This window comes from Pristiophorus japonicus, chromosome 15 (assembly GCF_044704955.1).
Source record: "Pristiophorus japonicus isolate sPriJap1 chromosome 15, sPriJap1.hap1, whole genome shotgun sequence".
Classification (NCBI taxonomy): domain Eukaryota; kingdom Metazoa; phylum Chordata; class Chondrichthyes; family Pristiophoridae; genus Pristiophorus; species Pristiophorus japonicus.
This window is the reverse complement of record NC_091991.1, coordinates 107266520-107338608: the sequence shown is the minus strand read 5'-3', so window position 1 is coordinate 107338608 and position 72089 is coordinate 107266520. Positions and strand designations below refer to the sequence as shown.

Sequence of the window (72089 nt, the reverse complement as noted above, 5' to 3'; positions counted from 1 at the left end):
CTATGTCGAACGGCTAGACCAGTACTTTGTAGCCAACGAGCTGGACGGAGAAGTGCTGCAAAAAGGAGAGCGGTCCTCCTCACATTCTGTGGGGCACCGACCTACAGCCTCATGAAGAATCTTCTGGCTCCGGTGAAACCCACAGATAAGTCGTATGAGGAGCTGTGTACACTGGTTCGGGAGCATCTTAACCCAACGGAAAGCGTGCTGATGGCGAGGTATCGGTTCTACACGTGCCAGCGATCTGAAGGTCAGGAAGTGGCGAGCTACGTCGCCGAGCTAAGGCGACTTGCAGGACAATGTGAGTTTGATGGCTACCTGGAGCAAATGCTCAGAGACTGTTTGTACTGGGCATTGGCCACGAGACCATCCTACGAAAACTTTTGACTGTAGAGACACCGACCCTCAGTAAGGCCATTGCGATAACACAGGCGTTTATATCCACCAGTGATAACACCAAACAAATCTCTCAGCACACAAGTGCTAGCAATGTTCATAAATTAACTGGAACTGTGTTTGCAAGCAGAAATGTACAGGGCAGAACCCACGAGTCTGCAACTGCCAGCAGGCCTCAGGTGACCCAGATGACTCAGAGTCCACAACAAAGGATGAATGCAAGACAATTCACACCTTGTTGGTGTTGTGGAGGCTTCCATTCAGCCTATTCATGCAGCTTCAAAGGGTATGTTTGCAAGAGCTGTGGAACAATGGGGCACCTCCAATGAGCTTGCAAACAAGCTGCAAGCTCTGCAAAACCTGCTAACCACCACGTGGCAGAGGAAGATCGGTTGATGGTGGATCAAAGCAATTTCGAGCCTCAGAGAGAGGAGGCAGATGCTGAAGTACACGGGGTGCACACATTTTCGACGAAATGTCCACCTATAATGCTAAACGTAAAATTGAATGGCTTACCCGTAGCCATGGAACTGGACACTGGCGCTAGCCAATCCATCATGAGTAAAAAGATGTTTGAGAGACTGTGGTGCAACAAGGCACTCAGACCAGCCCTGAGCCCCATCCACACGAAACTGAGAATGTACACCAAAGAGCTTATCACTGTCCTGGGCAGCGCCATGATCAAAGTCACCTATGAGGGCACGGTGCATGAACTGCCACTCTGGATTGTCCCTAGCGATGGCCCCACACTGCTTGGAAGGAGCTGGCTGGGCAAAATCCGCTGGAACTGTGATGACATCTGAGTGCTATCACATGTCGATGAGGCCTCATGTACCCAGGTTCTTAACAAATTTCCTTCCCTTTTTGAGCCAGCATTGGAAACTTTTCTGGGGCAAAGGTACAGATCCACTTGGTCCCAGAGGCACGACCCATTCACCACAAGGCGAATGGGTCGTGCCTCTCATGATGAGGGAGAGAGTGGAAATCGAGCTGGACAGGCTGCAACGTGAGGGCATCATCTCCCCAGTGGAATTCAGCGAGTGGGCCAGCCCGATTGTTCCAGTACTCAAATGTGATGGCACGGTCAGGATTTGCGGCGATTACAAAGTAATTATTAATCGTTTCTCGCTACAGGACCAATATCCGCTACCGAAGGCAGACGACCTATTTGCGACGCTGGCAGGAGGCAAGACGTTCACCAAGCTCAACCTGACTTTGGCCTACATGACGTAGGAGCTGGAGGAGTCTTCGAAGGGCCTCACCTGCATCAACACGCACAAGGGACTGTTCATCTACAACAGATGCCCATTTGGAATTCTGTCGGCTGCAGCGATCTTCCAGAGAAACATGGAGAGCCTACTCAAGTCGGTACCACACACGGTGGTGTTTCAGGTCGACATATTGGTCATGGGTCGGGACACCGCCGAGCACCTACAAAACCTGGAGGAGGTCCTCCAGCGTCTGGATCGCGTAGGACTGCGGCTGAAGAGGTCGAAATGCATCTTCATGGCAACAGAAGTGGAGTTTTTGGGGGGAAAGATCGCGGCGGATAGCATTCGGCCCACAGACGCCAAGACGGAGGCTATCAGGAACGTGCCCAGGCCACAGAACATCACGGAGCTGTGGTCATTCCTGGGACTCCTCAACTATTTTGGTAACTTCCTACCGGGGTTGAGCACCCTTTTAGAGCCCCGACATGTGTTATTGCGCAAGGGTGAGAACTGGGTATGGGGAAAAAAAACAAGTAATTGCTTTTGAGAAAGCCAGAAACATTTTATGCTCCAACAAGTTGCTTGTATTGTATAACCCGTGTAAAAGACTTGTGCTAGCATGTGACGCGTTGTCGTACGGAGTCGGGTGTGTAATACAACAAGCTAACATTGCGGGGAAGTTGCAACCTGTACCCTATGCTTCCAGGAGCTTGTCGAAGGCCGAGAGGGCCTACAGCATGATCAAAAAAGAGGCATTAGCTTGTGTGTTCGGAGTAAAGAAAATGCATCAGTAGCTGTTTGGCCTCAAATTTGAGCTGAAAACCGATCACAAGCCCCTCATATCCCTGTTCACTGAAAACAAGGGGATAAATACTAATGCCTCAGCCCGCATACAAAGGTGGGCACTCGCGGTATCAGCATATAACTATACCATCCGCCACAGGCCAGGCACCGAGAACTGTGCGGATGCTCTCAGTCGGCTACCATTGCCCACCACGGGGGTGGAAATGGCACAGCCTGCAAACTTGTTGATGGTGGCGCAGCCCGCAGACTTGTTGATGGTCATGGAAGTGTTTGAAAATGATAAATCACCTGTCACGGCCCGCCAGATTAGGACTTGGTCTAGCCAAGATCCTCTGCTGTCCCAAGTAAAAAACTGTGTGCTGCATGGGAGCTGGGCCAGCATCCCTGTTGAAATGCAAGCCGTTCCAGCGGCGAAAGGACGAGCTGTCCATTCAGGCAGACTGCCTGTTGTGGGGTAACCGCGTAGTGCTACCCAAAAAGGGCAGGGAGACGTTCATCTCGGATCTCCACAGCACACACCCGGGTATAGTAATGATGAAAGCGAGAGCCAGATCCCACGTGTGGTGGCCCGGTATCGACTCTGACTTAGAGTCCTGTGTACGGCAATGCAGCATGTGTGCTCAGTTGAGCAACGTGCCCAGAGAGACACCACGAAGTTTATGGTCCTGGCCCTCCAGACCATGGTCGAGGATCCATGTCGACTATGCGGGCCCGTTCCTCGGTAAAATGTTCCTGGTGGTGGTGGATGCTTTTTCAAAATGGGTTGAATGTGAAATAATTTCGGGAAGCACCGCCACCATTGAAAGCCTGAGGGCCATGTTTGCCACCCAAGGCCTGCCTGACATGCTGGTCAGTGACAACGGGCCATGTTTCACCAGTGCCGAATTTAAAGAAGTCATGACCCGCAATGGGATCAAACATGTCACCTCGCCCCCATTTAAACCAGCCTCCAATGGGCAGGCAGAGCGGGCAGTATAAACAATCAAACAGAGCCTTAAACGAGTCACAGAAAGCTCACTCCAAACCCGCCTGTCCCGAGTACTGCTCAGCTACCGCACAAGACCCCACTCGCTCACAGGGGTGCCCCCGGCTGAGCTATTCATGAAAGGGATACTTAAAACCAGACTCTCGCTGGTTCACCCCAACCTGCATGATCAGGTAGAGAGCAGGCGGCAGCAACAAAATGTAAATGATGGTCGCACCACTGTGTCACGGGAAATTGATCTGAATGACCCTGTGTATGTGCTAAACTATGGACATGGTCCCAAGTGGATCGCGGGCACGGTGATAGCTAAAGAAGGGAATAGGGTGTTTGTAGTCAAACTAGACAATGGACAAATTTGCAGAAAGCACCTGGACTAAACGAGGCTGCGGTTCACAGACTGCCCTGAACAACCCACAGCAGACACCACCTTTTCCAAGCCCACAACACACACCCAAACGATCAACGACACCACCCCAGACCAGGAAATCGAACCCATCACACCCAACAGCCCAGCAAGGCCAGGCTCACCTAGCAGCCCTGCAGGGCCAACAACACGCCAGCCCAGCGAGGGCACAGGTCCCGCTGCACTGCAGCACTTTGCAATGTTTCTCCATTTAAATAATAACTTGCTCCTTGATTTTTTTCTGCCAAAGTTCATGAGCTCACACTTTCCAACATTATACTCCACCTGCCAAATGTTTGCCCACTCACTTAGCCTGTCTATGTCCTACTGCTGTTTTTTTGTGTCCTCCTCACACATTGCCTTTCCTCCCATCTTTGTATCGTCAGCAAACTTGGCTACGTTACACTCGGTCCCTTCTACCAAATTGTTAATATAGATTTTAAATAGTTGGGGTCCCAGCACTGATCCCTGCGGCACCCCACTAGTCACTGTTTGCCAACCCGAGAATGAACCATTTATCCCGACTCTCCGTCCTCTATTAGTTAGCCAATCCTCTATCCATGCTAATATATTACCCCCCAACCGATGAAGAGGGGTGGGAGGAGGCTCGTGTGGAACATAAACACCGGCACGGACCTGTTGAGCCGAATGGCCTGTTCCTTTGTTGTACATTCTGTGTAATTCCACATGTAATATATGAAGGGAATGAGTAATTACTATTTATACTCAAACACACCAGAAAGCACGAGGCACAGAGGCACTCAGCGCAGGGTATGTTTGCATTAAATTATGAAATGGTGATCAGTTTTTCAACATTAAAGCAATGGGGACATAAAGCAGATGCAGTGATAAGTAATGGTTCAATGAGTCTACAGTGAAAGCAATCAGTAATACTGCACGATATTTTTTACATTGTTAAAAAAGTAGTTGACCTCACTGCTAATTTATTTTGATATGATGCACTAACCGTTGGAAGCATAGCTCTGTTAGTACATTCCCTGGTTCGGCAGCCTGTGAGTGAAGTAATACAATAGTTGTAGTGACATTCAAGGCTGCCTTCACATCCCAAGTTATCTGCTGGTTACAGGATTCCATAGACTAGTAATCCCTGAACCAGGGACACTGGATACCGAGTGGTGCAGCCAGCAGAACGATCAAACCAATCCCCTTAGCTAAGGCAGACTGCTTGACATCCTTACACCTTCTGATACCTGGGGGCACTCACTCAGCCCAGTTAGTTGAAGATGCCCTAGTGAGAGGTGGCCCCCATTGCCGAGACATCCCTTCAAGCATCGTTAGCTTTCCCCTCCAATGGCTAAGCTAGTTCTTAGGGAAATCCCACAATTGAGGCAATATCCCCAGTGCTTTCCTTCGTCTCGGGACTTGGAGCTCCAATATCGCAAACTTCCATCCCCTCATCTGCCTGTGAATCATAGAGTGGCTCAGACCAGAGCAGGTGTTTCAATAATGATTCACTGTGGTTTCGGAAGAAGATGAATCACCCGCTCTATGAATGTGGGAGTTACGGATCTGAATGTACAGTGTCTCGTCATAAGAGAATGGTTCTGTTACGATGACTACAGAAGACTTTGAATGTTCACTTTGCTTTTGACAGTTTCGGGAAGGCAGATATAAATGAGGAGTGTCTATAATCCAGCTGCAATGTAGACTGATAAATACATCCACGCAATGTTAGCCAAGTGTAACCGAAACATATTGAAAGAATGATTTGCATTTACGTAGCACCTTTCACGACCTCGGGATGTACACCCAATGAAATATGTTGCAAGTGTAGTCACTGTTGTAATGTAGGAAACGCGGCAGCCAATTTGCGCACAGCAAGCTCCCACAAGATCTTCAGGAGGCTTTTCAAAGCAACAAAGATGGTGGCAAGGTGGCAGTGTTGAGGGAGGGAGGCCAAGAGTTATAGTGGATAAAGAATTAGATGCTGGTCGGACAGCACAGGGATTTAAAGATAAGGAAAATACCTTCACATTTATTTCCTGGTTCACAGGGAACCAGTAGTGCTTTGCAAGGACGGGAGGGATAGCAACATGGACCACGTCTAGCCCGTAGACGTCTGGGCGAGTTGCAGTTTGTGGAGATGAAAGCAGGCAAGTTGCCAAGGACAGATTTGGAAAGTTGAGTCAGGAAATGATCAAAATGTGGATTAGGGATTTGGCAGCAGAAGGAAGGAGGTGGGACAGAAATGGGCAATATTTTGGACTGGGGTATTTCCTGTCTCAGTTCATTGACATGGCCGGGCCTGTTAGCAGCAAGAGAGAGGAAAGGAGCGTAGAAGAAGGTGCAGACCATTCAGCCCCTCGAGCCTGTTGTGCCATTTCATTGGATCATGGCTGATCTGTACCTCAATTCCATTTCTTGTACATACGTAGCAATTCTTACCCAACAGGAAACTATCACTCTCAGCCGCGAACATTTCAATTGGCTCAGAATCCACCGACTTTTGAGGAAGAAGTTACCGATTTCAATGACCCCGTTGTGTGAAAAGTGCTTCCTGATTTCACTGCTAAATGGCCTATCTCTAATGTTAAGGTTATGCCCCCGTGTCCCGGATTCCTCCAACACAGGAAATAGTTGCTCTGTATCTACCCCATCAATCCCTCTATTCATTTTCAACACTTTGATTAGCACACTGTCCTGGGGCTGAGATGATTGGCCTCCAACAACCATGACCATTTTCCTTTGTGCTAATATAAGCAACTAAGGTTAAGCAACGCCTCGATTTCAAAATTCTCATCCTTATTTACAAATCCCTCCATGGCCTCGCCCCTCCCTATCTCTGTAATCTCCTCCAGCCCCACAAACCCCCGACATATCTGCGCTCCTCTAATTCTGCCCTGCTGAGCATCCCTGATTATAATCGCTCCACCATTGGTGGCCGTGCCTTCTGTTGCCTGGGCCCTAAGCTCTGGAACTCCCTCTCTAAACCTCTCCGCCTCTCTACCTTTCTTTCCTTCTTCAAGACGCTCCTTAAAACCTACCTTTTTGACCAAGCTTTTGGTCACCTGCGCTAATTTCTACTTCAGCCACTCGGTGTCAAATTTTTATCGCATGAAACTCCTGTGAAGCGCCTTGGGACATTTCACTACGTTAAAGGCGCTATATAAATACAAGTTGTTGTTGTAGCACGGCACCAGCATGTTTTCCCTCTGATTTACGATCCTAGATGCCACGTTCTCAGGATACGGGGTAGAAAATTTAGGACCGACATGAGGAGAAATGTTTTCACTCAGAGGGTGGTGAACCTGTGAAATTCTCTACCACAGAAGGCTGTGGAGGCCAAGTCACTGAATATATTTAAGAGGGAGATAGATAGACTTCTAGAAACAAAAGGCATCAAGGGGTATGGGGAAAAAGTGGGAATATGGTGTTGAGCTAGAGGATCAGCCATGATCATATTGAATGGTGGTGCAGACGCAAAGGGCCGAATAGCCTGCTACTGCTCCTATTTTCTATGTTGCTATGTTCAGTCAGATGCTGCCTTGATGTCGGGAACGCCTGGTGTTGCTCTTGGCACGCTCTTCTACACTCTTCATTGAACCACGGTTGGCCATCCGGTTTGAGGGTCTCATGTCGGAAGGACATTAAATTTACACCCACTTGTTTGTGGCGTGTTGTTCATTTCTGGCTGTTAAACTGTTAGCTTTGTGTGATTCAGTGGGACGTGGTTCTTCGTGGGCAATAACTCACCACCAGAGAATGTAGGTCAGGAGTAAATATGTACAATTTGCACCTCTTTGCCAAAAAGGAGTCTTAACAAGCACAGCAACAAATCCAGACAACTATTAATCCTCTTTTCACTATCATTTTCAATATTCTGTTACCCCCAATAAATGTACTTACTGATTATCCATTCCCGGCACTGTTCTCCTTCATCGATCCTCTCAAGCAACTGCATTTTTCTCTAATTCATGATCCAAGTTGCATTTGGCAGTATGAATTCAATCACATTGCTAGAATGAATTCAATTTCCTTTCACACTCCTTAAATACTCATCAGGATTGAGCCCCACACAAAGGCCGCTGTAAACCAGCTCTGTTTATCAAGCTATTGCCAGACGAACAACAAAATAATTACATTTACCGTTGGTATGGGGTTGCCAACTCTGTTTGGTCGTATTCCTGGAGGTTTCATCATATGACCTCCCACCTTCGACCGCCCCGCCCCCACCCTGACACTCACGCCCCGCCCCCCGCACACACGCCGTCCCGCCCCCCCCGCACACATACCCCCCGCACTCAGCACACACGCCCCGCCCCCACACTCATGCCATTGGTCGCCTGACATGTCCATTCTCGCGGAGCCCCACCTTCCCACGCCACTTGAACTCTTCCTTACCCACTTGGATGGTTCTGGTCAGTCAAACCTTTATCACCATCTCCAATATTGTTATAATTAATAAATTGAAGTGTTCAAAGAAAATGAGAATAATGTTGCAATGGCCCTGTGTTTGTTCTCCTGGGTTTTCTTGCAGCAGTGTCCTGGAGATGAATCTTCATTCCTGGACACTCCATGCCAGTGCTGGAGGGTTGCTAACCCCTACTTGGTTATAAACATAAGCAGCAGTGCACAGTGGAACTCAATAGGCTGCAACAAAGGGGATGAATGTGGAGCCAAGAAAACAATGAAGTAAGTTTCTCTTAGCTGGTTTTCAGATGGAATGATCCAGGCCTGCTGCACAGGCTTCACGTTGATCTGCTTGTAGCAATGGCCTGAGATGTTCAGCTCAGTATCACAGTATTTGCTCAAGGATTGGAGGTCTGAACCATGGCTCATCTGTTGCCTTAGGCCATTTGACCAGTCCTTCGCCAGGCATCTGGTAGCCTCATAGGGCATGGAAGTAGGGGTGGTGGAATTACAACTCACATCATGCTTTGCTCCTGGATGATTGTATGTACCAATAGAAGAGTGACTCTCATGGGACAATGAGGGATAGAACAATGAGAATGGATTTAAAACAGCTGGAATTAGAATGTGTCCAGTAACAGTCATGGAAACTGTACACCAAGGGATTATTGGCTATCGAAAATAATTCACAACTGCTCATCATCATCATAGGCTGTCCCTCGAAATCGAGGAAGACTTGCTTCCACTCTAAAAGTGAGTTCTCAAATGACTGAACAGTCCAATACGAGAGCCACAATCCCTGTCACAGGTGGAACAGTTGACGAGGTTTTGAGGGTGTCCTTGAAATGTTTCCTCTACCCACCTGGGGCTCGCTTGCCATGTAGGAGTTCTGAGTAGAGCACTTGCTTTGGGAGTCTCGTGTCGGGCATACGGACAATGTGGCCCGCCCAACGGAACTGGTCGAGTGTGGTCAGTGCTTCTATGCTGGGGATGTTGGCCTGATCGAGAACACTGACATTGGTGCGCCTGTCCTCCCAGGGGATTTGCAGGATCTTGCAGGGTCACAACTGCTATTGGATTCACAGCTCATGTGTGAGCTATAACAGAGTCATCCACCAGTCCTTGATATGTATCTTATTAATGCAATTTCCACTAGTATTTTAAGAAGTTTTTTTTTAAGAACATATTCAGGTCTAGTAACCCCATCTGCAGCAATGTATTCAGTTCTAGGCACCACATCTCAGAAAGGATATAGCGTAGATTCACTAGAAGGATAACAAGGGTTAAATTATGAAGACTGTAATGTATTTGCTTCATGGGTTCTTTGCTTAAGAATTCATAGCAGCACATTGCTATTAAGAACTAGTTGGTTTATTAGCAAAAGGTTTAACAATCACACTACACATTACCGGTTCATCCACCAGGCTCACAACCAGCTGCCTCATCGTGGATCCCCTGAACCCAACGAGCTGGGGTTTTATTGAGTCTTGTGAACATCATGTGACTGGCTAAGTTACTCACAGTGCAACAGCTCCACAAACCTGAGCATAATCACAGACACATACATTGCAAGGACAGGTTGCATAATCTTGACTTGTATTCCTTTGAGTTTCGAAGGTTGAGGGGATGACCTAATTGAGGTGTTTAAAATAACAAGAGGATTTGATAGGGTGAATACAGAAAGACCATTTCTGATGGTGGGGGAATCCAGAAGAAGACAGCATAACCTTAAAATTACAGCTAGGCCGTTCAGAAGTGAAATCAGGAATCACTTTTCCGCACAAAGGGCAGTGGGAATCTGGTACTCTCTCCCCAAAATGCAGTGGATACTGTGTCAATTGAAATGTTCAAGGCTAACATTGATAGATCATTGTTGGGTAAGGGTATCAAGGGATACGGATCAAAGGTGAGCAAATGGAGCCGAGATACAGATCAGCCATCAGCTAATTGAATGGCAGAGCAGGCTCGAGGGGATGAACAGCCAACTGCTGTTCCTGCGTTCTTCCTGTTTCGGTGAGAATTGATGCCCTAATGCATGAGTTTTGCATTAATGTCTTTGATGAATTTGGCACACACACAGTTGGCATGAGTTGAGAGAGTGCTGGTATTGTATGAAAAGGGAATGAGTGAAATGCAACGTTTAGCAGAGATTATGATCATTTCTGTCTCAGTGAGAATAATGCAGACTCATGAGTAACAAGCGTCAGTTATTGATCTCTGAAGCTGGGGTCATTCAATTCAGTTCATTTCTGGGGACCAGGCTGCCAAAGAAACTTTCATCCAGCTGCACGACTAAAAATCTGTTTCAAAACCCATTTCTCGTTAAGAAAGTTCAAACTGGAGCAACCTCAATTAAGTTTGGTTTAAAAGTCTGCGTCTAAATGAGGCCAACTGACCCTAATTTGTGCTGTCAACAATCTGCATATCAAGGACTCAGCCACCACCGCAATCTGCAGCGCCACAATTTAGGATTATTATTCGAGCTGAATCTCATTTATTCTAAATGGTGCATGTCTGGTATACAGAAAAAAAAACTATTCCAAATGCACAGCTTGTTGGGATGCTGAGAAACCTCATTATGTACACAAACAAGTCAGGAAAAGACTTTCAATCACACCTCGGTTCACTGCTAAAATCTGATCGGCGAAATGGCATCTTCACTTTTTGACAAGAGTAATTCACAGCTTCATTAAATATGAAATTGGTGCTTAATTTATTACTCGCCAATCTGAAAAGTTTGCTTTTTAGAAAACAGCATGTACTCATATTTTAATGTATCTATAATACGTTAAACATATGATGTGGTGCACATTTACTCTACATAGGAGGTGCTAGACAGAGAAAGACCAGGGTCCATCTGGGTCACCTTCTATCAATCACATGATACAATGATAATGGAGCATTGACCAATCCCAGCGACCAATCTCCATCAATGGGTCTACAACAGACCCAGACATGAGGTGAGTAAAGCCCCAGTGGGGGAGAGCTTTGGAAACCACAGATCCACAGTCCCCTGTTCCCCCCGAGCTCGCTACACTCCCCACACGGCACGTCTCAAATTACTCGTATACTGTATCTCCCAAAATATCATTCCCTGAAATAAATGGATCTAACTTGTTGTAGGTTTCACAAGTTGTGCCACAATTTCTGTGTCAGGTTACACCGTCACACCCCTTTATGGGGCCGATTTTCAGCAAGGCCTCTGCCCGCTCAAGTGCCGCCCAAAGTGTTGCCGATGGCCGCCGAGGTATCGGACGGTACTTTGGGCGGGATATTTACAGCCGAGGTCCCTCGAAGATCAGCGAGCGGCAAATGGACGACGGACGCCACCAATCTGGGCGGCAGTGGGTGGGAGCTCTCATTCTCGGCGGCAGAGGCGCTTGCCGCCCAAGTGCCCCCCAGGATGGAGTCGGGCCCAGGGAGGGTCGAAAAGCTGAAAAATAAATCACCAAGAAACAATTTTAAAACGATCGGAAGACCTTCAGCATACCCCATCCAGGTAAGTCGCTGCTGAAAAAAAAAATGTAAATGTTCACTTACCTTTTTTTTCAGGACCTTCAGACTCACTGTCGGGGACAGACCTGCCTCCAGCCAGCGGCTCTGCCCCCGTTCTGCCGCCGACGCCCGCCGAGTCCCGCCGACTCCCGTCCCCAGGAATCTGGGAGCTCGGCGGGCGGGAGCTCAGTTACACCATTCGGCCGTCCGCTGATGTCAGCAGGCGGTGCCCAGCGGCTCTCCCGCCCCCCCCTGCTCCAGGACACCCCGAAAGTGGCACTGGGCGGATCTTCAGGAGGAATATCGGTGGCACTGGGCGGCAGTCAGCGGTGAGGTGCTGAAAATCAGCTCCATTATAATATTATCCACTGTTTTTCAACCTTTCTTTCACGTCTGCCTACCCTTGGTTCCCACGATATCTGGCCTTTTGAGCTGCATTGCTCCATCTCTACCTCCTAGGGCATGTTACTTCCCTTCCTTACGGGCTATTCTTGAATCAGTTCACCTCCCTGCAAGCTCACAAGCTGAGCCAGTGAACATTTCACATTTTTAAACAGGCTCTGGCCCTGAGCTGGTGAGAATTGAAATCAAGCTTTTTGTGCAGATTCCCAGACATGAATTGGAAACAGGTATAACATTTGTTGGCCATCAACCAGCCTGGAGTTTTTGTCGCTCCAGCCTCACTCCTACTCTCAAGGTTTGTACATTTTTTAGGGCCACTTGCCCGTGTTTAATGTCACTTCAGTAACATGCTTTTCAGTCCAGCTCCCGGTGTTTGTGTCTCTCAGCCCCGCTCCTGGTCTTTGAGTTCTTCATATCCCGATGTCATGGTTCTTCAGTCCTGCTCCAGATGTTTGTGTATTTAAGTACAGCTCTGCTGTTTTTATTGGACGCACTACCAGTGTTTTAGTCTCACTCCTGGTATGTGTGTTATTTTCAATATTCTGCTCCCAGTGTTGTGTTTGTCTTTTAAAGTTTTTGCACATTGAAAGACCCACTCACCCCCAAGCCCCCAAACCTCCCTTGCCCACTAACTGACTGCAGCTCTCTCCCTTACCTCCACCTTTATCATCACCATTCTTTTCTCCACGACTGCCCTGCCTCGTTCTGTACTGTAACCCGCAATCCCTTTACTCCCAACACTTAGAATGTGCCCCCACATTAATGCCTTCACCATTAGGACAGGTAATCCCGCTCTGATTATCCATCCTCCAATTTCCCATAAATAGCAGAATGACAAGCCCACAGAAAATATCACATGATCAGCCGTGGCTCAGTGGGCTGCTCTCTCGTCTCCGAGCCAGAAGGTTGCGAATTCAAGCCCCATGGGGCAGTGGAGTTATCCCTGGTGTCCTGGGCCAATATTTATCCCTCAACCAACATCACTAAAACAGATTATCCGGTCATTATCACATTGCTGTTTGTGGGAGCTTGCTGTGCACAAATTGGCTGCCGCGTTTCCCACATTAACAACAGTGACTGCACTTCCCAAAAAATAACTTCATTGGACGTCCTGAGGTCATGAGCGGCGCCATATAAATGCAAATTCGTTCTTTCTTTGCTCAGCTTCTATATCACTAATCTTTCACTGTGAACATTGGGGGAAAATTCATTGTTTGTGGTGCTCTCACTGAGAAATTGGGTTTAAAACTCCCTCTTGTAATCCCGTCTTTGACGCAATATGCTGTTGGTGGACTTTGCATTGACAGTTTTAGAGCAGGGATCTCCTGCATAGTTTCTGCATCCCACACACAACCAGCGTTACAGATCTATAGCACGGATCTATCAAATTACATAACGTTTCTTTCCGCAGTGAGTTGTTGTGACCTGGAAGGGCGGGTGCAAGCAGATTCAATAATAACTTTCAAAAGGTGATTGGATAAATACTGAAGGGGAAACATTAACAGGGCTGTGGGGACCGAGCTGGGGGGAGAATGGGACTGAATGGGCAGCTCTACCAGAGAGCTGGCACAGGCCCGACGGGCCTCCTCCTGTGCCGAATCAGTCTAGGATTCTTCAAAGGGATGCATTTCTTGTCTTCCTGTTTCCAGGACAAGGCAATCCTTGGCTGCTGGTCACAGTCTCAAACACATCTCTACAGCTCTGCAGCTAATTTGTGCTCCACATTTCTATACAGCTCTCCATATTAAAATTAATGAATGCTTGTTTTAAGCAGCGGCTGACGAGTGCGAAGTCTATATCTAGAATCATAGAATGATACAGCACAGGAGGCGGTCATTCGGCCCATCGAGCCTGTGCCGGCTCTTTGAGAGAGCGATCCAATTAGTTCCACTCCCCCCGCTCTTTCCCCACAGCCCGGCAAATTTCTCCTTTTTAAATACAACACCAATTCCCTATTAAATCGGCTTCCACCACCCTTTCAGGCAGCGTGTTCCAGATCATCATAACTTGCAGCAGAAATGTAGCCCAGGGAACTGCGGGGGGCTGAGTCATTGAATATATTCAAGGCGGAGATAGACAGATTATTTAACTACAAGTGAGTCCAGGGTTATGCGGAGCAGGCGGGGAAGTGGAGCTGAGTCCATGATCAGATCAGCCATGATCTTATTGAATGGCGGAGCAGGCTCGAGGGGCCGTATGGCCTACTCCTGCTCCTATTTCTTATGTTCTTATGAAATTGTCCACATCACCACCCTCGTTCTTTTGCGAATTATCTTAAATTAAGAACTCAGTTTTAGAGTGGAAGCAAGTCTTCCTCGATTTCGAGGATCTGCCGATGATGATCTTAAATCTAGTTACCTGCCTTCCTGCCAGTGGAAACAGGTTTTTTCCCTATTTACTGTGTCAAAACCCTTCACCTAACTCTCAATCTGAGAAACAGCTTGCGATTCCAAAATCCACATCAAATGAAATGGAGAGATTGCTTGCTTCACCTGTACAGCCCGATGACTATGTTGCCAACTATAATTTCAACCTACAATAGCAAAATATCGCGGACGCTGGAGTTCGAAACAAAAACAGAGGATGCTGGAAATCTCAGCATCCCTGGTGAGAGAAACAGAATTTAACGTTTCAGGCCTGACGAAGGGTCACAGACCTGTAACGTTAACTGTTTCTCTCACCTCGGACGCTGAGTAGGAAGCCCAGGGGATTGGGTGGTTTCACACTCTGCCCAACACTGACTTCAGCGGAACGTTACACCGTGCGCTGTCTACAACCCATGGCGGAGGAACACTGAGAGATCGTGGCGGAGGTGTGGCGAATGTTTTGTGGCGGAGGAGCAGCGAGAGATCGTGGAAGAAGTGCGACAAATGAGGGTGCGGGGCCCAGAAGAGGCGAGGGCCCAGGGGCAGCACGGGCCAACCCACACTGCGATATGTGTGCTCACTAGGTCCGTGCTGCAGAGCTGGTCTCCAGTCGTCTGGGGTAACCCTTGCCACTGGACCAAGACCTAGCTCTGTCAAGCCCGTGTGGTGGCTGGTGTGCAACGGCCACCCCACGTTAAAAAAATCCACGCACAGGCATCTTCCACCCCTGGAGTTCAGGACTGGAATATCGGGTCCTTCATCGAAACATCTGTGAACTCATCCCTTTTGGCTTGGAAGCAAGTCATCCTCGTTCGAGGGACTGCCGATGATGATGCTGATGACAACCTGGGATACAACAGCAGCAACATGCCCCGAGAACCTTTCCCATTCCACAGAGATCTCACAAAAGGTGCAAAACACAAATCTGATTTGTCTTCCCTTCCCTTGAGGCACAGCCTGCTTAAGTAGGCCAGGCAAAAACACGGCTGTTTCTTATAAATAATTTTAAAGGACAGATCCTTTCTGCTAATTACATTGGATCACATTTTGAGAACTTATTAATCATTTTAATGTTGCAGACAGCAAAAAAAAAGCAAATGGCAATTAGCAAATGGGATTGTGCGAAGAGGGGAGCTGGCACTCTTCGTATTCTAATCGATTGTGATTAGCAAAGTCAATAGATGTGTTGTCTAGGTAGCGGGATTTATGGTGTACTTTCACCAACCACGGATCTTGTTTAAGCATCGCTCTGCCATGCAGGAAACAAATCATCTGCCATTTCATTTTACGGCTCATTAAACAAGTGTATCACATAACCTATTGCTGCCTCTCAACACTGTAGGACTTTAGAAGTTCAAGCAAGTTGTACGCTGCTAATAGCCATGGAATTAGTCGGAATTAGATGGCAAGCACTCAAAGGTCATGGAATGTTTGTCTACACAGTAAATAAAAAGCTCAAACCAGGAACCCACTTTGTGAAGATAGAGTGCTGTGAGAGAGCAAGCGGCACATGGCATTACAATGATGGTCATCCATCTGGGAAACCTGGCATTCACATCCAACCGTGATCAAGGACAATGCAAGTCCAGCTTCTCCTCCTCCCACACTCTCTCTCCCTCCCACACTCTCTCCCTCTCGTTCTCACACTCTCTCCCTCTCGTTCTCTCACACTCTCCCTCTCACACTCTCCCTCCCACACTCTCTCTCCCTCCCACACTCTCTCTCCCTCCCACACTCTCTCCCTCTCGTTCTCACACTCTCTCCCTCTCGTTCTCTCACACTCTCCCTCCCACACTCTCTCTCCCTCCCACACTCTCTCTCCCTCCCACACTCTCTCCCTCTCGTTCTCACACTCTCTCCCTCTCGTTCTCACACTCTCTCCCTCTCGTTCTCACACTCTCTCCCTCTTGTTCTCTCACACTCACACTCACACTCTCTCTCCTTCATGCTATTTCCCGCTCACTCTCTCTCTCTCTCCCTCCCTCTCTCTCCCCCTCTCTTTCTCTCGATCCCTCTCCCTCATTCGTTATCCCTCTCCCTCACACTCTCTCTGACTCCCCTTTACTCTCTTCCCTTCACACTCCCTCTCACCCTCTCACTCTTCGTCACACAGTTGATAATTAGCTGGAGCAGCCCTGATAGACGTCAGGCCAAGGTGGCAGCAGGTTAGTCAGGTGAAGATCATCCTTCTCTGCCAAGCGGACAAGTTTTGATGCCATTTTGCACCCCCCCCCCCCCCCCCCCCCAACCACCATCTCTTGAGGCCGACTGTGGCCCCTCTGGCAACCCAGCCTCTTTATTCCTATTGTCAAACTCTCTCCATCGGCACCAGTAAGATATAAACCTGGACACAGTTCAGCCCTGGTTAATAAAAGTATCACAGCACAAAACAAAATGTGGTTGAACCTTGGCAGTAATTCACTAATCTTAATCTAATGTGTCAGAAGAGCAATCAATAGACCAGACTAATGGGACTGAAACACAACACAACACAAATCCACTAACATCAAATATACAGAATAAAGGATGGTCACAGGGGAAATTACAGACACATATGCAATCCCAAATTACATTTGGTGCAGCACGCGAGACAGTGCCCTTTGTGCTAGTCTCATTTCGGGATAAAACCCATCCAGCGAAAGCTGCGTGTGCAGGCGGGGAGATAACTGGATCGTGTGGCAAGGGAAAGCACAAGGCCAATCCCACAATGGTGCCCGGACTTCAGAGGTGCCAACATGAGTTCAAAAGCTGGAGTTTGACAAAGCAAAAACGTGCAGAAAGTTGGGGAACGCAACACATTGATCAAGTTACACACCTGTGGAGAGGGGAGCTGGGTTTTGTCGGGCTGGGTCATCAGTTGCACAGTTACTTTCTCAAAGGATTTCTGAAGATCCAGGTGGATGGTATGCGCTGGGATGAGCTCATCCACTAACTGCTCTGATGTGTAGCATGCCGACTGTCCCTCCCCCACCTGCTGCATGTAAGTGTTAGCGGGGAGGTGGTGCTGGAAAGATTCAATTCCCCTGCTCGATACCACCGGCTCCAGGGACTACCAAGACAATGGTGATGGGAGACCCTGGGATAGAGGCAGTCATATCCCTCTACCAACCTGCCCCCGCCACAGAGTACTGCCCCCCGCGCCCCCCAATTATCAACATCCACGACGAGACCTTGGACAATGTGGACCACTTCCCATACATTGGAAGCCTACAGTTAACAAGGGCAGACGTCGATGACAAAGTCCAACACTGCCTTCAGTGCACCAGTGCAGCCTTCGGTCCCCTAAGGAAAAGCATGTTCGAAGACCAGGATCTCAAACCTGGCATCAAGCTCATAGTCTAGAGCAGTAGTGATACCCACCGTCCTATATGCATCAGAGACATGGACTACGTACAGTAGGCACCTCAAAGCACTGGAGAAGTACCACCAACGTTGCCTCCTCAAAATCTTGCAAATTCATTGGCAGGATAGGTGTACCAACATCAGTGTTCTCTCTCAGGCCAACATCCCCAGCATCGAGGCATTGATCGCGCTCAATCAGCTCCGATGGATGGGCCACATTGTCCGCATGCCCAATACTAGACTCCCAAAACAAGCGCTCTACTCCGAGCTCCATCATGGCAGGCGAGCCTCAGGGGGGGCAGAGAAAACACTTCAAGGACATGAAAGCCTCCTTGAAAAAATGTAACATCCCCACCGACTCTTGGGAATCCCTGGCCCAAGACCGCTCAAAGTGGAGGAGAAGTATCCGGGAAGGCAGCGAACACCTCGAGTCTCTTCGCCGGGAGCACACGGAAGCCAAGCGCAAACAGCAGAAGGAGCGTACGGGTAACCAAGCCCCCCCACCCACCCCGTCCCTCCAACCACCGTCTGCCCCACCTGTGACCGAGACTCCAGGTCCCGCATTTGTCTCATCAGTCACCTTAGTACTCAGTTTAGTGTGGAAGCAAGTCATCCTCGACTCCAGGGGGCTGCCTAAGATGAGAGGCAGTCAGCACCCTACGGATGGAGGAAAGTGACCTTGAAGGGACCACCTCTCCCTCCATAGAGACAGCAACTACTGAACTTTTTAGGCCTTTGGACCTCTGTCATTGGCTGAGGCTTGAAAACAAATTCCACTCTTGCTTTTCAAGGCTCTTGGCCCTTTCCCCTCCCCACGTCTAAGTTAAATATTGTCCCTGTATTCCAAGTGAACTTCAACCCAAGGAAATGCTTTGGGCTTTACGGTGGAGTCAAAGGGCTCAGAGGGAGTCCTGCTGTCACCAATCCCCGAGCCACGAGAATCCATTCCAAAGTGCTTTCACGGTTAGCGCTCCTGTAGCCAGTTATAACATCTTAAACATTCAGGGGGGTGGGAGAACGGGGAGAGAGGGGACAGATAGATTGAGGCACAGGAAGCATTAGCTGAAGGATTGCCTAAAGATGCTGTGAGTTGAAGGCACAGTGGCTGTTCACAAAGAAAACTAAAGGAACAGGTGCATCTCAGTCCAAAATGATGGGAATTGAGCCGAATGTAAATTTTACCCAATCCAGGCGAATCACATGATCAGTTCACTGAAGAATATTGTGCATGAATCTGGATTATAGGATCAAGATTTCTATCAGCACGCAGATAAAAATAGCCAGCCTGTACTGAACCGCAATAATCGGCAGCAGCTCAATATAAACAGAAGAAGACAAAAGGAATTCATATAATGATTGATTTTCACAGAACCTCTTGAGAAATTGCCATCAGTGAAACACTGATAGATTAAGGGCGCTTTCACACTGAGCTTAATGTCCATGTGAAGTGTGTTCAGCTTTGCACCAGAGCCAAAGTTGGAGTGTGAATTGGGTATGAACGCCAGAGTAAATAAGATGGGTTGTATTCATATAACACCTTTCCTGACCTCAAGACATCCTAAAGCATGTTACAGCCAATAAAGTACTTTTGAAGGTTTGTAATGTAGGAAACGCAGCAGCCCAATTTGCACACACAAACAGCAATGTGATAATGACCAGATCTTGGGCTGGTTGTCGAGCACCTCAGGTAACGGCCCGGAGAGGCGTTAATGTGAGCGTAATAGCTTACTGACCGGGGATGAGGAAGCGCTTCGCTGGGAGGTCACAGTCAGTGCAACGTTTGCACACAGCACGGTGCGTGAGCCTCCGAGATTACAGCGGCAGATAGACATAACATTATAGCTTGCTAACAACTGAAGTTGAAACCTTTAATGGGTGCATTACTATGCCGCCAGCATCACATTCTACATGCTCTAGTAAGGCGGCGTCAAGAGAGATGGGCTGTTGGCCATGTCGGCAGCCGAAGGAGGAGAGCCCCTAGACGTCAGGCCAGGACTCCTCATTCCCCACGGCTTCTCCGATGGCAACGCTTAGACCTGGACGTGTCCGAGGAGCAGTGTGTCAGAAGGCTGCGCTTCCGAAAGGAGGTAGTGACAGAGATATGCCATCTCCTGCAGGAAGACCTGCAGCCTCACATCGACACCAGGACTGTGCTGGCCTTCGCAGTGAAGGTCAAGGTGGCACTCACCTTCTATGCCTCCAGCTCCTTCCAGGCTGCATCAGGGAACATATGCAGCGTCTCTCAATTCGCAGCACATCGTTGCATCCGCAACATCACACAGGCTCTCTACACCCGCTGAATGGACTTCATTACCTTCCCGATGACCAGGGAGAAACAGGATGAGCACGCATGTGGGTTTGCCAGGATAGTTCCCGAGGGTGCAAGGAGAAATTGACTGTCGCACGTGGCCTTGTGAGCACCATTCCAGAATGCAAAGGTCTTCAGAAACAGAAAGGGATACCACTCCCTAAATGTGCAACTACACGCAGCGCATCCTCGCAGTCAATGCTCGCTATCCTGGAAGCGCACATGATGCGTATATTCTGCGGTAGAGCACTGTACCTCAACTGTTTCAGCCACCACGGGAAGGCCGAGGCTGGCTGCTCGGGACAAGGGATACGGCCTGGCCACCTGGCTAATGACCCCGCTCCACAACGCTACAATGAGAGCCTCAGGAGTAGGAGGAGGAGAAGGGGAAGATGAGGAGGAGGAGGAGCCTGGCGAGGCCCCAATTCTCCAGCCAGATGAGGAGGACCAGCAGCAGCCACGGAGGAGGCAGCGGCCAATGGTGTCGGCACAAGGGTCACGCAGCATAATGGAGCGCTTCACTTAAATGGAGGGAGCTGAGGGATGCAGCTAATAATGAGTGTGTATTGTGCCACAATATTGCCACATCTCCGACAGAAGTCCACTGTCAGACACTAGAGGCTGAAGGAAATAATCAAAATACTTTACATCCCTCAAACAACCCCAAAAACTCCACACCCGCAAATAGTAAAAACTGGAGCCAACGCCCTTCAAACACCAAAATACCATGAACAACATAGAAACATAGAAACATAGAAACATAGAAAATAGGTGCAGGAGTAGGCCATTCGGCCCTTCGAGCCTGCACCGCCATTCAATAAGATCATGGCTGATCATTCCCTCAGGACCCCTTTCCTGCTTTCTCTCCATACAACAAACGAGGATGACTTGATTCCACACCAAAAGGGATGAGTTGACAGATGTTTCAGCAACCAGACCGTAACCAGCCCCAGAGTGTCTCGGGATCTAACGTTGGCGTTTGCCCTTGTGTTTGGGGGTCCCATGCTTCCATGTGTATAAATGTCCCTGCCAGTTCTCGTTCTGCAACAATATCCATGCGCCATCTTAGCCATAGCCCCTTACAACAGTTTTATACATCTCGATGAGGTCTCCCCTCAGCCTCCCCTGTTCAAAGGAAAACAAACCCAGCCTATCCAATCTGTCCTCATAGCTAAGATTCTCCACTCCCAGCAACATCCTGGTAAATCTCCTCTGTACCCTCTCCAGTGCAATCATGTCCTTCCTGTAATGCAGTGACCAGAACTGCACGCAGTACTCCAGCTGGGCCTAACTAATGTTTTATACAGTTCAAGCATAACACTCCCCTGCTCTTATATTCTATGCCTCGGCTAATAAAGGTAAGTATTCCGCATGCCTTCTTAACCACCTTATCTACCCGGCCTGCTACCTTCGGGGATCTGTGGACCTGCACTCCAAGGTCCCTTTGTACCTCTACACTTCTCAGTGTCCTACCATTTAATGTGAATACCCTTTCCTTGTTAGCCCTCCCCAAATGCATTACCTCACACTTCTCCAGATTAAATTCCATTTGTCACTGTTCTGCCCACCTGACCAGTTCATTGATATCTTCCTGCAGTCCGCAGCTTTCTTCTTCATTATCAACCACACGGCCAATTTTAGTGTCATCGGCAAACTTCTTAATCATACCCCATATAGTCAAGTCGAGATCATTGATATATACCACAAAAAGCAAGGGACCCAGAACTGAGCCCTGTGGAACCTCACTGGAAACATCCTTCCAGTCACAAAAACACCCATCGGCCATTATCCTTTGCTTCCTGCCTTTGAGCCAATTTTGGATCCAACTTTGCCCTGGATCCCATGGGCTTTTACTTTTGTGACCAGTCTGCCATGTGGGACCTTATCAAAAGCTTTGCTAAAATGCATATATACTATATCGTACGCAATACAATCATCGACTCTCCTGGTTACCTCCTCGAAAAATTCAATCAAGTTAGTCAGACACGACCTTCGCTTAACAAATCCATTCTGACTGTCCTTGATGAATCAGTGTCTTTCTAAATGAAGATTTATCCTGTCCTTCCACCACCGAGGTTAGGCTAACTGACCTGTAATTACTCGGTCTATCCCTTTCTCCCTTTTTAAACAAAGGTACCACATTAGCAGTCCTCCACTCCTCCGGCACCACATCTGTAGCCAGAGAGGATTGGAAAATGATGGTCAGAGCCTCTGCTATTTCCTCTTTTGCTTTGCTTAACAGCCTGGAATATATTTCATCCAGGCCTGGGGACTTATCCACTTTCAAAGCTGCTAAACCCCTTAATATCTCCTCTCTCACTATGTTTATTTAAATCTAATATTTCACACTCCTCGCCAATAGAAATGTCTGCATCGCCCCTCTCTATTGTGCAAACAGACGCAAAGTATTCATTAAGAACCATACCCACATCTCCTGCCTCCACACAGAGATTACCTTTAAGGTCTCTAATAAACCCTTCCCTTTCTTTAGTTATCCTCTTGCTCTTAATATATTTATAAAACATCTTTAGGTTTTCCTTGATTTTACTTGCCAAGAATTTTTAATGCTCTCACTTTGCTTTCCTAATAACCTTTTTAATTTCACCCCTGCATTTTCTGTACATCTCTAGAGATTCTACACTATTTAGCCCTCGGTATCTGTCATAAGCTTCCCTTTTTTTCTTTATCCGACCCTGTATGTCCCTAGACATCCAGGGGGCTCTAGATTTTAGTCCCATCCTTTTTTTTTTAAGGGCACATATTTGGTCTGAACCCTCCGGATCTCCTCCTTGAATGCCTCCCACTGCTCTGACACTGATTTACCTTCAAGTAGCTGTTTCCAGTCCACTGTGGCTAAATCATTTCTCAGCTCAGCAAAATTGGCTTTTCCCTAATTTAGAACTTTTATTCCTGGTCTCTCCTTGTCCTTTTCCATAACTACCTTAAATCTGACTGAATTATGATCACTGGCACCTAAATGCTCTCCCACAGATACCCCTTGCACCTGCTCAGCTTCATTCCCTAAAACTAAATCCAGAACTGCCCCCTGCTGTGTTGGGCTTGTTACATACTGACTAAAAAAATTCTCTTGAATACATTTTAGGAATTCTGCACCCTCTATACCCTTCACAATAATTTTATCCCAGTTAATATTAGGTTAGTTAAAATCCCCTACTATTACTGCCCTATGGTTTTTGCACCTCTCAGAAATTTGCCTATATATTTGCTCCTCTATCTCCCTCCCACTGTTTGGGGGTCTATAATACACTCTCAGCAATGTGATCACCCTTTTTTTATTTTTCAATTCGACCCATATGGCCTCATTTGATGATCCCTCTAACATATCATCCCTTCTCACTGCTGTAATAGTTTCTTTAATCAATACCATGGCTCCACCTCCCTTTTTACCCCTCTCTCTCTCCCATCGGAAAATCCTGTAACCAGAAATGTTGAACTGCCATACCTGCCCCTCTTTTAGCCATGTCTCTGTAATAGCTATAAAATCAAACTATCAAGTATCTAGCTGTGCTCTCAGCTCATTTGCCTTATTCGCTATACACCTTGCATTGAAGTATATACCATTGAGTACAGCCAGACCTTGTTGACTACTTTCTAGCCCTTGTTTCCTCTGTCCTTCAAATTCACTTTCTACATTTTTGCTTTCCAATTCCAGCTTTACTTCCCCCCCCCCCTCCACTCCCATACTGAATCTACTCTCAGGTTCCCATCGCCCTGCCAAACTAGTTTAAACCCTCCCCAACAGTATTAGCAAACCCTACTGTGAGGATACTGGTCCCGGCTCTGTTGAGGTGCAACCCGTCCAGCTGGTACAGGTCCCACCTCCCCCAGAAATGGTCCCATTGCCTCAGGAATCTATAGCCCTCTCTCCTGCACCATCTCTCCAGCCATGCATTCATCTGCTCTATCCTCCTATTTCTCGACTCACTAGCACATGGCACCGGGAGTAATCCAGAGATTACAATCTTTGAGGTCTTGCTTTTTAATCTCTCTCCTAGCTCCCTAAACTCTGCCTGCAGGATCTCATCCCTCTTTCTACCTATATCATTGGTACCGATATGGACCATGACTTCTGGCTGTTCACCCACTCCCCCCAGAATGCCCTGCAGCCGCTCAATGATATCCTTGGCCCTGGCACCAGGGAGGCAACATACCATCCTGCAATCATGTCTGCGGCCGCAGAAATGCCTGTCTGCTCCCCTAACTATCGAATCTCCTACCACTATTGCTCTCCCACTCTTCATCCTCCCTCCCCACCCCCCGTACAGCTGAGACACCCGTAGTACTCTGGAAAACCAAAAAGATTTAGACACCCAAATAATAACAGGGAGCTTCACCCATTGGCTGCGGATAAAATGAGGCTTCCTGCCTGCAGCCTGTACCCAGCACATCAACCCGTTTGTGTTTAAGATCATGAACAGGTCTTGTAGTCTACAAGATGCACTGTAGCAACTCACCAAGGCTTCTTCAGCAGCACCTGCCAAACCCGCGACTTCTACCAACCAGGACAAGGGCAGCAGTCGCATGGGAACACCACAGTCTCCACGTTCCCCTCCAAGAAACACACCATCCGGAGTCAGAAATATATCGCTCGTCCCTTCATCATCGCTGGGTCAAAATCCTCCAACTATGGACTTAACAAGTCTGTGGGAGCACCTTCACCACACGGACTGCAGTGGTTCAGAAGATGATCCATTTCCATCTTCTCGAGAGGAATTAGGGATGGGCAATAAATGCCAGCCTTGTCAGCGACACTCACATCTGTGAATGAATAAATAAAACAGAGAAAAAGATGTGAAGTGGTTGACTGCAATAGACCTTCATTGTTAGATCAAGAACACAGCCCGCACCCCTATCATTACCAAGCTCGGTTAGCCCTTGGCACAGCACTGAAGCACCTCGATTTTGTGCACGTCTCTTCAGTGGGAGTTTAACTCGCGACCTTCTGACTCTGTGGTGAGAGTGCGACCCACTGAGCCATGCCTGCCACTATACTCACCATTTTATGAAGTTAAAGGCTAGCCCTAATACTAAATGACACAATTTGGGCAAATTTTTTTTTTTTAAATCAGAATTTCTGGCCTGCCAAAAGTTTGACTTATCTCAGGCAGAGTTGGGTTTGGAGTCTGCTTTTGGCAGGCTAACTCAAATGTTAATATTTAATAATATGAACAGTTTGGATCTTGAAAACAATCTCCCAAGCTGCTGTGTCATGCATCAATTGGCATAGGGACAAGCAGATTAGAAGGTTAAATGTGTGGCTCAGAGAGTGGTGCGCGAGGGAGGGGTTTTGCTTCATGTGGCACTGGCACCAGTACTGGGGAAAGAGGGAGCTGTTCCACTGGGACAGGCTTCACTGGAACCAGGCTGGGACCAATGTTCAAGCAAATAGAATAACTAGGGCAATAGACAGGGCTTTAAACGAATGAAGGGAGACTCGGAGAAGTTAAGAAAGAGTACATTTAAAAGCAGCAAGAGAAATGTCAAGGCTCTGGAGCAAAGCAGAGTTTTGGGTAAAGATAAGCAGAGTGGGTCAGGAAGACACCTGGGGCTGAAATTGCCCACTGCCCGAAACATGTTGCACCTACCGCTATTGAAATGTTCCGGCCGCCCCAATGCCTAGGGCGGTTAATCCAGAGAAATGCAGCACTTTGGGTTATTTTTTGCAACGGGGCGGAAGTGGCCTCATCGTGGGGGTGGAGGTGGGGGCGGGGCAGAGTGACCCTCATTCGCAGGGCGGGGTGGGGCGGAGTGACCCTCACTCGCGGGGAGGAGGTGGGGGCGGGCGGAGTGACCCTCACTCGCGGGGCGGAGGTGAGGCGGGGCGGGGTGGAGTGACCCTCACTCGCGGGGCAGAGGTGGGGGCGGGGCACCGTGACCCTCACTCGCGGGGTGGAGGTGGGGGTGGGGCAGAGTGACCCTCACTCGCGGGGCGGAGGTGGGGGCGGGGCAGAGTGACCCTCACTCGCGGGGTGGGGGCGGGGCGTAGTGATCCTCACTCGCAGGGCGGAGTTGGGGGCGGGGCGGAGTGACCCTCACTCGCGGGGCAGAGGTGGGAGCGGGGCAGAGTGACCCTCACTCATGGGGCGGAGGTGGGGGCGGGGCGGAGTGACCCTCACTCGCGGGGTGGGGGCGGGAAGGAGTGATCCTCACTCACGGGGCGGAGTTGGGGGCTGGGCGGAGTGACCCTCACTCACGGGACGGAGGTGGGGGCGGGGCGGAGTGATCCTCACTCGCTGGATGGAGGTGGGGGCGGGGCGGAGTGACCCTCACTCGCGGGGCGGAGGTGGGGGCGGGGCGGAGTGATCCTCACTCGCTGGACGGAGGTGGGGGCGGGGCGGAGTGACCCTCACTCACGGGACGGAGGTGGGGGCGGGGCGGAGTGATCCTCACTCGCGGGACGGAGGTGGGGGCGGGGCGGAGTGACCCTCACTCATGGGGCGGAGGTGGGGGGCGGGGCGGAGTGACCAATGCTGCAAGGCATCAGTGCCGTGCTGATGACATCATCGCGCTGGTGCATCACAAAGTTGCTCCCCGTCAGTTAAAGGGGAGGGGCCGCTGTGCGCTCTGCAACCACTTCAGTGGCAAACACTGGGCCACCCGGGAGGGTTTCGGCCGGGCCTGTGGCCTGGCATCCAAGAGGCAGGGTACCAGACTGCCTGTTGGCGGCCCGGCCGAACCCGGCGGGCATAAGTGTCGGCCCGACCTGACAGTTGGCAACAAAACACAACTTGTGTTGCCAGCAGCGCCACCTCCCCTTTAAGGGCGGCTGAGCCGCCCAGCCACAGAAAGGGCACCGACAGCAAAAGCTGTGAGTGACACCGACCGGCGGCGCCGCTCCCGCAGGGCAATTGCAAGAAGGGGTCACCGCCAGTCGGTCACGGGTCAGCGCGTGCACATCGCGGCGGGAAAATGGGCACCGCGGTCCTGAGCACTGCTCCAAAACTGAGGAAAAGCAATTTCTAAAATGGCGGCCCCTCCACGGAGACCTGTGGCCGCCGCTTTCAGGCGACCATGGGCCTTAAAAAAACAGATAGCAAGAGTTTCTACAGGTATATAGAATGGAAAAGGGTGACTAAAGTAAAGGTTGGCCCCTTAGAGGACGAGACCGTGAAATTAGTAATGGGGAACATGGAAACGGCAGAAACTCTGAACAAATATTTTGTATCGGTCTTTACGTTAGAGGACACTAACAATATTCAGACATTGGATAGTCCAGGGGCTATAGCGGGGGGAAGAACTTAACCCAATCACAATCACTAAGGAGGTGGTAGTCAGTAAGATAATGCGACTAAAGGCAGATAAATCCCCTGGACCTGATGGCAGGGATTGTGGATGCATTGGTTGTAATTTGGCTAAGATCATGCGTAACTGACCTGACAGGGGAGTAGCCACCATGACCTCCGGGTGGTTCTCCCTGGATCAGGAAGGTATATGCTTGCTTTTTTGGAAACAGGAGGTGGGTGGGGTGGCTTGACCCATCCACCTCCACGGAAGTGTGTGGGGGACCTGACCCATCTACCTCCATGGCACGAACCTGGTATTGCAGTACTTCCAGGAACGGTGCAGTGGCTCTAGGTCTTTTGGCTAAGAGCATTGGCGCAGAGTGATCCTTGGCGTGTGCAAGGTGACCTCTGGCGTTTGTGATTTGACAAAGAATTGGAACGATTGGCTACGAATTTCAAAAAAAAAAAAAAAATTTACCAAAATTCCCTGGATTCTGGGGAGGTCTCAGCAGATTGGAAAACTGCAAATGTAACGCCCCTATTGAAAAAAGGAGGCAGATAAAAAGCAGGAAACTATGGACCAGTTAGCCTAACATCTGTGGTTGGGAAAATGTTGTAGTCCATTATTAAAGAAGCAGTAGCAGGACATTTGGAAAAGCAAAATTTGGTCAGGCAGAGTCAGCATGGATTTATGAAGGGGAAGTCATGTTTGACAAATTTGCTGGAGTTCTTCGAGGATGTAACGAACAGGGTGGATAAAGGGGAACCAGTGGATGTGGTGTATTTGGATATACAGAAGACATTTGACAAGGTGCCACATAAAAGGTTACTGCACAAGATAAAAGTTTATGGAGTTGGGGGTAATATATTTGCATGGATAGAGGATTGGTTAACTAACAGAGTCGGGATAAATGGTTCATTCTCTGGTTGGCAACCAGTAACTCGTGTGGTGCCACAGGGATCAGTGCTGGGACCCCAACTATTTACAATCTATATTAACAACTTGGAAGAAGGGACTGAGTGTAACGTAGCCAAGTTTGCTGACGATACAAAGATGGGAGGAAAAGCAATGTGTGAGGGGGACACAAAAAATCTGCAAAAGGACATAGACAGGTTAAGTGGGTGTACAAAAATTTGGCAGATGGAGTATAATGCTGTAAAGTGTGAGGTCATGCACTTTGACAGAAAAAAATCAAAGAGTAAGTTATTATTTAAATGGAGAAAGATTGCAAAATGCTGCAGTACAGCGGGACCTGGGGGTACTTGTGTATGAAACACAAAAGGATAATTTGCAGGTACAATTGATCAGGAAGACCAATGGTATCTTGGCCTTTATTGCAAAGGAAATGGAGTATAAAAGCAGGGAAGTCTTGCTATAGCTATACAAGGTATTGGTGAAGCCACATCTGGAATACTGCATGCAGTTTTGGTTTCCATATTTATGAAAGGATATACTTGCTTTGGAGACAGTTCAGAGAAGGTTCACTAGGTTGATTCCAGGGATGAGGGGGTTGACTTATAAGGAAAGGTTGAGTAGGTTGAGCCTCTACTCATTGGAATTCAGAAGAATAAGAGACGATCTTATCGAAACGTATAAGATTATGAGGGGGCTTGAGAGAGTGGATGCAGAGAGGATGTTTCCACTGATGGGGTAGACTATATCTAGGGGACATGATCTTAGAATAAGGGGCCGCCCATTTAAAACAGAGATGAGGAGGAATTTCTTCTCTCAGAGGGTTGTAAATCTGTGGAATTTGCTGCATCAGAGACCTGTGGAAGCTGGGACATTGAATAAATTTAAGACAGAAATAGACAGTTTCTTGAATGATAAGGGGATAAGGGGTTATGGGGAGCAGGCGGGGAAGTGGAGCTGAGTCCATGATCAGATCAGCCATGATCGTATTAAATGGCGGAGCAGGCTTGAGGGGCCGTATGGCCCTGTCCTTCTCCTATTTCTTTTGTTCTTATGTTCTTATTGTGTACAGTTTTGGTCTCCTTACCTAAGGAAGGATATACTTGCCACTGAGGGAGTGCAACAAAGGTTCACCAGACTGATTCCTGGAAAAGGGGGATTGTCCTATGAGGAGAGATTAAGTAGACTAGACCTATATTCTCTAGAGTTTAGAAAAATGAGAGGTGATCTCATTGAAACATACAAAATCTTTACAGGATTTGACAGGGTAGATGCAGGGAGGATGTTTCTCCTGGCTGGGGAGTCTAGAACCAGGGGTCACAGTCTCAGCATAAGGGGTCAGCCATTTAGGACTGAGATGAGGAAAAACTTCTTCATTCAGAGGGTGGTGAATTTCTGGAATTCTCTACCCCAGAGGGCTGTGGAGGCTCAGTCTTTGAGTATATTCAAGACAGAGATCGATAGATTTTGGGATATTGAGGGAATCAAGGGATATGGGGACAGTGCAGGAAAGTGGAGTTGAGGTCGATGATCAGCCATGATCTCATTGAATGGCGGAGCAGGCTCGAGTGGCCTATTTCTGCTCCTTTTGTTCTTCGGTAACTAATCCAGGAAATGAACCACACATCCCTCCTCAGTCTGTGGGGCAGTCACCTGAGAAAAAAATCATCCACAATCATTTCCAAAGAGCTTTCATGCCATTCACAGCCTTCACTTACCAGAGCTCATGTTGAATATCTCTCCACACTAATGCACCCGTCCTTTGCTCGATGGGCGGGGTCACTCTTTCCTTCTGGGACTTCGCCAGTACCTAGAGATTGTTGAGGAGCTGTGTGTCCCCTCACATTTACAGTACAGGTGACTGCGTACAGTTTTGGTCTCTGTATTTAAGAATGATATACTTGTATTGGAGACTGTTCAGAGAAGGCTCACTGGGTTGATTCTGGAGATGAGGGGATTGACTTATGAAGATAGGTTGAGTGGGTTGGGCCTATACTCAATGAAGTTCAGAAGAATGAGAGATCTTATCGAAACTTATAAGATAATGAGGGCACTCGACAAGGTGGATGCAGAGAGGATATTTTCACTCATAGGGGAAACTAAAACTAGGGGACATAGTCTCAGAATAAGGAGCCACTCATTTAAAACTGAGATGAGGAGGAATTTCTTCACTCAGAGGGTTGTAAATCTGTGGAATTCTTGCCCCAGAGAGCTGTGGAGGCTGGGTCATTGAATGTATTTAAGGTAGAGATAGACAGATTTTTGAGCAATAAGGGAGTAAAGAGTTATGGAGAGCGGGCAGGGAAGTGGAACTAAGTCCATGATCAGATTAGCTATGATCTTATTGAATGGCGGAGCAGGCGCGAGGGGCCAGGTGGCCTACTCCTGCTCCTCTTTCTTATGTTCTTGTGTTAGATGCAATTCAGCACTAATGGACAGTGACATACTCTTCCCGAGGATGGCGGATAAACAGATTGATTGACGAGCGATCCTCAAAGGTCATGAATTTCTGCTGACCTGCTTTGCCCTAATACAATGCAAGTAGAGAGAGACCTTGCTGCCAATCATCACTTAGCATTGTTTAAAAAGCATGTTTTACCTTCCTATTTGATGGATAATGACAGTCATGGGCTGCCATTCAATGCATAGTTCAAGGGATAGAGCAGGATGCACGTAACAAAAGGCTAAGGCCTGCATCACCAACTGCATGAAATATTATTTCTCCATCTCCCTCATCCCAAAGGGCCTGGACTAGATTAATTCTCCTCGCCCCAGAAGGAATAATTCCAGTCCCGTACAGTCACCTGTGTGTTGCAAGCTGGCAACTGAACGGATTGATGCAGCGGGCCAATCACAATGCACCCCCTCCGTTCATGGTGACACTGGGGGCAGGTTCTATTTCCTGTTAGCTTGTTATTGGTGGGATTTTTGCCATGATTTTTGCGGAGCTTGCAAAAAAAAACAACTCAATTTAAAACGGGGAAATGAATAAAGGCCCCTTCGCTCTCCTTAAAAGGGAATGAAACTCCTTGCTTTCATTGAGTCAAGTGAGATCTTGTAAGGGACATTCTAATGTTTGAAGTAAGATATTCGGAAATTGCACAAACTTATAAACAAAAGCCAACCACAGCAACTTGCATTTATATAGCGCCTTTAACCGTAAAACGTCCCAATGCGCATCACAGGAGCGAATATCAAACACAATGTGATTGAGTCACAGGAGACATTAGGACAGGAGACCAAAAGCTTGGTCAAAGAGGTAGGTTTTAAGGAGCGTCTTAAAGGAGGAGATGGAGAGCTTCAGGGAGGGAGCCCCAAGGCTTCGGGCCCAGGCAGCTGAAGGCACGGCCGCCAACGGTGGAGCGATGCAAATCGGCGATGCGGATGCGGCCAGAAGTGAAAGGTGGTCGGGCTGGAGGAGGTTACAGAGGTAACATGAATCAAAGCCAGTCTGACTGACGGGGTAGACATGCTCCTTGGCCAATGGATGGGAGCCTTGCAGACTTTGCGTTGTGAATGTGGAGTGCCACTTTAGGCAGCCACAAGGAAACAATGAATCGCGGGGGTCTATTGAAAAGTTGATAAATGGAACCGAAAACTAGGATAGCAATTGGCCTTTAAATAGAAAACTGCCTCAAAATGTCAGCGTGATACGCTGCTGCAAGAAGCAGTCCTTCAGATAATTGTAGGATGTGCAGTCAGCAAGGTTAGAGATACACTTCATATATATAAAAAAAGGGACTCCTCTAACCAACAAATATCATCGTTAATCAAATGACAACGATTGCATCGGCACTGAAAATGTCAAAATATACATCTTTTTTAATTAGTAAATAAATATTCTGAAGTCACTACAAGGCCTGTAAAATTCTCCAAGGGTGTCCCTTCATAACCCGATAACATAGCCCAGCCGAGTGAGTGCTGTTTATTTATTGGTGGGGTTCCCCTCAGTTCTTACCATTTGGGATCTGACAGATTAAATGCGGCAGAGTGCCGGCGAGCAGCCTTGCGGCACGGCGAGTGGATCGTGTCCCTCAATGGGACAGCACGGAAGCTGGATCGCTGAAGGCACCATCCACACACAGCATAATCCTGGCCTTGCATCCCCAGGGACGATGCAATGTTCAACACGTTCTTTCACTGCACTCAGAGCCTAGACTGGAACCAGGAGACAGTTTAGATAGCCACACCTTAATAGCACAAGACCCGACCTGGAAAATAGCCATTATTCAGCTTCCAAGCAGCCCCATTAGAAACATAGAAACATAGAAAATAGGTGCAGGAGTAGGCCATTCGGCCCTTCTAGCCTGCACCGCCATTCAATGAGTTCATGGCTGAACATTCAACTTCAGTACCCCATTCCTGCTTTCTCGCCATCCCCCTTGATCCCCCTAGTAGTAAGGACCTCATCTAACTCCTTTTTGAATATATTTAGTGAATTGGCCTCAACAACTTTCTGTGGTAGAGAATTCCACAGGTTCACCACTCTCTGGGTGAAGAAGTTCCTCCGCATCTCGGTCCTAAATGACTTACCCCTTATCCTCAGACTGTGACCTCTGGTTCTGGACTTCCCCAACATTGGGAACATTCTTCCTGCATCTAACCTGTCTAACCCCGTCAGAATTTTAAATGTTTCTATGAGGTCCCCTCTCATTCTTCTGAACTCCAGTGAATACAAGCCCAGTTGATCCAGTCTTTCTTGATAGGTCAGTCCCGCCATCCCGGGAATCAGTCTGGTGAACCTTCGCTGCACTCCCTCAATAGCAAGAATGTCCTTCCTCAGGTTAGGAGACCAAAACTGCACACAATACTCCAGGTGTGGCCTCACCAATGCCCTATACAACTGTAGCAACACCTCCCTGCCCCATATTTCAATTATCAACCCCGTCTTCGCATCCCTCCAAGGCCTCGCCCCCTCCCTATTTCTGGAACTTCCTCCAGCTCCACAACCCTCCGAAATCTCTGCACTCTTCTGCAACCCCACTTCTGTCGCTCCACCATTGGTGACCTTGCCTTCAGCTGCCTGGGCCCCAAGCTCTGGAACTCCCTCCCTAAACCTCTCCACCTCTCCTCCTTTTCGATCAAGCATTTAGTCACCTGTTCTATTGCTTCCTTATGTGGCTCGGTGGAAATATTTGTCTCATAAAGCTCGTGTGAAGCACCTTGGGCCATCTTCTACGTTAAAGGCGCTATATAAATGCAAGTAGTTGTTTTTTTGATACAACCTTGTGCAGTTTCCAAATACCTTGCTTCAAAACATTAGAATGTCCGAGTGCCCCTCCCCACCCCCTCCCCTCTCCACCCCCTGGCACTGACCCTCAGCAGTAGCCCCCGGGAGTTGTGGGACCTTACCCTGCGACACAGGCTGACATGGAATGCCGAGAGTGCAACCATTTCCATTGCCCGTGTTTGTTTCTAAATCCAGTTCAGTAAGTACACAGTAAAACATTGGAAAGATGAAATAAATACATCGAATGTTGGGGGCACAGCGGTTCAGTCAGCATGTGGGGCTGAGAACGGCCAGTTACTGATTTCATTGTGAATCTATCGTTTCTCATCGTTAGATCTCGACAACCCTTGCTGTGTATTTCCAGCATTTGCTGTTGTGACGGGAGTGTTTAAACAGCCCTGCCGAATCCATTCCAGTGCAAAACCTCTCACACAGAACAAGCATTCTCAGTGCTGTTGATGTAGCGAATCCCTGAGGAGGAATAGCTTAAATAAAACAGCAATGTACATCACCGATAGAAATGAATACTCAACCTGATACCTCAGCTAGTGTTTAAAAAATACATAATTTTTGTGGCTTCAGGATGAAGACAAAGCATCATTTCCGAACGGGATTTACTGCAGCTTAAATCCATCGTCAATCAAGGCACAAATAGCCGATTTTTCTCTCTCTAAAGATTAGTTGCAGCCGTGGCTCAGTGGGTAGCACTCTGACCTGAATTAGAAGGTTGTGAGTTCAAGTCTCACTTGAGCACATAATCTAGGCTGAACCTCACTATGCAGTGCTGAGGGGGTGCTGCACTGTCGCAGGGGCAGTACTGAGGGAGCGCCGCACTGTCGGAGGGGCAATGCTGAGGGGCTGCTGCACTGTCGGAGGGGCAGTATTGAGGGAGTGCCGCACTGTTGGGGGGGGGGGGCGGGGGCAGTGCTGAGGGAGCGCCGCACTGTCGGAGGGGCAGTACTGAGGGAGCGTTGCACTGTCGGAGGGGCAGTACTGAGGGAGCGCCGCACTGTCGGAGGGGCAGTACTGAGGGAGCGTTGCACTGTCGGAGGGGCAGTACTGAGGGAGTGCCGCACTGTCGGAGGGGCAGTACTGAGGGAGCGGCGCACTGTCGGAGGGGCAGTACTGAGGGAGCGTTGCACTGTCGGAGGGGCAGTACTGAGGGAGTGCCGCACTGTCGGAGGGGCAGTACTGAGGGAGCGGCGCACTGTCGGAGGGGCAGTACTGAGGGAGCGCCGCACTGTCGGAGGGGCAGTACTGAGAGAGCGCTGCACTGTCGGAGGGGCAGTACTGAGGGAGCGCCGCACTGTCGGAGGGGCAGTACTGAGGGAGCTCTGCCACACTGTTGGAGGTGCCGTCTTTTGGATGAGGTGGATGTAAAAGTTCCCATGGCCCCTATTTGAAGAAGAGCAGGGGAGTTCTCCCCGGTGTCCTGGCCGATATCTATCCTGTCCGGTGGGTGAGAAGGGTGCTTTCTAAATACAAGTCTTTCTTTCTTTTCACAACACAGCATTTATTGTAACGATAAAAAGAAAGAAAGATTTGCATTTATATAGTGCCTTTACGAGCACCGGACGTCGCAAAGCACTTTACAGCCAATGAAGAATGAAGTACGTTTGGAGTGTAGTCACTGTTGTAATGTAGGAAACACGGCAGCCAATTTGCGCACAGCAAGCTCCCACAAACAGCAATGTGATAACGACCCAGCTAATCTGTTTTTGGTCATGTTGATTTGAGGAATAAATATTGGTCAGGACACCGGAGAGAACGCCCCTGCTCATCTTCGGAATAGTGCCGCGGGATCTTTTACATCCGCCTGAGAGAGCAGACAAGGCCTCGGTTTAAGGTTTCCTCCGATGCTTTGTTATCAGTTTGGAAGCTCCTTCTCTCCTGATTATTGAATCCATGAAGAGTTTTGAATCCATGAGCAATTTCTCCTCGAATTGTGATTTTAATATATTTGTTGTCGGGAGACGAGATACACTGGCACGGTCACATTCATCGTCCATCCCGCATTTTTTTTTTTTTTTATAAATTCGTAGCCAATCGTTCCAATTCTTTGTCAAATCACAAACGCCAGAGGTCACCTTGCACATGCCAATGCTCTTAGCCAAAAGGCCTAGAGCCACTGCACCGTTCCTGGAAGTACTGCAATACCAGGTTCGTGCCATGGAGGTGGATGGGTCAGGTCCCCCACACACCTCCGTGGAGGTGGATGGGTCAACCCAGCCCACCCACCTCCTGTTTCAAAAATGCAAGCATATACCTTCCTGACCAGGGAGAAACCACCAGGAGGTCATGGTGGCTGGTCAGGTTAGTTATGCATGATCTTAGCCAAAAGGCCGAGAAGCGTCCATCCCGCATTTTTTTTTTAATTCATAGCCAATCGTTCCAATTCTTTGTCAAATCACAAACGCCAGAGGTCACCTTGCACATGCCAAGGATCACTCTGCGCCAATGCTCTTAGCCAAAAGGCCTAGAGCCACTGCACCGTTCCTGGAAGTACTGCAATACCAGGTTCGTGCCATGGAGGTGGATGGGTCAGGTCCCCCACACACCTCCGTGGAGGTGGATGGGTCAAACCTCCCCACCCACCTCCTGTTTCCAAAAATGCAAGCATATACCTTCCTGACCAGGGAGAAACCACCCGGAGGTCATGGTGGCTGGTCAGAAACGGTACTACACTTGATCTTAGCCAAAAGGCCGAGAAGCCTCCATCCCGCATTTACCTTAGGTGATGATAGTGGGCCTTCCCACTTCCAAGAGTTGGCGGTATAGGCGGGACTGGAGTTATACACAAGCCAGGTCAGATCAGGTCAGGGTGGCAAGTTCCTGAAAGACATTAACTGGCTCTTTTTTCTTTAAACCACAACAAACGGACTTTTTTTTCCCTGGCACCAGTTGCCAGATTTATTGAAGACATACTGGGATCGGAACTCACAAGCTCTGTGGTTGTTCGTCCAGAACCACTAAAACTGTACCCTGATTCTTAAACGCGTGCATTCCAATTTTATTGCCGATTTTATGGTTGGAACCAAGCGGCTTGCAGTAACTTTTACCACATGTTTCCTATTTGTGATCGCATAGTTCCTGTAGCAACGACAGTACATTTTAACATCTGAATTTTCCACCTGAAATGAAATCCATCATTCATCAGGGAATAATGACCAAGCTGCTAATGTAGCCGACAGTTGCAAGGTGAGCCTTATTAAAACGAGCTAAATTACCATTTCTCATGCACCAAGTATGTGTGCTACAAGTCAGACCCGAGAAGCAGTTCAATACTTGCTTCACTGTTGGACTAATAGTTGGACAGCATCCAACGCATTGTTTGTTAACTATGAAACTCATGATTTATGCAACTAAATGGAGTCATTAACGTTCTCTATGATCCAATCGGAGAGGCGGTTTAGGATTTGAAAGCAACAGAGGATTTTCCTAAACTAATCTTGGGAGTAATGTCCGGAGTATATACTGGCGATAGAAATTCTTGCTTCCCCAGCAATACGCGTCAGAAAATTGCAGGTGTGCCGTCCGCCATTTCTGATAGGCTTGGCGGAGTCCCACTGCCCTTTGTGTGAAGTGTTGGCTGACATCACCCCTGAATGGCCTGCCCTAATTTTCAGGTTCTGTCCCCTTGTTCTGACTCCTCCACCAGAGGGAATAGCTTCTCTCTATCTACCCGATCAACTCCATTAATCATCATAAACACCTCAATTAAATCACCCCAAATCTTCTATACCCCAGGGAATACAAACTGAGTCGATGCAACCTGTCCTCATAATTTAATGATTTCCCATTCATTGAGGTCAAAAGATGGAAAACACATGAAGCTGGCAAATAACAACAACTTGCATTTATATAGCGCCTTTAACGTAGAAAACATCCCAAGGGGCTTCACAGCAGCAATTTGACACCAAGCCATATAAGGAGATATTAAGACAGGTGACCAAAAAGCTTGATCAAAGAGGTAGGTGTTCAGGACCATCTTAAAGGAGGAGAGAGAAGTAGAGAGGTTTAAGGAGGGAATTCCAGAGCTTAGGACCAAAACAGCTGAAGGCAAGGCCACCAATGGTGGAGCGATTATAATCAGGGATGCACAAGGGGCCAGAATTGGAGGAGCGCAGAGATCTCGGGGGGTTGTAGGGCTGGAGAAGTAGTACTCGGTAAAATAATGGGACTAAAGGCGGACAAATCCCCTGGACCTGATGGCTTACATCCTAGGGTCTTAAAAGAATTGTCTGCAGAGATAGTGGATGCATTGGTTGCAATCTACCAACATTCCCTGGATTCTGGGGTGGTCCCAGCAGATTGGAAAACTGCAAATGTAACGCCCCTATTTAAAAAAGAAGGCAGACAGAAAGCAGGAAATTATAGACCAGTTAGCCTAACATCTATCACTGGGAAATTGCTGGAGTCCATTATTAAGGAAGCAGTAGCAAGACATTTGGAAAACCATGACTCAATTAAGCAGAGTCAGCATGGTTTTATGAAAGGAAAATCATGTTTGACAAATTTGCTGGAGTTTTTTGAGGATGTATCGAGCAGGGTGGATAAGGGGGAACCAATGGATGTGGTGTATTTAGATTTCGATAAGGTGCCATATAAAAGATTACTACAAAAGATTAAAGTTCACGGGGTTGAGGGTAATATATTAGGATGGCTAACTAACAGAAAACAGAGAGTTGGGATAAATGAGTCATTTTCCGGTTGACAAGCAGTAACTAGTGGGGTGCCGCAGGGATCAGTGCTGGAGCCTCAACGACTTACAATCTATATTAATGACTCAGATGAAGGGACCGAGTGTAATGTAGCCAAGTTTGCTGATGGTACAAAGATGGGTGGAAGAGCAAATTATGAGGAGGACACAAAAAATCTGCAAAGGGATATAGACAGGCTAGAAACATATAAGATTCTGACGGGACTGGACAGGTTAGATGCGGGAAGAATGTTCCCGATATTGGAGAAGTCCAGAACTAGGGAACATAGTCTTAGGGTAAGGGTAGGCCATTTAGGACTGAGATGAGGAGAAACTCCTTCACTCAGAGAGTTGTTAACCTGTGAAATTCCCTGCCGCAGAGAGTTGTTGATGCCAGTTCACTGGATATATTCAAGAGGGAGTTAGATATGGCTCTTACGGTTAAGGGGATCAAAGGGTATGGAGAGAAAGCAGGAAAGGGGTACTGAAGGAATGGTCAGCCATGATCTTATTGAATGGCGGTACAGGCTCGAAGGGCGGAATGGCCTACTCCAGCACCTATTTTTCTACGTTTCTATGAGTGGGCAAAAATTTGGCAGACGGAGTATAATGTGGGAAAATGTGAGGTTATCCACTTTGGCAGAAAAAATAGTAAAGGAAATTATAATTTAAATGAAAAAAAATTGCAGAGTGCCGCAGTACAGAGGGACCTGGGGATTCTTGTGCATGAAACACAAAAAGTTAGTATGCAGGTACAGCAAATAATCAGGAAGGCCAATGGAATGTTGATCTTTATTGCAAGGGGGATGGAGTATAAAAGCAGAGAAGTCCTGCTACAACTGTACAGGGTATTGGTGAGGCCACACCTGGAGTACTGCGTATAGTTTTGGTCTCCCTATTTAAGGAAGGATATACTTGTATTGGAGGCTGTTCAGAGAAGGTTCACTAGGTTGATTCTGGAGATGAGGGGGTTGACTTATGAGGATAGGTTGAGTAGGTTGGGCCTATACTCATTCGAGTTCAGAAGAATGAGAGGCGATCTTATTGAATTAAAACATATAAGATTATGAGGGGGCTCAACAAGTTGGATGCAGAGAGGATATTTCCACTCATAGGAGTGACTAAAACTAGGGGGCATAGTCTTAGAATAAGGAGCCGCCGATTTAAAATTGAGATGAGGAGGAATTTCTTCACTCAGATGGTTGTGAATCTGTGGAATTCTCTGCCCCAGAGAGCTGTGGAGGCTGGGTAATTGAATATATTTAAGGTGGAGATAGACAGATTTTTGAACGAAAAGGGAGTGAAGGGTTATGGGGAGCAGGCAGGGAAGTGAAGCTGAGTCCATGATCAGATCAGCCATGATCTTATTAAATGGCAGAGCATGCTCGAGGGGCAAAATGGTCGACTCCTGCTCCTATTTCTTATGTTCTTATGGAGGAGGTTACAGAGATCGGGAGGGGCGAGGACATGGAGGGATTTGAAAACCATGATGAGCATTTTGAAATTGTGGTGTGACCTCTGGAAATGGGCCCAGTTCTACTGATTGTGGTATGCTGCTTCTGTTGATGACTGGGGAGGATAGACTGGATTCAAACAGTGGAAATAATCAGAACAGACTGCAATACAATGGGTGCCAGGCACTTTGGAAGAAGAATTACCACAGAGATCCACTGAAGCGGGTACAGCTTCTGAGCTTGTTCTCGAAGCAGCCATTAAACTCGCTTCCAATAATAGCTGCTCAACTGACTAATGCCTTGGTCTCTCAAGTGAAAAAAATATTGAAATTAAAGTGATTAATATTTTAAAATCTGGGCTTTTATGATAAATAATACAAGCCTGGATCTTAAACTGGGACAAGAGGAAATGTGCAGGTTGGGGGTTTACACAGATGGGAGGAAAACGCATTTCCCTGACAGACAAGTTAAGCCTGGATACAATCTAGATAGTGGAAGTTTGTTATCTGCTAAAGTCTATAATGCTTTCTTTTTTGAGATTTCAGATGCCGCTCAAAAGGTATTTTCAATCACACCTTTCTGACTCAATCTGCACAAGATTTGTTGAAGACTAGTTCAAAGTAAGTGTCTTCAGTCCAAATTGTTACAGCAGTCATTCATCAGGGAACTGATGTCAGCCGCCAGTGAATGGCCATCATGTGCAGAATGGTTTGTGTACCCAAGGTTGTGGGTTCGAGTCCCACTCCAGGAACTGGAGCATATAAAACAGATTCAGAATGCTGCAAGTCTTTACACAATGCTTCATCCAGTCTGACCTCATTACCTCTCTCACCATTGACAGATCGCTTCTGTCACCTCTACCTCACCTGTCGTCTATTCCATCAGCACCGGTGACCTTGAAACTCTCTCACCTTGGTCCTCACAATCCCACCACGATCAACCCCAACACCAGCATCACCAGGCACACCAGCAGCACCAACAACACCACCAACCTTCTCTGCAATCATCTGATGCTGCACAGGACACAGGGCATCAGCATCTGACCACACTGCTGCCTGGGAGGCTAGGGATGGCCTCACCATGGCCAGATTTACTTCACTTGATGCTGTACACCCTGGCTGCCACATGATGCACCAGGCTGGCACACTAGCACCATAAAGCATCCCGACGATGCCCAAGCCATTCCTTACACACTCATCACCATTGCAGGGGGTAACGTTATGACTCACCATTCACTGCAACTCACTAAGCCACTTCCACAGGTGCACACAAATCTGTCCAAGAACGCAAAGTGTTGAAAATAAAGGTTTCAAAGTTTGATACCACATTAACAGAAACTTTACATGAACATTGCATAAAACACTGAAGTGCCTACCCAGTTGGTATGATTGCACTAGGATGAGGGTGAGCGTGGGGTGACTATGAGATGGGGATGTGATAATGTAGATAGAAGGATGGGTGGAGGTACATGGTAAGTTGGTGTGAGTGAGAATGTGCAGGAGTAAGGTGGGGAAGGCGATGTGATGAGAGGCACAGCAGGATGAGGTTGAGTGTGGCTTTGTACTAACATTTCGTGATATACTGAGATCATTGAAAAATTTGTGGCACTGCAGCCAGGTCCTCCTGACCACATCCATGCTTGTGCCCTCCTGTGCAATGTGCAACCAGGCTGTGTTGGTCTCCTGGGGAGGTCTCTTTCGCCCATGGGAAGGGAAGAGGACCTCCCTGTATGCTGTGACTCCCTCTATAATCATATGGAGGGTGTTATGGGAGAGCCTGCGTGCAGCCCTGCCCCTCTGTGCAGTGACTGTCAGTGTTTGCAGCACCTCAATGCTGCAGAACACTGACAGCATAACTGTTAAAAGAAAGTTGTGCATAGTCCCTTTAAGAAAACCGGATGATGACGCGTCATCAAATGACATCACCACACCTGCTTCCTCTAATTGGCCTGGAAACATGCTGGGCGGGCTTAAGAAGTCCAATCAGGGGAAATAAATTTTACAGGGTGGGATGGAGCCAGCAGCGGGGTCGAGACCCGAATCTATATATATTTATTTATATATATATATATATATATATTTTTTTATATTTATATATATATATATATATATATATATATATTTATATATATTTTATATATAGAGAGAGAGAGAGACATTGGGTGGGGAGACAGTGCAAGAGGCAGAAGGATCCTGTTAGTGTCAATGAGAATAACCCCCTAAAACACCCAAACACAACATAATAAATAAAAACTAAAAATATATTTAAAATTAATTGAAATTAAAGTTAATTGAATGTTTTAGAGAAAAAAAATATTTTGGGAGATTTTTTTTTAATGTGTTTTATTTAAGATTTAAAATTAACTTACCTGAATGGACAGGGTTTTTACTCCAAAAATATGTATTTAAATTTAAATTTTATGTGTTTTAAAACTTACCCTGGTAAAAGTAGCCTGCCTATACGCCAGGCTTAAGAGTTTGAAGGACACTCGCTGGGCAAGGGATGGGCAAACAGCCCAATCTCTCCCGCGGGGATGTCCTTTTCCCGGGGATGCATGCATTCTGTTAAGCTAAAACTTGACAGATTGGAAAAGCGGTTTTTTAGCCGAAAACCGGCCTCTGCGAGGCCTCGCTGGGTCCGTACACATTCTGTACACACCTGGCGAGGCCGAGATTTCACGCCCCATATTCTGGAACAAATCAGAAATCTGGCTGATAAGTAAAAAGCTCCTAATTAAACAATTCATGACCTTTAACCTGGAATTTAGCGAGTAATGTGTACATAGAGGATCCTCTTGGGCTTCCCAAATACCTTCTTGGACCCCATAGATACTTCTGGCAATATCGAGATCCCTGCGCTCCTCCAATTCTGGCCTCTTGCACATCCTCCGGTTTTAATTGCTCCACCATTGGTGGCCGTGCCTTCAGCTGCCTGGGCCCCAAGCTCTGGAATTCCTTTCCTGAACTTCTCTGCTCCTTGAAGACGCGCCTTAAAACCTCTTTGTCATCTGTCCTACTATCTGCATACGTGGCCCGGAGTCAAATTTTAGCTGATAATCGCTCCTGTGAAGCGTCTTGGGATGTCTTACCTTGTTAAAGGTGCTATATAAATGCACGTTGTTGCGGTTATTGTGGAGACTAAAGTTGTTGTTTTTTGGTACGGGAGAACTATCAGCATTAAAATAAGAACTTACGCCATGAAATTTCTTTTGTTCTCACTTTTGGTTTTTTAAGACACAGTGAGAATGAAATGTTGGCTCCCCAGAGTGCCAGTGCCAGCATAGTGTGTCGATGAGCTTATGTACAATCAATCTGGGGCCACTGCGCACATTGATATGTTGCAGAGCTATTTAACGATACACATCAGTCTTATTGATCAGCAAACTGATACAGCAATTAATCATCTCTTTTCTATAAGTAGCATTGCCTGTGCTCAATAAGGGCCAGAATAATTTATTTTCAGCAGAGCAAATCTCTATCACGAAACATCTCCCCGGGGCTCTGAGCAGAATCAACAGCTGTTTGGGCAATAGATAGGCTTGTAGACATATCGGTGGAGATTAATTATTATCCATTATATACCTGGTACCTGCACACTTAATCAGCCTTATCGTTTCAGTCAAGCACATGAAGATATCTCACTTTGCCCTTCCCGAGCTCCATCCCCTCTCATGTCAGCTGAGGCTCAGTGATAGCATACCGAGGGAGTGCTACACTGTCAGAGGTGCCGTCTTTCCAGTGAGACATTAATCTATGTGTATATTAATCTGTGCCGATAAATTCTGCTGTATGTTTCACAGCTAATATGAGAATTTTTAAAGTTCACTATATGTGTTTTCTTTCCAGAATATTATATAAGAGTATGTTCTCTCAGGTGGACATATAAGATCACATGGCCACTATTGTAAAGAAGCGCAGCTCTCCCCGATTATCCCTCTACCAACATCATTAAAAAACAGATTATCTGGTCATCATCTCATTGCTGTTTGTGGGACCTTGCTGTGCGCAAATTGGCTGCCGCGTTTCCCACATTACAGCACTTTAAAAGTACTTCATTGGTGGTGAAGCATTGAGATACCCTGAGGCTGTGAAAGGCGCTATATAAATGCAGGTTATTTCTCTCACTCCGCGTACTGTGTGGTGTTCTGGACATAGATATTGAAGCCGCAAAAGTCAAAGCAGTGATGAGCCACGGCCCCGAGACCCAGTGTTAGAGGGTTGGGTTCCTGACGGAGGGTGTAAAAGTTAGGGATTTTCAGCCTTGAAGGGAGGTATCCGTTTTGGGGGCAGTGACATCCGGGAGGGGGGACATTTTACGCCGGGCGCAGAAGTCCCGCCCTACTCGCGAAGTTCGGGTTACGCCCCGCGAAAGTAAGTGGAGCGCATTATTTTGCATGCCATTTGCTTTCTGGGGCGGTAATGGGGCGGACGGGTGGGAAATGGAACAATGGTCCTCCCTGGACCACCGGGGAGCAAGGGTGCCGTGCTAACTCAAGCGGAGAGCTGGGTTGACCCATCGCGGCACCGACCCCACACTGAATGTGCCAACGGGGAGCTCGGAAAAATCCACAGAATTCTTCATTTTAAATGGCCGCCACCTCCCCTTTAAGTATCGCCCGCGAGCGGCCTTCAGCCCAGTTCACGTCCCCTGAACCTATCGCTGACATCGCCCAGGGCAGCTTCAGGGGGCGATGTCCAAGTTAGTGTACGGGGCGCTGCGCACGGTGATGATGCTGCCATCGCTGGCACAGTCGAGCGGGACGCTATTGGTTACCGCTGCCGCTAAACTCCCGGGGAATTTAGCGGGAATCGTTTGCGGTGCCGCGCACGGGGTGAAAAGTCGTTTGCACCCCGGGGGCACTAATGGGAGGCACAAACGAGCCGAATTTCTGGGCCTCGGTGTTGAAGAGCACAAGCTATGCAAGTGCAGAGCCTGGACCCAAGTATAAATGTTAAACTGCTGTTCACATTAATTTGCAGATATCTCAAGTTGCTGATGCTGGTGTTCTGTTCAAATTAAACTATAGACCTGACAGTAACTACAGGACAAAGGGACAGAGGCTCCAATTGGCCGGCGTCTCAAAAGCTGCACTAAATATACGGTGGGCCGCAGCTCATCGTGACTCAGGGGCCGGAATACATTACCATCCATCATGGAAAATTCTGCCAAAAATTGCAAGGATTTTCCCCTCACTTCTTGCTTATTCTAGATACGTCGATTGTTTATCCAGTTGTCACAGTCACATGGAGACACTCTGCTCCCAGGCCCAGTTCCTCCCTCTTCCCAGTGCGAACATCAGCACTCTTTCCTCTCCCAGATCACAGTGGCACTCCGATACCCCACCCTCTCCCAGGCCCACTGCCTACACAAGAAGGACTCACTCAATGTTTCCCCCTCCGGTCATTCAATCTCTCTCAGGCCATGTTTCGCCAAGTATAAAAGAAAGACTTGAATTGATATAACACCTTTCATGGCCTGTTCCATACTTTTTGAAGTGTAGTCACTGTACAGTAAGGACATATCAGAGGGGGTGATCCAATTGAGGTGTCTAAGATGATGACAGGATTTGACAGGGTAGAGAGAGAGAAACAGTTTCCTCTAGTGGGTGGAGTCCAGAACAAGGGGGCATAACCTTAAAATTAGAGCTGGACCATTCAGGGGTGACGTATCCAAGTTTGCTGATGATACAAAGCTAGGTGGGAATGTAAGTTGTGAGGAGGATGCAAAGAGACTTCAAGGGGATATAGACAGGCTAAGTGAGTGGGCAAGAAGATGGCAAATGGAATATAATGTGGAGAAATGTGAAGTTATCCACTTTGGTAGTGAACATATTTTTTAAACAGTGTGAGATTGGGAAATGTTGGTGATCAGAGGGACCCTGGTGTCCTTGTACATGAATCACTGAAAGTTAACCTGTAGGCACAGCAAGCAATTAGGAAAATAAATGGTATGTTGGCCTTTATTACGGAGGATTTGAGTATAAGGGGTAGAAGTTGCCCCCCGCCCGAAACGGGGCACACCCTGCACCTTTAAAGTTTTTTCCCACTGCAACCCATGCGGCAGAGATGCCGTTGATATTCGACACTTTGGTTTTTTTTGGCTCGGTGCTGAGAGGCGGATGTGCCCTTGCAGTGGGTCTGTCGCCCCGACTGTTCATACCGCGCCACGCTGACACATCACAACATCTCTCCCCGTCAGTTAAAGGGGAGGGCCGCTGCGAACTCTGCAGCTACTTTAGTGACAAATACTGGACCACCCGGGAGGGTTTCGGCCGGGCCAGCAGCCTGGCACCCAAGAGGGTGAAACGTTAAACCGAGGCCCCATCTGCCCTCTCAGGTGGATGTAAAAAGATCCCACGGCACTTTTGGAAGAAGAGCTGGGGAGTTCTCCCCAATGTTATGGACAATATTTATTCCTCAACCAACAACACTTAACAAAAAGCAGAAATCTGGTTATTATCTCATTGTTGTTTGTGGGAGCTTGCTGTGCGCAAATTGGCTGCTGCGTTTCCTACATTACAACAGTGACTACACTTCAAACAGTATTTAATTGGCTGTTAACGCTTTGGGACATCCCGAGGTCATGTCTTGTTAATGGTAATGGATTCATAAAGCATATCAATAGTAAAAGGAATGCATTAATACAGAAATAGTGAAGAAAGAAAACTTTGCACTTAATTTGCCATTCAATGTGTGCATTAATATTGTCACATATGATTAGTATTTTAAATCACCAATCATTGCCAAGCTAATGGGATCAATAATTGATCCAGTGGTTTGCAAAGAGTGCCTGCAAAAGCGAGAAAGAGACAGCCTTCAGGCAGACTGCTGACAGATGTCTGAGTAACGATTGTTACAGTAACATCTGTGCTACGGAAACTGGGTCGAGTTTTCATTGACGTTGTTGGTGCATTTTCCCCGAATGTTCGCTATGGGATGCACATCCATCCATTCGCTCTCAGCCGTGAGGTCGTCTGGGAATCCTTCACAGCTCCAGACTCTCGTTAGTCCTCATTCAACAGCAAGAGGAATGATATAGACACAAAGGTTAATCTTTCCCTCGGGCTTGCTCACCCCACATCTGTGCAGGAGTCTCCCACGTTACGGATGAGCAGAGAGATGCGCTGAAGGATAATGCTGATCTGTAATTCAGCAGTTTGGCTGTGCTAACCCAGAATCCAGTTTACCTTGAAAATGTCAGTCCTTACCTTTGCCTTTAAGCAGAAACTCTCACGGGAATTATTTGCCACTGAAACCTATTCCAATGTCACCCAGAGAAAACCAACAATATAAAAGAAACTCTCTCACATTGGGAGACGTTATAAATTCAGAGTCTGCTGTAGACAGATTCTTGGGCTCAGTGGCAGTGATGATTGGGGTTTAAAAAAAATGTTACATATTAATCTACAAATCATGTGTGACAATATTAATGCACACTTCTTCGGCAGCACTTCCCAAACCCGTGACCTCTGCCACCTAGAAGGACAAGGGCAGCAGACGCATGGGAACACCACCACCTCCACGTTCCCCTCCAAGTCACACACCATCCTGACTTGGAAACTATCGCCGTTCCTTCATTGTCGCTGGGTCAAAATCCTGGAACTCCCTGCCTAACAGCACTGTGGGAGCACCTTCACCACACGGACTGCAGCGGTTCAAGAAGGCGGCTCACCACCACCTTCTTAAGGGCAATTAGGGATGGGCAATAAATGCTGACCTTGCCAGCGACGCCCACATCCCATGACTGAATGACAACATTATGGGATCCCACATCCTTCGCGCTATTGGAAGTGACACACAATGTCTAATATCTTCTCCCACCATAGCATAGTGCAAGGGTGTAAGATTGTGTCGCCTTGCGATTGGAACTGCGTATCTCTTGCACATCTCCTACCTAAATCGCATCGACAGGTCAAACCGATGAACACACACAGGGAAAGGATCGAGGAGTCAGCCAGGACTCAAGGGGAGCTCTGCAATAATGCAATGGGATCTTTAACATCCATCAGAACAGGCATACTGTACCTTGGTTTCAGGCCTCATTCAGAGGATCCCACCTCTCACAATGTTGAATTGCGAATACTATCCTGGAGTGTCAGCTTAGACATTGTCAACTTAGGCTCCAGAGTAATCACCCCTGAACGGCCTGGCTCTCATTTTAAGGTTCTGCCCCCATGTTCTGGACTCCCTCACCAGAGGAAATGGTCTCTCTCTATCCACCCTAACAATTCCTTTAATCATCTTAAACATCTCAATTAGTTCACCCCTTAATCCTCTATCCTCAATGGATTTTGATTATTCAGAGTCTCGCCCTACAGACCAGAATCCCACTAGTTTGCTCATTGCTGATAACCCTTGTCTGTGCCACCATTGCAGTCTGACCCCACAATTACAGTGGCGCAAAGCTATGTCTAAACTGCTACACCCGGGGACCGCGATACTTTCCAAACAAAGGACAGTAAATAATATAAAAGGTTCAGAAAACGAGGAAAAGTCTTGTTTTGTACTTTTACTACTGTGTGCCGTCTGAATCCAGAACCACGAAACACAAAGGGCCTGACTTTGGTCGAATTACCGCTGGCTGCCGGCGAGTTTTCTGGGCGCCCTCCTCTCCGAGCGAGTTTGGTGAGGCCTTTACGCCGGCGGGGGGAGAAGGCCGCTGGGGAGCGTCCGCTGGCGTGTGCCGGTGTGCAACGCCGACAATAGTCCTCCCGCCCGCTCCCTCCCCGGATTGGTCCGGGTGATCCTCCGCTCCAGCAGGGGAAGGACCGCCGTGTGGAGGCAGGTCTTAGCTGGACGGTAAGTATGACGACCTGCAAAAATAGGTTAGTGCACTGGTTTCCTTCATTCCTTTTGCAGATATTTTTGTGGATGGGATCCCCTGAAGGATTTGTAGTATTTTTTTTTCATGTGTTGAAATGTTTTATTTTTCCCGTTCGCCCTTCCCTGGGCCCGACTCTACCCTTGGCCGTACTTTGCCGAGGGTCACATTTGCAGCCCAGAATGGGACCTACCACCCGCTGCCGCCCACAATTGCCGTTTAAGGCCCATTTTTTCCGCCGGGTGTTTTTTCCCACATTTTCCCACCAAACTTCAGCACAAAGTACCGTCAGGATCTTAGCGGTCTTTTCGACAGTACATGGGCGGAACTTAAGTTTGACCAAACTCGGGCCCTATGACTAAGCTCGGAGTTTAATTTGTACCCACATTAGATTATTATCCAGTCTGCGCCGTGTATAAGTGATTGAAGGAGAAAGGTACAACGTTAATATTTAATCAAGTATAAAACAGCTACTGACTGCAAGTAGCTTTTGAAACCTCTTCCTTGGTGTGTAGCATATGTCTGACATTTGTATGGCCATAAACACATCTCAAGGGGAGGGACAGCTGCTGAATATTAAGCCTAAATTACTCCAGCTTCATTTTGAAAACCCTTTTCTGTTATTCAGCTAGGCTTGAGTGTGGTTGTAACATTCCATCGCCTGTAGCTCAGAAAACGTGCCGTTTGGCAGCTCAAAGTCGAAATTCTGGCTCAAAATTATGAGAGGTTTTGATAGAGTAAATAAGGAGAAACTGATTCCACTGGCAAGAGGGTCGGTAACCAGAGGACACAGATTTAAGTTAATTGGCAAATGAGCCAGAGGGGGCGATGAGGAGAATTATTTTACGCAGCGAGTTGTTGTGATCGGGAACGCGCTGCCTCAAAGGGCGGTGGGAGCAGATTCAATAATAACTTTCAAAAGGGAATTGGACATGGTGGGTAATATTGAGGCTCTGGAAAGGGTGCAGAAGAGGGCCACTAGACTAATTCCAAGTCTGAAGCATCTTAATAATCAAGATAGGTTAAATGAGTTGGGACTCTACCATAGAGCAGCGTAGACTTAGGGGGAGGATATGATTGAGGTTTATAAGATAATGAAGGGAATAGACAGTGTTCCAGCTCACCGTTTATTTCAGCTAAATAGGTTCGGCAGGACCAGGGGTCACAAATTTAAGTTGTATAGGGCTAGATCTATGTTCGATGTCAGGAGGTGGTTCTTGTCCCAGAGAATAGTGGCCCTCTGGAACAAGCTGCCGTTCCATGTGGTGGATACAGACTCACTGAACTCCCTCAAGCGAAAGCTGGATTTGTTTCTGGCTGCGGCGGAGATTAACTCTTACAGAAGGTCAGTACTGCAGGGAATTTAATGGCCAGGGTGATCTCCTGGACGAGCTTCGATCAGCCAGATGGGTCAGAGAGGATTTTCCCAGATTTTTTCCCAAATTGGCCAGGGTTTTCTATCTGTTTCTGTGCCTCTCCCAGGAGATCACATGGTTTGGGGTGGGGTGAAGTGTCTATGTTGTGATACACAAGGTATCGCAATTGTGTGAGACAGACTCGATGGACCCGATGGTCTTTACCTGTACATCATTGTTCGTATAAATACTTGACGGGGAGAAATTGGCAGGGCTGTGGGGAAAGAGCAGGGGAGTGGGTCTGATTGGATAGTTCTGCCAAAGAGCAGTTTTGGTTTCCATATTTACAAAAGGATATACTTGCTTTGGAGGCAGTTCAGAGAAGGTTCTCCAGGTTGATTCCGGGGATAGGAGGTTGACTTATGAGGAAAGGATGAGTAGGTTGGGTCTCTACTCATTGGAATTCAGAAGAATGAGAGGTGATCTTATCGAAACGTATAAGATTATGAGGGGGCTTGACAAGGTAGGATGTTTCCACTGATGGGGGAGACTAGAACTAGAGGGCATGATCTTAGAATAAGGGGCCGCCCATTTAAAACTGAGATGAGGAGAAATTTCTTCTCTCAGAGGGTTGTGAATCTGTGGAATTCGCTGCCTCAGAGAGCTGTGGAAGTTGGGACATTGAATAAATTTAAGACAGAAATAGACAGTTTCTTAAACGATACGAGGATAAGGGGTTATGGGGAGCGGGCGGGGAAGTGGAGCTGAGTCCATGATCAGATCAGCCATGATCATATTAAATGGAGCAGTCACGAGGGGCCGTATGGCCTACTTCTGCTCCTATTTCTTATGTTCTTATGTTCTTAAAAGCGCGATGGGCCAAATGGCCTCCTTCTGCACTATATCATTCTATGATCCACGGACTGGATTTTCAGCTTTGATGTTTTTGGGGCGGTAATGGCAGCGGGGCGGGAAAGTTAGCGCCCGGGAACAGTTTGCGCCTCAGTCAGTGACATTGGGCAGCTGGGCCCTGAGTCAGGGGGCGCAGCGCTAAGGGAGGCATTGTCCACCTCTTGTGGGGCGCCAGCCCGGGAAACTCCCGAGCTAAAGAGCCGGGCCGGGAGCGCTCCGAGAGACGCCTGGGGAGAAAACAAAATCTGAAAAAACCTCACAAAAACATTCCCAATACATGGCCCACACTACCACAACATAAACCGCAAAAAACAAGAAAAAAAATCACCCTTACCTTCGGATGGTATTCCTTCCCCCTCTGCAGTCGAACTGCCCGTTTTCCCAGGTGTTCACTGCGGGGCATACGGGAATCAAAAGGTACGCCAGTGTCGCAACCAGGCCCGAGACCCTCGCCGGACGCTGGAGGCTGACCGCCCGCCCAGAACACCGTACCACCGCCATTGCTGCCAATCCGGGGTGAAAAACGGAGCGCAGAGGAGCCGAAAATCTGCCCACATGAACTTATTAAGAGGAGGGAGGTGATCACGGCATCAAATCGAGTTCCCCAGCATTGTGTTCGAGCTTTGTGTTTTGTTCGTTCTCCCGTTGTTCCCGCTCACTTCTTTCTCTCTCTCTCTCTCTTCCTTTCCCTCGCTCCCCAGTACTGAAATCCTCTTCCAAAACCTTTCCTTTGCAGGTTACTAAACCTTGGGTTTTTGGTTCCCTATCTGCCTCCCAGTTTAATTTGGGTTTCACAGGCTCTCCCAACCACCCATTCCCAACAACTCCGGTCAATAGGAGATAGCATGAACATCAACAGCTTGCATTTATATAGCGCCTTTCATGTAGGAAAATGTCCCATGGTGCTTCACAGGAGCGTAAATCAGACAACATTTGGCACCGAGCCAAGGAAGGAGACATCGGGAGGGCTGACTAAAAGCTTGGTCAAAGAGGTAGGTTTTAAGGAGTGTCTTAAAGGCGGGGAGACAAGCAGAGAGGTGGAGAGGGAAATCTGGAACTTAGGGCCTAGTCGGTTGAAGACACGGCCTCCAGTGGTGGAGCGAAGGGACTGGGAGAAGAAGCTTTGTGAAAAATGTTGTAGTCGGCCCAGTATTAAAGAAGGCGTCTGTGGTGGTTGGTGGACTGGGCGATGCGTGGCTTTGTATGGGTGGAGTTCAAATCTGCACAGAAGCAGCGGTGCAGCAAAGCTAGGTGCCCTGTTTTGGTACTGTTCAGCGTGAAGGGAGATTGAAGTGACCCGATGCTTCATTCATATCCAATGGGGCAGGAAATTGGCCAAAAGCTCAGGTTGTGCCCTGTGGAAGGAGTGAGAGTTGTTCGGGAATAAGGACAGTGGAGATTGGCCGAGGGTGCTCCTGCGGCAGATGGCACTGCCCAAGAGCTAAACCCGAGCCTCGAGGGCCAGCTTTGCTCAGTCACCCCCAGTTAACTGTGCCAGCACCGGGAGACACAATGGGATATTGGTGGGCGTGGACAGTCAGCCTCTGGCAGGGTGCATCAATCCTCCCGCACGCCTCCACTGCCAAGCGCCAGCAACACTCACAGCTGTGAAATGTCCACAGGCAAAGCGAACTGGCACAGCTTCGGGCTCCTGACATGCGAGAGATCGGCCCAACACCAATTATACAAATGTGAGCTCGAAAGTGTGATACATGAATTCAGCAATTTACTGTTCTCTCTCTGCCAAGTACCATAAATTGACCAGATATGCTTTGATAATAAGCTCAACACAGATTCGAGGATAGAAAGAGCAGCACCTGCTGATCGGATAATTGGCATTGGTTTTAAATCCATTATAACAACAGCAACTTGTCGGCTTTTCACTTCCTGTGTGCTGAGGGAATAGAAAATGCTGATTATCTGCGAGCGGAAAAGTTAAGCTTGCATTCTTGATCTGTAAATGTGGCTGAAGACAAGCAAATGTAAACACATTAATGAAAGAATAAAAACACAGTTTATTCAAAGGCCAAGGACAGGCTCAGAAAACAATGCTGGCTGTTTAAAATGAATACATCACAAATAAAAAAAGCGAATTCATTCGCTGTCTTGCTCAAGAATTGTGTCAGTCTATCTCGACCCTTCACCCCCATTCTACACGTGGGCTCTTCTGTCCTCTCATTGAATGGGAATATAGGGATACTCAGGCCTGGGAACGTACAGCTCGCCAGTCCCATGTATACCCAGCTCCAGTCTACCTGGGCAAGTTAACATGAAGGGGTGCATTTTAGTAGAAGCAATAAGGAGGCTGCACACTGTTTGGAGAATAAGAATCTAAATGGGGTATTGGACCAAAGGATTCTGGGGTACAGGTTCACAAATGATTACAAATAGGTTAACAGGGCCATAAACATCCAAACAAAGCAATGGACATTTCGAGAGGAATAGCATTGAAAAGCAAGAGAAGTTCTGTTAAATGTATATAGAACCTTGGTTCGACCACACTTGGAGTACTGCGCATCTTACAATAAAGGATATAGAGGCACTGGAGAATGTGAGAAATCCTTTACAGGATGACACCAGAACGGAGAGGTTATACCTATCAGAGAAGACTGAACAGGCTGGGGCTCTTCTCTCTAGATCAGCGAAGACTGAGGGGGAACCTGATAGACGGCTTTAAGATTATGAAAGGGTAGATGTAGCGAAGATGTTCCCGTTTGTGGGGGGAGACCAGAACTAGAGGCCATCAATGTAAGATAGTCAATCATAAATCCAATGGGAAATTCAGGAGAAACTTCTTTACCCAGAGAGCGGTGAGAATGTGGAACTCGCTGCCACAGGGAGTGGTTGAGGCAAATAGTATCGATGCATTTAAGGGGAGGCTGGACAAACGTATGAGGGAGAAGGGAATAGAGGGTTATGGGGATAGGGTGAGATGAAGAGGGGTGGGAGGGGGCTGGTGTGGAGCATAAACACCAGCACAAGACTCTCAAAGCAAGCGCTCTTCTCGGAACTCCTACACGGCAAGCGAGCCCCAGGTGGGCAGAGGAAACATTTCAAGGACACCCTCAAAGCTGTGATGTATGTAGCACTCAAATCACTGACTCCACACGGTCTGGTGTTGTAGTAACTGCTGTGACCTTGGTCCTTTATTGTGTAACTCCAGAGTGCCCCTCAGGTGTGGTGGGCAGCCTTTTATACTCTGTCTCGCAGGTACTTTCGGGTCTCCCACCACAGTGCCCCTTGTGGCGCACCATTGTAACTATACATTTAATGTACATGGACAATACATAACATCTCACTCTCCCCCTCCCCCCCAGTTCCAAAAGCAAATTGCCGGTAACCTCGGCCTGGTTCGTCCTGGTTGATTTGTGAGTGTGAGTCCATGACCATCCACTTCCCTCTTCCCCCCCATGTAGAGATTATGCTTGTGATCTGGTGCAAGCATGTGGTGTTTGCAGTCCTTACATGGGTGATACAAGTACACAAACATCATCTCCAGTAGAAAGCAGATACACATAGACAGTACATTTGTATGATACATGTAGATGCATTGAAGAGTTATATCAAAAGGCTGCAGGTACACTGAACAGTTATTAAATCCCAGCTCCGCTAGGTAAGGTATGGTGGCGGCATACTGCCCCTTTTTGCCCAAGGTAATGGGCTGCGCTGAGACAGGGTATCGCAACTGGTGCGTTGCCTCTGTTCTCAGAAAATAGTCGCCTTTGCGGCTTGTCTGCATAAATCACATAAAATCAGAAATCGCATTAATCGATTAGTCATGTTAGTCACAGATCCATTAACCCTTTTAACTGTGTATTGTGATATTAACTCTTTTCACCAATCATATCAATCATTTTAATCACAGTAATCATTTTAGCATCAAAATATTAACTCTTGTCATAAATCACATCATCATACAAATCACAGTAATCATTTTGACTCACTCTTGCCCTTACAAAAGTCTCTTTGTGGGGACCGCCAATGGTGTAAGGCCCCTTTAAGATTCCCGGGTACATTTCTCTTTTAAGACGCCATTTTGTTTTTCCCACGAGGTTTCTACTGGGCGCCGCCATTTTAGGTGCTCTGCTGGTGCCTGCCTCTCTGCAGAACTCTGCTGCCACGAGGCTCGCCTCCATCTTACACTCACTGTGCTGCTGCCTGCTCTCCCTCTCTCTCTCTCTAGCTGCCACACTCTGAACGCACCCGGAAGCCGCAATGCACCGGACCCCGCACCGCCGCATCCTCCGGAGCACCCCACGCAGCTGACCTTTTTGCCCGGGAGTCGCCACACACACATGTCCTCCGGAGCCGACCTCCTCACTGCCGCAGCCGATCCTGGACAAGCCCCGCTCCTCGGAGCACCGGCCCTCACGACGTCGCCGAGCGAGTCCCGCTCCCGAAACTGCCGATTCACCGCTCCTCCCGCTGTAAGCCCCACGAACGGCCGCCTCTGCCTGCGGGCCGACAGTGCCTGCTGGGGCAGCCCATCGAAGCCCTTCTCTCTTCTCCAGCTCGGTCGGCGCTGCTGCTGGTTCCAGAGCCTCTTTCTCACTCTCAGACTTTGCAGGGGAGAGTCGACGGCCACCGCTGCTCTGCCCAACCCCACACTCGCTTCCTTCACTGCCATCCGATCCGAAGGTGGAGGCCTGCTCTGCCTGTGAACACGGGGGACAGCGGTCTGTGGAGGAATGAAGTCTTCCCAGCTCCCACGGACCTTCCCCATCCACCGCCTGCCGAGTAGCGTCGGCCCATCGCCTGCAATGATCCACAAAGGTAAACCGTGCGTCTCGCCACCGTGAGATACCTGCACACCCGCTCTGCCAAGAACAGGTATCAGTTCCCTGGTGTAGGTGCGCAGCTTTGCCGTGACCGGGACCAGCTTGGGTTGTGCAGCTGGGTTAATCCACAGTTCATCAAAAGTTTCCTGACTCATCAGCGACTGACCCGACCCCGTGTCCACTTCCATACTCACTGGGACTCCTTTAATCTTGACTTCCATAATCACTGGGGCCGAATCGCCGGTACATGTATACAGTCCAAACGCATCATCTTCTTCTACCTGGGGCTGGGATACCCATCGAGCCAAACCGCAATGCTCCTCGCTGGATAGCAGATCATCTACCATCTCCTCAGCCACACGGTGAGTCGCGTTTCTTTTGCACATACGCTGAAGGTGGCCTTTCGTGTGGCAGGTATTGCACATATACTCCGCAAACCTGCACCGGTGAGCCCCATGGCTTCCTCCGCAGCACCAGCATGGTGCTACTCGATTAATCCCCCTCGGCGGACTCTGAGTTCCAGGACCCTGAGGTCCGTGCTCTCTGCCCTGGGCAGAGCCACGTTCTGCAGTTTTGTCCGTGACGGGCGCTATCCTGTGAATAATACCTGCCGGGTTCGAGATCGTGTGGATTATCTGCTTGGTGCTGCAAGTCGAGGTCATAAATGCCCGGCTGATGTTGATGGCTTGCTGCAGGCTGACTGTAGGTTCAGTAGATAGCAGCTTGTGAAGGAGACCCTCATGGCCAATCCCCATAACAAAGACGTCTCGCAACGCCTCGTTAAGGAATGTGCCAAAATCGCACGGCGCCTCTAGTCTCCTGATGTCCGCAGCATATTTTGTGACATCCTGGCCCTCAGGTCTGCAGTGATGGTAGAATTTGTGCCTGGCCGTGAGGATGCTCTCCTTCGGTTTCAGTTGGTTATGAATGAGTTCAATCAGCTCCTCATATGACTTATCCTTGGCTCTCACGGGTGCCAGCAAATCGCTGATGAGACAGTAAACCTCATCGCCACAACTGGACAGCAATAACACCTAAAGTTTCTCTATCAGTGCGTTCGTGTCCCCTGTCAGGTCGTTTGCTATAAAATAGTACTCGAGCCTTTCCGTAAAGGCATCCCAGTCATTACCCTCTGTGAAATCCTTTAACGTGCCCAAAGTAGCCATGGTTGCGTGAAGAGCTCATCCGTGTCCTCGTTGCCAATTTGTGATGTATGTAGCACTCAAATCACTGACTCCACACAGTGTGGTGTTGTAGTAACTGCTGTGACCTTGGTCCTTTATTGTGTAACTCCAGAGTGCCCCTCAGGTGTGGTGGGCGGCCTTTTATACTCTGTCTTGCAGGTACTTTCGGGTCTCCCACCACAGTGCCCCTTGTGGCGCACCATTGTAACTATACATTTAATGTACCTGGACAATACATAACAAAAGCCTCCCTGATAAAGTGCAACATCTCCACCGACACCTGGGAGTCCCTGGCCAAAGACCGCCCTAAGTGGAGGAAGTGCATCCGGGAGGGCGCTGAGCACCTCGAGTCTCATCGCTGAGAGCATGCAGAAACCAAGCGCAGGCAGCGGAAGGAGCATGCGGCAAACCTGTCCCACCCACTCCTTCCTCCAACCACTGTCCCACCTGTGACAGAGACTGTAATTCCCATATCGGACTGTTCAGTCACCCGAGAACTCACGTTTCGAGTGGAAGCAAGTCTTCCTCGACTCTGAGGGACTGCCTATGCTGATGAGACACCAGCACAGACCAGTTGGGCCGAATGGCCTGTTGTAACTTGTATATAACTCTACAGACCTTTTATACAGGGTCGGTCAGGGATAGCTGTTGCCCTTGAAGGAGCCAGTGCTATCTATGGAACGAATGAGCTCTGTGTGGTGAGACGGTGCCTGGATTGTTTGGTGACTGGTGACGCTGTGTCCAGACGGATTCCCTCGGTACGGTTATAATCAATGCTCTCTGAGTTGGATGCCATGGCAGCTTGCCTGAGATGAGTTATGGAGCCATTCCCCTTTCTCAGCTCAGCCTCCAGCCAAATGCACTCTCGATAAAAGATAAATCCATTCGCAGCCAGAGATCCGCCTTCGATGGATGGATGTGGGCCGGCTCACTAAATAAAATTCATATTATCGCATATATTTTCTATTGATCAAAATACGATTATGTTCAACACTAATACATGCAGTGCTGGTAAGCTGTGCAAGATTGCGAAGGCCTATTGATGCGTTCAGTGACATGACCCTGCTGCCCTGTGTGCTGTGCACACAGTCTCCGTTATCCGCAGCGTGGGGCTGTGCCTTTCTCTCAAACAGTCAGAACTTCCAGAATGAGCTGCCGCGGCACATGAGGAACAACAAGATCCTGCAGCTGCAATGGTGTCGGGGAGGATTTCGGGCGCTCCAGGAATTGCTCTTCATTAACAACAGACAACGTGGGTGAAAGGGCCCAGCTTTTCAATTCTGCCTCGCTCTCCATCTGGCCACCTCTCCCACATGGAAGGTGCAACCAAACCAAGCTCTCTCGGGACTGGAGAGATAAAACAGTCACGGACACGCAGCGAATTTGTAGAACCTCATTCTGCCGATTGTGACATTCTGCTCTTTGTTCTACCCTGAAGGCGAATCAAAGTGAATGCCGACTATTGTGCAGTGTAACTTTGGAGCAGGGCTGCGTGATGTCGCAAGCTAAGTACAACCATCCAATCAACAGAGTGTATTTACAGCCCACAATCTCACACTACAGCCCCTTCCTAACCCAGGAGCACCACTTACCCTTGGTCTCTGAAAATGACTCTGTGGTCATCCCCCGGACCGTTCACTACCGCAATGACCCTGAGCTGAGCTTCCAACCCCACATCCTCTCCATCCTCCAGACCGCCTACTCCCACCTCCGTAACATCGCCCGTCTCCACCCCTGCCTCAGCTCATCCGCTGCTGAAACCCTCATCCATGCCTTTCTGACCACCAGGCTTGACTATTCCAAGGCCCTCATGGCTGGCCTCTCATTTTCCACCCTCTGTGAACATCATCTCATCCAAAACTCAGCTGCCCGTGTCCTAACTCTCACCCAGTCCCGCTCACCCATCACTCCCTGTGCTCACTGCCTGTGTCCTAACTCGCACCAAGTCCCACTCACCTATCACCCCCTGTGCTCACTGCCTGTGTCCTAACTCGCACCGAGTCCCGCTCACCCATCACCCACTGTGCTCACTGCCCCTTGTCCTAACTCGCACCCAGTCCCGCTCACCCATCACCCCCTATGCTCGCTGCCCTGTGTCCTAACTCACACCCAGTCCCGCTCACCCATCACCCCCTGTGCTCGCTCCCCCATGTCCTAACTCGTACCGAGTCCCGCTCATCCATCACCCCCTGTGCTCGCTGTCCACATTCTAACTCGCACCGAGTCCCGCTCACCCATCACACCCTGTGCTCGCTGCCCCGTGTCCTAACTCGCACCGAATCCCGCTCACCCATCACACCTGTGCTCACTGCCCCGTGCCCTAACTCGCACCAAGTCCCGCTCATCCATCATCCCCTGTGCTCGCTGCCCCGTGTCCTAACTCGCACCCAGTCCCGCTCATCCATCACCCCCTGTGCTCACTGCCCCGTGTCCTAACTCGCACCGAGTCCCGCTCACCCATCACCTTGTGTTCGCTGCCCATATTCTAACTCGCACCGAGTCCCACTTACCCATCACCCCGGTGCTCGCTGCCCACATTCTAACTCACACCGAGTCCCGCTCACCCATCACCCCCTGTGTTCGCTGCCCATATTCTAACTCGCACCGAGTCCTGCTCACCCATCACCCCCTGTGCTCGCTGCCCATATTCTAACTCACACCGAGTCCCGCTCACCCATCACCCGCTGTGCTCGCTGCCCCGTGTCCTAACTCGCACCCAGTCCCGCTCATCCATCACCCCCTGTGCTCACTGCCCCGTGTCCTAACTCGCACCGAGTTCCGTTCAACCATCACCCTCTGTGCTCGCTGCCCACAGTCTAACTCGCACCGAGTCCCACTCACCCATCATTCCCTGTGCTCACTGCCCATATTCTAACTCGCACCGAGTCCTGCTCACCCATCACCCCTGTGTTCGCTGCCCATATTCTAACTCGCACCGAGTCCCGCTCACCCATCACCCCTGTGCTCGCTGCCCCGTGTCCTAACTCGCACCGAGTCCCGCTCATCCATCAGCCCCTGTGCTCACTGTCCCGTGTCCTAACTCCCACCCAGTCCCGCTCATCCATCATCCCCTGTGCTCGCTGCCCCGTGTCCTAACTCACACCGAGTCCCGCTCACCCATCACACTTGTGTTTGCTGCCCATATTCTAACTCGCACCGAATCCCACTTACCCATCACCCCGGTGCTCGCTGCCCACATTCTAACTCACACCGAGTCCCGCTCACCCATCACCCCCTGTGTTCGCTGCCCATATTCTAACTCGCACCGAGTCCTGCTCACCCATCACCCCCTGTGCTCGCTGCCCATATTCTAACTCACACCAAGTCCCGCTCACCCATCACCCCCTGTGTTCGCTGCCCATATTCTAACTCGCACCGAGTCCCGCTCATCCATCACATCTGTGCTCGCTGACCTGCATTGGCTTCCGGTCCAATAACGCCTCGATTTCAAAATTCTCATCCGTGTTTTCAAATCCCTTCATGGTCTCGCCCCTCTCCATCTCTGTAATCTCCTCCAGCTCAGCCCTCCGAGATCTCTGGGCTCCTCTAATTCTGCCCTTCGTAGCATCCGCGACATCCTTTGCCCACCATTGGCGGCCGTGCGTTCAGCTGTTGCACTTTCAAAGTTGGCAAACCAGAATTAACAGAATGAATTGCAGCATTAGAAGTACAGGCAGTCTGGAAATCATCCCATTAGCTCAGAGTGTCCTTATTATGTGCACTTCACTGCTCCCGCCACAGCGCTCTCTCACTGCTGGAACATTGTGTGAAACAGCACGAGGATAGGATTCAACACTCTGGTGGGGGAGTCTCCGACTCGGGTGTTGGGTATGTTAGAACATAAGAACATAAGAATTAGGAACAGGAGTAGGCCATCTAGCCCCTCGAGCCTGCTCCGCCATTCAAAAGATCATGGCTGATCTGGCCGTGGACTCAGCTCCACTTACCCGCCCGCTCCCCATTACCCTTAATTCCCTTATTGGCTAAAAATCTATCTATCTGTGATTTGAATATATTCAATGAACTAGCCTCAACTGCTTTCTTGGGCAGAGAATTCCACAGATTCACAACCCTCTGGGAGAAGAAATTCCTTCTCAACTCGGTTTTAAATTGGCTCCCCCGTATTTTGAGGCTGTGCCCCCTAGTTCTAGTCTCCCCGACCAGTGGAAACAACTTCTCTGCCTCTATCTTGTCTATCCCTTTCATTATTTTAAATGTTTCTATAAGATCACACCTCATCCTTCTGAACTCCAATGAGTAAAGACCCAGTCTACTCAATCTATCATCATAAGATAACCCCCTCATCTCCGGAATCAGCCTAGTGAATTGTCTCTGTACCTCTCCATGGCTAGTATATCCTTCCTTAAATAAGATGACCAAAACTGCACGCAGTACTCCACGTGCGGCCTCACCAATACCCTATACAGTTGCAGAGGACCTCCCTGCTTTTGTACTCCATCCCTCTCGCAATGAAGGCCAACATTCCATTCGCCTTCCTGATTACCTGCTGCACCTGCAAACTAATTTTTTGGGATTCATGCACAAGGACCCCCAGGTCCCTCTGCACCGCAGCATGTTGTAATTTCTTCCCATTCAAATAATATTCCCTTTTATTGTTTTTTTTCCCAAGATGGATGACCTCACATTTTCCGACATTGTATTCCATCTGCCAAACCTTAGCCCATTCGCTTAACCTATCCAAATCTTTTTGCAGCCTCTATGTGTCCTCTACACAACCCGCTTTCCCACTAACTTTGTGTCATCTGCAAATTTTGTTACACTACACTCTGTCCCCTCTTCCAGATCATCTATGTATATTGTAAACAGTTATGGTCCCAGCACCGATCCCTGTGGCACACCACTAACCATCGATTTCCAGCCCGAAAAGAACCCATTTATTCCGACTCTCTGCTTTCTGTTAGTCAGCCAATTCTCGATCCATGCTAATATATTTCCTCTGACTCCGCGTACCTTTATCTTCTGCAGTAACCTTTTTAGTGGCACCTTATCGAATGCCTTTTGGAAATCTAAATACACCACATCCATCGGTACACCTCTATCCACCATTCTCGTTATATCCTCAAAGATTTCCAGTAAATTAGTTAAACTTGATTTCCCCTTCATGAATCCATGTTGCATCTGCTTGATTGCACTATTCCTATCTAGATGCCCCGCTATTTCTTCCTTAATGATAGCTTCAAGCATTTTCCCCAATACAGATGTTAAACTAACTGGCCTATAGTTACCTGCCTTTTGTCTGCCCCCTTTTTTAAACAGAGGCGTTACATTAGCTGCTTTCCAATCCGCTGGTACCTCCCCAGAGTCCAGAGAATTTTGGTAGATTATAACGAATGCATCTGCTATAACTTCCGCCATCTCTTTTAATACCCTGGGATGCATTTCATCAGGACCAGGGGACTTGTCTACCTTGAGTCCCATTAGCCTGTCCAGCACTACCCCCCTAGTGATAGTGATTATTTCAAGGTCCTCCCGTCCCACATTCCTGTGACCAGCAATTTTTGGCACGGTTTTTGTGTCTTCCACTGTGAAGACCGAAGCAAAATAATTATTTAAGGTCTCAGCCATTTCCACATTTCCCATTATTAAATCCCCCTTCTCATCTTCTAAGGGACCAACATTTACTTTAGTCACTCTTTTCCGTTTTATATATCGGCAAAAGCTTTTACTATCTGTTTTTATGTTTTGCGCAAGTTTACCTTCGTAATCTATCTTTCCTTTCTTTATTGCTTTCTTAGTCCTTCTTTGCTGTCATTTAAAATTTTCCCAATCTTCTAGTTTCCCACTAACCTTGGCCACCTTATACATATTGGTTTTTAATTTGATACTCTTATGTTCTTATGTTCTTTGCCGTTTCGTTGATTTGCCGGAAATGCGCTCGCTGCCAGCTTGTGCCAGCTGCAGTCTATTGGTCAGCACTGACCAGCGGCTCTGGGAATATTTCACTGCATGCTGCCTATTTGGCTCATCCCTTTGGACATCCTGTACTTGCAGCTTTCGCAAGAGGAGGACCAGAGGAGTCATGCCAGAGCGATGCATTTGTACCTCGGAGGCTCAATTAGGACCCACGCTCATTGCACCACCGGTGTATAGAGCCGGGAATCAGAGCTGTAATGCTCAAACAACACCTACACACAGAGACAATGATTCCTGAACAATGCTATCACCAAACCCTGCAACCAGACCGGGAAGCCACCAGCATGAAAGGAATGGTCTTGTCGAACTTTGCAACCACATTCAAGCAACAGCAGGAAATACCTGTCCAATCTCGCAATCCGTGGTGAATGGTTGCATCATCCAGGTCACCGTACCTGGTTTGCCCAAATCCAGGCGGTTCCCTGCGGACAATGCGCAGCAACACAAGAGAACCCGGCGTTTTTACCCATCCCGTACAGTGGGGTCAGCGGGCTCAGTGGGCAGCCCACTCACCTCTCAGTCAGGCTTCAATTCTCACTCCAGTGCAGTACTGAGGGAGCACTGCACTGTCGGAGGTGCCGTTTATCAGAGGAGATGTTCAGCCGAGGCCTCGTCTGCTCTCTCAAGTGGACGCAAAGGATCGCATGAGACTATTTCGAAGAGGAGCAGGGGAGTTCTCCCCAGTGTCCTGGCCAATATTTATCCCTCAACCAACATCACTTAAAAAAAAATGATCTAGCCACTTATCACGTCGCTGTTTGTGGGTGCTTGCTGTATGCAGATTGGCAGCTGTGTTTTTTACATTACAACAGTGACTGCACTTCAAAAAGTACTTCATTGGCTGTGATGTGCTTTGAGATGTCCTGAGGTCGAGAAAGGCACGATACAAATGCAAATTCTTTCTACTTTTCTTTAAATCGGTCCCAAATGACACCTTAGCCTGAAGTACGAAGGCGTCTCCAATAAGTGAGTTCAATTCTTTATAATAAAACAGGAAAGATGTCCAGAGATGATTGAAGGTCCTCTGGAGCAAGGTGTTCTTCAACCAGAGAGATGACAATCAGCGAAACAATAATGTCAACCTTATAAAAACACTAAGACAGTAATTATAAATGCAACTCTCCCGCACTGTCGGCAAATTCAGTATCACACAGTGAATAATTGCTGCAGTCATGGAAAGAAAGCCATTGTGTCGGCACTGGATATTGCTGAAAGTTATTCTTTTCATTTCTACATTCATGGCCCTGGGCCATCTGGAATAAAGCAGGCAGCAGTAAGAGGCACAAACAGAGCCAGCGTCACAACAGTTGGAGCTCCTGAAAGGAATCCTGGAGCATGGGGAACGGGGGCCACAGGATGGCAGATGGAGGAAGCGGCCTGAGGAACTATCCATGGGGAATACAGGCGTTGCAGGATGTCAGCCCGTGCATCGAGCACGAGAGAGACCGTAAGGTTACCCAGGCGGTGGGCACGGCACGCTTGGGCTCCACACCACTGTGCACGCTGGCATCGCAAGATCAGCAAGGCTCCGCGCAGGGTTGGCACAGCCATCCTCCACTAGGCTGGTGCATGCACGCGATGTTTCGCACACTGCTTTCGCAATGCACGCAAGGCAGCGACACAGCAGGCAGGTAAGGTGGGCACAGAACCAATCCAGGGTGATATGGCCACAATGCATCAGCATTGCCCAGGCACGTACAGACCAGCAGAAGGATTACCGCTGTTACACTGCAAGGCCGAGGGCTCGCCCATGTGCACCTTGGCTCAACGATCAAGGCCGGCACACCACTGCTCTGCACTCAAACATACTGATCCACCCGAGAGGACTGAAACCAGGGCAGATCATGCGAGATGGTCAACAAGCAGGCAGGACGATGTTACCAAGGCAGCGTTGATAATCTCGATTCGTCACAGAGAGTAATGCCAGACCGCTCTGGAGCCAAGCAAATCTGCTCCGACCCGCCGCCCAACCACAACAAGCTGCACAGAGTGTTTAGTGACAGCAGGCAGTGAGGACTGCATACTTAGTCTCCACAGGGCAGAACTAACACACTCACCAGCAACCAAAGTTGCACTCAGTGAGGCAGAGAATTGGATTGTTTCAAAAACAAAATACCGCGGTTGCTGGAATCTGAAATAGAAACTGAAAATGCTGGAAAAGTCAGCGGGTCAGGCAGCATCTGTGGAGAGAGACACAGAGTTAATTTTTCAGGTCAATGACCCTTCTTAAGACCTGAACCGTTAGCTCTGTTTCTCTCTCCACAATGCTGCCTGACCTGCTGACAATTACAGCATTTCCTGTTTGTATATTGCAATGTTTCACTTTGTTCTACACGTTAACTTCTTTCAACCCTCGGGATTTCCCTTCTGTTCCTGCTGCAACCCGTATCTGAAGGGGTCTGTGGTCCTGCTCACCCACCAGTACCCGGACCTGCACATTGACAATGGCTCCCGGTCTAGCCACCCATCAATGTTAACGCTGGGGGCGGTGGGGAGAGGGGAGGCAGTCGGGGGGGGGAGGGGAACCGGGGGAGGGGGTAAACGCGGGGGTGGGGGAGCTCTCGGGGAGGACACACTTGGGGGGGACACACTTGGGGAGGGGACACTCGGCGGGGACACACGGTGGGGGGGGGCACTCGGGGGAGACACTCGGGGAAGGACACACTCGGGGAGGAACACACTCGGGGGGTGGGGGGACACTCGGAGAGGGGGCACTCGGGGGGGACACTCGGGGAGGGAGGACACACTCGGGGAGGGGGGACACACTCGGGGAGGGGGACACTCGGGGAGGGGGGGACACACTCGGGGAAGGGGACACTCGGGAGGGGCACACTTGGGGGGGCACTCGGGGAGGGACACACTCGGGGGGGAGACACTCAGGGGGGAGGGGCCAATCGGGGGGGACACTCGGGGAGTGGGGGCACACTCGGGGGAGGGTACACACTCGGGGGGGGGACACTCGGGGGAGGTGACACACTCGGGGGGGGGCACTCGGGGTGAGGGGGGCACCATACGAGTATCCAAGACATTATGCACTGTTTGAACGATTGGAGAATCTGGTTAACAATGTAGTTTGAGTTTTGAAGGTTTGGCCCGTAGCTCAGATCTGACAGCTGAACAGCTCTGGACACCCTCGATCTTTGGTCTGGCTCCATCTCAATGTTTGTCCAAAGAGCACTTCAGGCCCTTCGCTTTTTTATTTGTCGAGATTTCAGTCTTTGCTGGAGTCGAATGTGCTGTGATCTGGCAGCATGCTATGTCTCACAGATACATTCCACTTACTATATAGTGTCATGGAGAATGGGAAAGAGAGTTTTAACAAAGAAATGGGCAAAATTTCATTTACTGGAAAAGGAAAAATTGACAGGGCTATGGGCAAAGAGTGGGACTAATTGGAGAGCTCTTTGAGTGAGCTGGAACATGCACATTAGGCTGAATGGCCTCCTTCTGTGCTGTACGGTTCCACCTTCCTCTGTCCATTCAGGGGGCAGAGTGTTGCCAGCTCGGCTGTCTTTGTGCCATGGGCTGTTCTGTAGATGGATGAATTTTACAGGTACAGGCGAGTCTTATTAATATAAAGAAATGAGAGAGCCCAGTACAATTGAAAGGCACCGAGTGTAACATTGCCCTGTGGGTGCCCTGCGGGTTGATTCTATCTGTCTTGCGTCAAGAACATTTTGTTACGGCTGTAATTATTTTTTGAAGTACAGTATTTGATAAAACATTACAATGCGGTCTTTTCTTGACAGAGATACGCGTAGACACATGCGTGGCAGCAACAATGCTAGTATTCGTCTTTGTACAATGATGTATTGTGGTTTGATTTCACTTGTAAGGATGGTAAGCAGAATCTTTCGAAGATGGTATAAAAGCATCAGCCTTTCTTGCCCATCGGAGAGGTCCACTCAGTTGGGTGTAGTTTGTAGGACAAGCCTTTTCCGTTTGCCCTGGTCATATTTACCCAGGTCAATCTCAAGACTGGAGTTTCAGATCCTTATATGGTCTCGCCCCACCCACTGTAACCTCCTCCAGCCCTTCCACAACTCTGACCTCCTGTGCACCTCCATTTCCTTCACCCAGGTACGTCCCTCCCGAAACCTCTCCGCCTCTCTCTCCATCGTAAAACCTACCCTCTTTGGCCAAGCTTTTGGTAACCTGTCCCAGTATCTCCTTCTTTGGCTCAGTCTCAATTGGTATATCTGATTACGCTTCTGTGAACGCTTGGGCCAATTTATTCCATTAAATGCTATATAAATGCAAGTTGCTGTTGTAAGCATTATGGATCACAGTCTCACCCTCTGAGTGAAGACCGTAGGGGTCGGCCATTTAGGACTGAGATGAGGAGAAACCTCTTCACTCAGGGGGTGGTGAATCTCTGGAATTCTCTACCCCAGAGGGCTGTGGAGGCTCAGTCTTTGAGTACATTCAAGGCCGAGATCGATAGATTTTAGGATACTAAGAGAACCGAGGAATATGGGGATAGTGCGGGAAGGTGGAGTTGAGATAGAAGATCAGCCATGACCTCATTGAAAGATGGTGCAGGCTCGAAAAGCCAAGTTTCAGCCATTTAAAAAGGATTTGTTTTGTTAAGATGTTTGTGCCATCCCCAGAATGAGCGGCAGAAGCCATTAAACGTTGGGAAAGGATCGGAGGTCCAACGTTTGAGTTGTGTATGCATGCCTGTTTACTGTGCGATGTCTGCAACACTATTATGCAACGCTGAATGTACCCTTACACTGTACACACCTTACTCGTACACCAGAGGGTGCTGCTTCTGGAGACCTAGGGGTTGCCTGCACATGGCAAGTAACCCAGTATAAAAGGGAACTCACAGCTTGTTGTCGTCACTCAGGAGCTGCAAATAAAGGACTGCAGGTTTGCACAGTTTAAGTATCATACCCTGCCTCGTGGAGTCATTACTAATGGTACCTACATATACTATAGTTTGTTTTGTGATGTTAGTAACCAAGCTAGTCTGCTGTTTTCATACAGGTGCAAACAGTTTACAAGGAATGCATCAAGCCCTTTGCTAAAATACTGCAGAAAGGGATTTTGGGTGAATGCCTAATGCATGGATTACTAACTTCACACCGTGCATTTCCATCCCATTTGGTTCGAGTAGACTTGTTTAAACAACATAAAGAATAGAGGACAGTCCAAGCATGTACAGAGTTAGTTTTAGCATCCAAAATGAGAATCCTTGGCCAACCACATGCCTCTCTGTATTTGTTCCCTCTTGGATATAGGGTTGAGTAGGTGTCATCATTTAGGTTGCATTGGATAGCCCATATCTCCAAGACTAGTTGCCCATCTCAAAGGCCAGCTATTCATCTATCCATCCATCCTTCCTTCTCCGTCACAGAACTGTGCGTGATTTTCTGTTAGCGAAGGCTGAGGGGTGACCTGATAGAGCTCCTTAAGATTATGAAAGAGTTTGATAGGGTAGACGTAGAGAAGATGGTTTCATTTGTGGAAGAGACTAAAACTAGGGGCCATAAATATAAGATAGTCACTAATAAATCCAATCGTGAATTCAGGAGGAACTTCTTTACCCAGAGAGCGGTGAGAATATGAAACTCGCTCCCACAGGGAGTGGTTGAGGTGAATAGTATCAATGCATTTAAGGGAATAAACACATGGGGGAGAAAGGAATAGAAGGATATGGGGATAGGGTGAGATGAAGAGGGGTGGGAGGAGGCTCAGGTGGGGCATAAACCCCGGCACGGAGCAGTGGGCCGAATGGCCTGTTTCTGTGCCGTACATTCCATGTAATTCTATCTCACTGTTGCTATGCGGATTGGAGGCTGATGACACACTTTTCGATCGGTTACAGCAGATGCTTTGGGAACTCGTTCCTGTAAAATGCAAAGCTCTACTTGACTGAGCACTGGTACAAGCAGTCATGTGGATAGCAGCTTGGATTCATGGCCACCAATGGGATAATAGCACGAGGTGAATGCTCTAATTATTCTCCGTATCTTGCTGCTCAGTCAGCTCCTGCTGTAAATGCTGCACTGGAGAATCAAACCAAAAATATAACCTGTTTTTGTTGATAATGTGTAGCGATTCAACAAATAACACCTCATAAACCTTAAAGCACCAAGTCTGACTGATAGTAAAAGAATCGGAAAGAACACGATTGCTCAAAAGTCCACAATAGATATATAAAATGCTGAATCATGCAAAACACCTCAGCCATTCAGCATTGAGTTGAGGAGAAACCTCTTCACTCAGAGGGTGGTGAATCTTTGCAATTCTCTGCTCCAGAGGGCTGTGTATGCTCAGTCGTTGAGTATATGCAAGAATTAGATCGATAGATTTTTGGACTCGAGGGGAATCGAGGAATATGGGGATCGGGCGGGAATGTGGAGTTGAGGTCGAAGATCAGCCACGATCTTATTGAATGGCGGAGCAGGCTCGAGGGGCCGAATGGCCGACACCTGCTCCTAATTCTTGTGTTCTTATGTTCTAAGTCAGACAGGATGTCAGAAAGTGAATTGCTTTGTTTTGTTGATCATAGCTCCCCTTCCATCAGAACTTGAAATAGATGGGAAGTCAGCCCCTTCTCGTCCGATGGAGAACCATTCCTGGGCGGGCCTTACAGTTTTTAGCCCATTCCTGCACCATTCTTGGCTCAGCGAGCTTGCAATCACGGTCAAGGCCGTTGAACAATCCAGTTGATTGGTTGGCAGCTAACAAGCATGTTCAAGGTAACAGCTAGTGACATTCAGCAGCAGATGGCTTTGCAGTTACTGATTGTAAGAGTGCTGCTAACGTGAAGTGTTGAAAGGCCGAAATGGGAATGTTGGGGCCTGTAGGCTAATTTAAACAGCTTGACTTATTCATCAATACCATCAAAGGTTGTTTGAATTTTGTATAATCAAGCACAGTGCCACTGCAAGCACGGGCCGCTAGAAACCATTTTAAGTCATCTTGATCATTACAATGATGGAGCTCATGACTTAAAACACAGGCACAAGTCAATTCCTTTAAAAATATATATATTTACATGGTGAAGCACACCTGAATTCTAATAAAAATTAGATTTGGATCTCCACTCTTTGAACGCAATCATACTTCACATGCGCGCTGCCTCTGAAATCAAGCCTGCCTTTATTGCACTCAGGGGATTTATCCAGCCTTTCCTCGAGCTGTGAGCTGCTCCAGGCACCTCCTCCCACGCTGTAAGGTGCTATCATTCTAGGAAATCATAGCTTGCCCATGACCATGTACGGGCTATCACTGCTGTGGCTCACAGGTGGAGAAGCCTCCCGCTGATCATGTTCATACAGACTAGCAATGCGACTTTTAAACAGAAACAGAAATGGAACAAGCTGGAAATAGTCAGCAGGCCAGGAAGCAGCTGTGGAGCACGAGGTCAGACAGTCGGTGTTTCAGGTCCATCAGGCCCTCCGCACACAGCACCGAACGGCACTGGCACGATGGGCCGAATGGCCTCCTTCCGTCTCGTCATTCTCCATGATTCCTCAGGACTGCTATTTTCATCAGGAAACATCGTCTTTCTCTGGCAGCCTGCTCCCCCGCCGGACACCACAGGAAGCTTGGTGCAGTGTCCGCACTGAGCTGAGGGAGGGCCGTCACTTGTGAGGCCTACCCCTGGCTGCTCATCGGGGAGGCGGGGGGAGGAAATGAGGAGGGGAGGGGGACCGGAAGGTGACGTTGAGGTCGAAGATCAGCCATGACCTCATTGACTGGCTCGAAGGGCCAAATGGCCTACTCCTGCTCCTATTTATTATGTTCTTATAAGGCTCACATGAGAAAGCTCTGCCAATGTTGAGAGGATGGCAGACAGAGGCTTGTCAATGGGTTGTGATGTCACTGGGGCCACACAAGATGGCTGTCAGTAGCCTGTCTGTGCGAGCAATACCAACGCACACAACATTAGGGGGTCTAAAATGGCCCTCGCCAGAAACGGGGCGCACGCACTCTGTTATGTGTGTCTTTATCGCTGCGGTGCTTGAGGTCACCTCTTGAGCGAAATTCCCCTCTTTGTTTTTTTTTCACTCAGATCCAGAAGTCGTTGTTAAAGGGGGCAGAAATGGGGCGGTGACAACACGTAAGAGGCAGATACAGGGCGGTGCGGAGTGAACGCCATCACGGCGCTGCGTCACCACGACTCGCCTCTTCACTTAAAGGGGAGAGCCTCCGCGATCTTTAAACTTCGGGCCACGGGGCCACCAGGGGGAGGGTTCCAGCCGGGCTAGCAGCCTGGCACCCAAGAGGGGGTGTCAGGCTGCCTGTTGACAGCCCGGCCGAACCCGGGGGCACAATTGTCGGGCCGCCTGGCAGCCGGCTGACAAAAAAAAACATGGCGGCAGCGGCAGTGCGCCCGCCTCTTTAAGGGAAGCCACACCGCCGTTGCAGAAGACCACAGCCTCACTGGGTCACCGGGTGAAAGCTTGTTTTGGCACCGCCCGGCGGGCCGAAGGTTTTCTCGGCAGAATGTCGCCATCGGGGGGGGGGGGGATAGATCGGCGGTGCGCACGGTGATGACGCACTTAGCACGGATCGTCAGCAGCGGAGTGGTAAGGGGGTATCGGGGCACGCCGGGGTAACACGGGAGCAGGATTTCGATATTGGTGCCTCTTGCACGAAAAATTCGGTGGGCATTGCGCTCCGCAGCGTGGCCACAGCTTTCCGGGGTTAACATGCCTTCAGGGAAGGGGCAATTTCTGCCCCCATGAGTTGAATAAGGGTGTAGATAACTCCCTTCAATACATTTACAATCATGGGCCAATTTGGTACAAGGTACGTTTTAAAACGATTCCCATGTCTTTGCCACCTCAGTTTTTTAAGTTTAATTTTAATGTAAACCCAAAGCTGTTTCAGCCCATTTGTTTTCATGGGATGGGTGAGTTTTTTTCTGTCTGGTAACGATGTATTTAGCGTAACAGAGCAAAGGCAAACCAATGTGAACGATTCCACCAATTGCCAATTCACCAGGGGGGTTGGCATGAAGTTGAGCATGGAGAGGAGGAGCAAGTCCCTTTACGATGCAAATATAAAGGGATTAGGCTTTACCTGGTGGGGCGCAACTTTCCGAGACCACATGCCATCAGGGAGCAGGAAGCTTATCACAATATCAGGAGTGTATTGCCCACAATTTTACATAGGTTACACAGAATGTACAGTACAGGAACAGACCATTCAGCCCAACAGGCCCATGCCGGGGTTTATGCTCCACACCGGCCCCCTCCCACCTACTTTATCTCACCCCATCACCATATCCTTCTATTCCTTTCTCCCTCATGTGTTTATCCAGCCCCCCACCTAAATACATCCCTGCTATTCACCTCAACCACTCCTTGTGGCAACGAGTTCCACATTCTCACTGCTCTCTGGGTAAAGAAGTTTCTCCTGAATTCCCGATTGGATTTATTGATGACTACCTTATATTTATGGACCCTAGATTTGTTCTCATTAATGTTACTGGATGGACAATCCAAACCAAAACGCCCACCA

General features: G+C 48.5%; 2 pseudogenes; both read right to left on the bottom strand.

Annotated features, from left to right (window-relative positions):
* Positions 1 to 35593: 35593 nt before the first annotated feature.
* On the bottom strand, positions 35594 to 35824 carry LOC139226064 (U2 spliceosomal RNA; annotated as a pseudogene).
* Positions 35825 to 35950: 126 nt separating this feature from the next.
* On the bottom strand, positions 35951 to 36185 carry LOC139225978 (U2 spliceosomal RNA; annotated as a pseudogene).
* Positions 36186 to 72089: the final 35904 nt, after the last annotated feature.